We start from the raw sequence: 72,089 nt of genomic DNA on the forward strand, positions 1-72,089 counted from the left end.
TCACTACCTTACCGCATTAACCCACGTCTAAAAATGCCAAGGAAGCATCACAGGTAAAATAAAAGTTGTGATATTTTTAAGAGGATGTGCAGTTATGGATATTGGGTGTGATTTGGACTTTTTAATTCACATCTTGAGAGTCCTGTATCTGGCGATTCGTTTCAAATACAAAGCACATCCTGCCAATTACTATTGGTCCCTACCCATATGAGAAGACATGTGAATGATAAAGTCATGATACATTTTTATCATTCTTATTTTTTTAACAAAATACGTTTCTTTTCACATTTATTAGACCAAAATGGCGACCGGACCTGCAGTAAGTTCAGCTCTAGAGACGATCAGCAGACATCATCTTGAGTGCTGCATCTGTCAAGAGAGATACCAACAGCCCAAGATATTAGAATGCCTGCATAGCTTTTGTGAGCAATGTCTGCTGAAATACTGCAGCACGAAGCACGAGGGCTCTACAGCGATTCCTTGCCCCGTGTGTCGGCAGGAGACAAAGCTTCCTGAGGTTAGGGTGCAGGGTCTGAAAACCAACTTTTATTTGAATGGTCTGGTTGAGGAGTTTGAACTTCAGGAGAAGGTGGTGTGTTCTGGCAGCAAGCAGCTGCTGTGTGAAGTCTGTGAGGAAGAAAGTGAGGCAACGGATCACTGCATGGACTGCTGCAAAAATATGTGCTCCAAATGTACAAAATTTCACATGAAGTTTGCTCAGTTATCAGTTCACGTTATAAGTAGCTTAGATGACATTCGTAAGGGTAAGGCTTCATCTTATCAAATCAAATCAAAGCATCAACAAATTTCAAAATGTCCAATCCATGTGGGCGAAGTGACAAGGTTCTTCTGCAAGACCTGTGAAACACTGATCTGCCGAGATTGTACCGTCATCGACCACTGTAAGCCAGAACACTCGTACATCGACAGAAATCTGGCCACATCGACGTACAAGCAATCGTTGGCTGAACTGGTTTCTCCACTAGAAAAATCAATGACGGAGCTCGAAAGGTCACGAGAGAAAGTCTCAAAAATGAAAGAAGATTTAGATGTCACAGTTCAGAGAGTCATGACAGAAGTGCAAGATAGAGCAGCTGAGATACGAGCAGAGGTAACGGCTCAAGAAAATCGCATACTTAATGACATCAAAAACATCCGAACAGATCGCGAACAAAAACTGGACGAATGTGAGAAAACTATGGGCTTGGCAGCGGAGAGATTTCAGTTTTCACTAGACACAGCTAGAGAGGTGACAAGGACTGCATCAGAGAGTGACTTTCTCTCACTCTATGCAACAATCAGCAAAGACTTGAAATTGTTGGCAGGTCAGAGTATGCCTAGAGTTGACAACAGGCTTGCATTTCTGAAGTTCAAGCAAAGTCAGGGTGTTGGTGGCATCAGTCTGGGTGAGGTGGTGACGGAAGGCAAATGGGAACTGTGTCGGGAGTTTGGTAGAGAGGGAAGAGGTCCAGGAGAGTTCCATGGGGCTTGGGACATTACTGCTCGTCAACCTGATGAGATTGCAGTGACTGACTTCCTCAATAACCGCGTTGTTATCTGCAGCATCGATGGCAACCAGAAAAGCACGATCCCGATGCAAGGACGTAAGTTTTAATTACCGTGCATTGCAATCTTTCAAATTATGCACACATACATTTCTTTCCCCGTCATTATCTGTTTTTAATTTACCTTAATGAGATCTGATGAAACTAAATCACAGTTAATTTCATGCGAAACATGTTTTAATGAATACCTTGGTTTTCATAACATGGAGATTTTTAAATATAAATGCATCGTTCATGTCAAAAATCAAATTTCCTTGCTATATTGTTAATAAATTGAACAAACTCTACTGTAAATTTAACCTCATGTTTGATATTGGGGTTTTGCCCTGTCCCCACTCATTTTTAATTAGTTTGCTCTTGTTTTTTTCATGAAATTTGGTTGCTCGTTTCATGACATTTTTTTAAAGGGATGAAAGTTCAAGGAAAATCCATTTAAAATAAAAGAAATATCAGTTTTCCTAATTCACTGGTTCACCGGTTAATTTCTCAACTGTTGTCAGAAGTCTTTTAGTTTTTTTCCTATTATCCCACTGAAAGATACAACAGGCAATTATCGAAAGGCTTAAACATCAATATGTACAGGATACCTTAAGACACAGTGATATCCCTAACATGTACACGTACAAATGTAAATGTATATTTGACAATGTATATTTTTTGGCCAGGGACACATTAATAATCACTCCAATTCATTTTTGATATTTTTATAAATTGCAATTCAGATTGAAATTGACCACTATTGTTTGTTTTTACATCGTGCCCCCTACAGGTCCACGTGGCATCGCAGCTACACGCAGCGACAATCGTTTGGTGGTTGTTGAGGTAGGCGCATCCCATGTGAAGGTGTACAACAGCGACAACACGCTGGCATACAAATTCCCAACGGTGCCGCCGAGTGAGGTCGTTAAGACCACGGTTGACCTCCAGAGCGTAGCTGTCAAGAATGATGGTACCATTGCAGTGGGAGATGTGGCGAGGATGGTATTGACAGTGCACAGCCCCACTGATGGTGAGCTCCTTCATACCATACCAGTCAAGATTAAACCTCATTTTCTGGCTTTTGACAGCAATGATCGAGCGATAATAAGTGACTATGAATCACAGACAGTGGATATTGCCGGTGGCAATGGTACTACAAAACGCACCATCAAACCCACCATCAATGGTCAACCAGTACGTTACTGCTTCAGTGTATGCACTGATAGCTCAGGTATCTATGTTGCAATGCATAATGGTGGCAACACGGGTCATATCCACCACTATGACTCTCAAGGTGGTTTCCTCCAGTGCATTGCACAGGGTCTGCACTACCCGCGGGGTATCACATTCTCATCTGATGGGCAGCTGGCAGTGGCTGACTACTCCTCAGTCAAAATGTATCACCAGGTGTGATACAACATTGTAATCAGTCATGTCAATTTCGCATCATTTGAGGCATGTTGATAGAAAAAGTAAAGAGCGGTCCTATCACAACAATGAATTAAAAGTTTTAGAATATTGATACATCACGTATTATACAAAAAAACGTGTACGGTATTGGATTGCATGTGTTACCTTTATTATTTTGACTTTCTGATCAATCGGTCGATTTTGTCCACAAAAGTGGGCGGTTGTCTTAACTTCATCAGGTATAATTATAATGAGTCACCTTTGCAGTTCATTCAAAAGAAAAAAAGATAAGATAAAAAAGTTTACATTAAATCAATCCGGTGATAATTTTGAAAAAGCTTTATGAATCAAATTGAAGAAGAAAAACTCTAAAAGCAAATAAGGTTTTTAATTCATGTATATTAACATGCATCCTCAGCTCAAGTACTGTAAGGATAAACAAAGTAAAACGCTATTCAAGAGAAAACTTGAAATACCACGATTACAGTTTTGTTTCAATATCAATTTTTCTGATACGTTAGATGTATTTCGTTTTTCAACAAACAACACACTGGTTCTGACAACTGAGGGTGTCAATGTGATATGAATACAAATTGTAGCCCATTGGCAAAATTATGTATGTGCACAATATACGCTCATTGACCAACTGTGAGAGACTATTTAAACAATGAAACTCCAGAAAGACAACAACAAAAATGAATTCGGCCCGAAAGCCTAGCAGGCCTATATCGCAATAGTTCTGGCAAACTTTCATCTTACAACAGCAGATAGAAGCCTTTGCCAAGAAATTGCGTCACTTGTACAGCTAAGCTTGATCGTTCTGGTACAAAACATAATTTTAATTTATATTCAGCCCGCCTGTAAATACGCAGTTTAAGAAACATAATCATCCTATGCTGATTTTGACTTCGCTTATTTCAAAACAAGGTTTTATTAGTTGGTTTCAGTTGCCTCAATGGGTTGAGTTATGTAGAGAAATTGAAATTCGAGAAGAAAGTGAAATAAAAAAAAATCATTCCATGGAAACAAATGCAGTGATTATTACAACTCATGATGTTAATCATGTGAGCTAGCTCCTATGAAAAGAAACATTGTTTTGTTTCTTTAATTAAAACCAGCATAACCTTCAGGTTATTATGTACTGTAAAGAAGTCACGAGAAATGTTTGATGTTATAACTGACACAACTGGCTTCAAAATACCAGTACGCGAATGCAATATAGACTTTGCCCAAACAGAAGGAGTCACACAAGCCTGACACAAGAAGATACTAATAAATACCCTTGAGTGCCAATTGAACGAAGTCCAAAAGATCGACCGCGCACTCGAGTACCGTACACTCGTCTACAATGCACTACACTATACTTGTTTGTCTGTATATTTTGGCTAAAAAAACTTGTATATTTTCAATAAAGTGGGAATTTCTTCAACCTAATCAATGATGTGCTATTACTTTGAAGTTTTGTTCAAATTTTTAAGTGACTTAAAGGAGATAGGTGTTACACATTTAGCAGACACCACTCTAATTGTTTGGATATTTTTTAATGACACTTATTATTTCGATTCCTAATTAAATAGTCCTGTTATTGAGACTGTATTGGAATTTGGGGGATAATAATTAACAAGAAAGATGTAGTAACTTCAGGTGATTCAGGCGGGTATATTTTGCAGGACTCGAGTCAGTTTATTTGTTTATTTTTTTGTTTGACTCGTGAGTGGCATCAGACTCGTTATACCTTTTGGACTCGGTTTGAGTCAGACTCGGCTAGTGACTGATTCGAACTATGTTCAACTCGAATCGAGTCCATTTCCAAAAACAAAAAGTGTTGAAACGTGAGGGAAAAGTAAAATGAATTTGTTAATGTACTTTTTTACCTTTTTTTTCATATTCTAATGGAAACGGCCCCTTTGAATGGTGTGGAATAATAATGTACATAATTTGCAATTGTTAGTGTGAATCACCTCTAAATCTCCATCCACATCGGTTAATGCCGTAGAAGTAGCAACCTAAAGCTGCAAACAATCTGAATGATGACAAGACATCCAAATTATACACAATAATCAAAACTACAAAGTGTATTTTGTCCATGAGCTTTAATCCAAGTGAGTTCATCATATACAGCCACTTGCCAGATGGTCAGTCTCATCAGAGCTCTGCAAACAGTGAATTGAATAAAAGTCAGAAGCAACTGCATGGTTTCATGGGGATATCACTTTTTTGCCTGTGATCGCAAATAGACTTTTCACAAAGAATGACTTGAGAATAAAACTTAAAATAATATGAGCAATGCATGTTTTCCGACATATATCGGGTAAGATGCAGCATTTAATGCAGTTTAGAATTGATAAAAAAAAAAAAAAAGGAAAAGGGGCTTAGATATCCCGTTTCAGGCAATGAACGCGGGTTATTTTTTTAAGAAAGATGAAAAAAAAATGATATCGCCCTTAGATCGGGAATCAGTCTCACTTGGACATCCTCAAGTGTGTTTTTTTTCAAAGGCCGTAGGTACTTTTGAATCTTTCCCCCCCCCCCTCCATCCCCACACCCCTCCCCCCCCCCCCCTCAAAAAACAATGAATGCATGGAGACATTTTGTTTTAAAAATACAAAAAAAAATGGAAAATGGAAATTAAAAAAGTATATACATATCTAAATAAAGAAGTTTTTTTAATGAGGTGGGGAAATGAGGAGTGCACTGCTAAACAAAATGGCCATCCCTTGTTTTTGCTAAACAAGGAAACACAATAATCCGTTCAAATTACCCCCCCCCCCCCCAACGGTAACAAAGGGAGAGTTTGGGCAGACAACTTGAAAAAGACATTCGAATGCACTGCGATGGCGCTTGATGACGCCCTCGGTATTATTCCTTAATTGATTTTAGATTCAGTTTTTGACATAAACCACTATAGTCTAACGACTTGCCATCAAGTCTAAGTCAGAGCCTAGTAAAATATTCGAACAGCTGATCACGAACATCTACTTAACTTGTACCATATAGGCCGAGTTCGGGCGGTCTGTTCTTGACACGGGTATTTTGTTCGTGCATGGAGCTATATTAACTCCATGGTGCGAGCGAAACCCAGACAGGTATCCTGTTCCGAGTGCAGTATTCGTGGGTCGTGTACGTGTTCTCGCCGTTCGGTCGCAAGAACAATACGACCCGTGTCAAGACTAGGCTGCCCCAACTCGGCCATTGACCTACATCCAGAGCGCGCGCAGGAAAAATTGCCGTGCTGTCCCTTGGAGGCGCTCTTCATATTACATTTCATGGTGACTTCCACTTCCGCGTTGATTGCTTCGAGCACGAAGATTTGCTTCTTTCGACTCAACAGAAACATCATTTTAGTTTTTACCATCCAAACAGGGAACGTCGGATAAATGTGAGCACAGTAATCTTTGTCTTCCTTAAATCCTGGAGAAGCATTTTGTTGTAAAATTCTGATGTGTCATTTTTTGCGTGTCTGTATACGTTTGGCCTTTGGGATCGGGAATCCTAAATAGGCCTACATTTTTTTTAATGATATTGATACATGTACAAACATGACAAATGAACATGTGCATGTATAACGTACATGTAGGCATACATGTTCTACGTGTACTCGTTATATGGCTGTAAATATATATAGAATAATGGCATTGCTCGATGCAAAGGACTATGGATTTTAACATGTTTTAAAAACGAATGACACTGACAGCTTGTAAAACAATATAATTATAAACGTAGATGGAAATAAAACGATAAAGAGGAACCATGTCATGTTTACCCAGAAAATATAATCATGATAATGGGAAAGAATGGAGTATCCATCTGTTCATGATTATTATTGATAGTTACAAATCTATGAGACGACTCTGCATAAGGACCAACAAAAGTGCTAATTTCAACCTTGTTAAGGACCTTTTTATGAAAACAATATATGGTAATTATGAAATAAGGTCGCGTCTTCTTTTGGCAGTATTGCTGACCTATATGGTATAACTATAACTTTATTCATGTCTATACACATGTTGTGAAGTTGACCCCATAAACATGTCTATACTGGCCACTTTTCTATATTGAGTCACGCACCAATTGCGATTGTGCTACATTTGTACATTTCCTACAATGATGTGTTTCCTGAATTTCAAATTTAGACTGTTTTCCAATTGATATCTGCTATGAAATATACCTAGTGCACAAAATACACAAAATAATCATAAGGTCAATGGTGCATAGGCCTATACTAGTTACACTCCAAACTTCCCTTGAATATATTACATGTACATGATGTACGGATTTCGATTTTCCTGGTTATGCACAAGCATATAGGCCTGTATAGCAGTCCTTCGAAAGTGAATTTCCTTTTCAGGAGATCTTAGCATGCACGCCTATTGCTGTGTGGCTCTAAATACAAAGGAAGTCCAGGAGAAAAAATATTCATGGGCCGGGCCACTATGGAGCATCTTACAACTAAATTTGCACATTTAGTGATGTTTTGCATTCAGAAATTTGACATAATGATAAAGTGCAATATTAGTTGATAAAGTCACTTTCAGATTTCTGCCTTCCCGGATTAACCAACAATATCACAAATCCAAGGAAGCATCACAGATAAAATAAAATATGTGATGTTTTGAAGAGGAGGTGCAGTTTATGGATAAGGATATGATTTTGCACTTGTTTCTTTTAATTCACATCTTGAGAGCCCTGCACACATCGATTCATTTCAAATGCAAAAACACATCCTGTCAATTACTAGTGGTCCCTACCCATAAAGGGAAACATACGAGTGATACATTTTTATCACTGTTATGTTTTAAATAAAATATAGTTTTCTTCACATTTATTAGACAGAAATGGCAACTGGACCTGCAGTAAGTTCAGCACTAGAGTCGATCAGCAGACATCATCTTGAGTGCAGCATATGCCAGGAGAGATACCAACAGCCCAAGATACTGGAATGTCTGCATAGCTTCTGTGAGCAATGTCTGCTGAAATACTGCAGCAAGAAGCATAAGGAAGCTGCAGAAATTCCTTGCCCTGTGTGTCGGCAAGAGACGAAGCTTCCTGAGGTTGGGGTGCAGGGTCTGAAAACAAACTTTCATTTGATTGGTCTGGTGGAGGAATTGGAACTGCAGGAAAAGTTGGTGTGTTCGGGTGACACAAAGCTGCTCTGCGAGACATGTGATGATGGCAATGAGGCAACACATCGGTGTCTGGATTGTTCACTTAATATCTGCTCACGATGTTATAGTTCACACAAACGAATTCCTGTAACATCAAACCACGTAATAGCTACTTTGGACGACGTTCGTGAAGGAACGGTGAAAGTAACGAAGGAGAACCAAAAGCCAAATTCAAAATGTCCGAAACATAAAGGCGAAGTGACACGATTCTTTTGCACAACGTGTCAAGTGTTGATCTGCCGGGATTGCACGGTCATAAACCACTGCAAACCAGAACATTCGTATGTTGAGAGTGATGAAGCCACATCGAAGTACAAGCAGTCATTGGCTGAACTGTTTTCTCCACTTGAAAACTCAATGACGGAACTCCAGAAGTCACGAGAGAACGTTTCAAAGATAAAAGAAGATTTGGGTGTCACAGTTAAGAGGGTCATGACAGAAGTGCAGGACAGAGCAGCTGAGATACGAGCAGAGGTAACGGCTCAAGAAAATCGCATCCTTGACGACATTAAAATCATTCAAACAGATCGTGAACAAAAACTCAACGAATATGAGAAAACTATGGGCTTGGCAGTGGAGAGATGTCAGCATTCACTAGACACAGCTAGAGAGGTGACAAGGACTGCATCGGATAGTGACTTTCTCTCACTCTATGCCACAATCAGTAAAGATTTGAAATTGTTGGCAGATCAGAGAATGCCTACAGTTGGCAACAGGCTTGCATTTCTGAAGTTCAAGCCGAGTGAGGGTGTTGGTGGCATCAGTCTGGGTGAGGTGGTGGCGGAAGGCAAATGGGAGCTGTGTCGGGAGTTTGGTAGAAAGGGAAGTGGTCTAGGAGAGTTTAATGGGGCTTGGGACATTGCTGCTCGTAAACCTGATGAGATTGCAGTGACTGACTACTGGAACAACCGAGTTGTGATCTGCAGCATCGATGGCAACCAGAAAAGCACGATCCCGATGCAAGGACGTAAGTTTTTATAACCGTGCATTGCAATCTCTCAAATTATACACGCGTACATGTATTTCTTTCCCCATCATTATCTGTTTTTAATTTACCTCAAGAAATCTGATCGAACTAAATCACAGTAAATTTCATGCGAAACATGTTTTAGTGAATACCTTGGTTTTCTTAACATGGAGATTTTTAAATATTTATACATCGTCCATGTCAAACATTAAATTTCCTTGCTATTTTTTTCAGAAATTGAACAAACACTACTGTAAATTAAACCTCATGTTTGATATTGGGTTTTTGCCCCGTCCGCACGCATTTTTAATTAGTTTGCTCTTGTTTTTTTTCATGAAATTTGTTTGCTCGTTTCATGGCATTTTTTCAAAGGATGAAAGCTAAAGAAAAATCCATTTAAAATGAAAGAAGTATAAGTTTTCCTGATACACTGGTTCACTGGTTAATTTCTCAACTGTTGTCAGGAGTCCGAAAGATACAAAAGGCAATTATCAAAAGGCTTAAACATCAAAATGTACAGGATAATAATAATAATAATAAAGAACATTTATACCTTAAGACACAGTGATATCCCTAGCATGTACACGTACAAATGTAAATGTATATTTGACAATGTATATTTTTTGGCCAGGGACACATTAATTATCACTCCGATTCATTTTTGATATTTTTATAAATTGCAATTCAGATTGAAATTGACCATTTTTGCTTGTTTTTACATCGTGCCCCCTACAGGTCCACTCGGCATCTCAGCTACACGCAGCGACAATCGTTTGGTGGTTGTTGAGGAAGGCGCATCCCATGTGAAGGTGTTCAACAGCGACAACACGCTGGCATACAAGTTCCCAACGGTGCCGCCGAGTGAGGTTGGTAAGACCACGGTTAACCTCCAGAGCGTAGCTGTCAAGAATGATGGTACCATTGCAGTGGGAGATGTGGCGAGGATGGTATTGACAGTGCACAGCCCCACTGATGGTGAGCTCCTTCATACCATACCAGTCAAGATTAAACCTTATTTTCTAGCTTTTGACAGCAATGATCGGGTTATAATAAGTGACTTTTCATCACAGACAGTGGATATTGCCGGTGGCAATGGTACTACAAAACGCACCATCAAACCCACCATCAATGGTCAACCAGTACGTAACTGCTTCGGTGTATGCACTGATAGCTCAGGTATCTATGTTGCAATGCATAATGGTGGCAACACGGGTCATATCCACCACTATGACCCTCAAGGTGGCTTCCTCCAGTGCATCGCACAGGGTCTGTACATCCCCCGGGGTATCACATTCTCATCTGATGGGCAGCTGGCAGTGGCTGACTACAACTCAGTCAAAATGTATCACCACGTGTAATACAACATTGTAATCAGTCATGTCAATTTCGCATCATTTGAGGCATGTTGATAGAAAAAGTAAAGAGCGGTCCTATCACAACAATGAATTAAAAGTTTTAGAATATTGATACATCACGTATCATACAAAAAACGTGTACGGTATTGGACTGCATGTGTTACCTGTATCATTTTGACTTGCTGATCAATCGGTCAATTTTGTCCACAAAAAGTGGGCGGTTGTCTTAATTTCGTCAAGTATAATTATAATGAGTCATCCTTTTCAGTTCATTCAAAAGAAAAAAGGATAAGATAAAAAAGTTTACATTGAATCAATCCGGTGATAATTTTGAAAAAGCTTTAGGAATCAAATTGAAGAAGAAAAACTCTAAAAGCAAATACGGTTTTTCATTCATGTATATTAACATTCATCCTCAGCTCAAGTACTGTAAGGATAAACAAATTAAAACGCTATTCGAAAGAAAACTTGAGATAACACGATTACAGTTTTGTTTCAATATCAGTTTCTCTCATACGTTAGATGTATTTCGTTTTTCAACAAACAACATACTGGTTCTGACAACTGAGGGTGTCAATGTGATATGAATACAAATCGTAGCCCATTGGCAAAATTATGTGCACAATAGACGCTCATTGACCAACTGTGAGAGACTAAATAAACAATGAAACTCCAGAATGACAACAACAAAAATGAATTCGGCCCGAAAGCATAGCAGGCCTACACCACAATAGTTCTGGCAAACGTTCATCTTACAACAGCAGATCGAAGCCTTTGCCTGGAAATTGCGACACTTGTAGAGCTAAGCTTGATCGTTCTGTTAAAAACATATTGTAATTTATATTTAACCCGCCTGTAAATACGCAGTTTAAGAAATATAATCATCCTATGCTGATTTTGACTTCGCTTATTTCAAAACAAGGTTTTATTAGTTGGTTTCAGTTGCCTCAATGGGTTGAGCTATGTAGAGAAATTGAAATTCGGGAAGAAAGTGGAATAAAAAAAAACATTCCATGGAAAACAAATGCAGTGATTATTACAATTCATGATGTTAATCATGTGAGCTAGCTCCTATGAAACGAAACATTGTTTTGTTTCTTTAATTAAAACCAGCATAACCTTCAGGTTATTATGTACTGTATAGAAGTCACGAGAAATGTTTGATGTAATAACTGACAGTTCAATTATATATTTAGAATTTTCTCGACATCTACGATTATATGTTGTGAGTACATTTTAGATTACATGCTACTCAGTTTGTAAATATTGAATACTGAAAACGAGAAGGCCTGATTTGTTACAGGGTTCCAATTAAACCCACGTGATGGGTTATTGACCAATAGGAATGTATAAGCTTTCCTAAGGATTTAATGACAAGGATTAGCTTTCAATTAAAAAGAAAAAAACAGTGTTGGTTAATTTTTAACTCAATGATCAAGATACATGCATAGCCTACATTTCTTTCAACTGTCAAAAAAAAAATTGACACAGTTTCCCAAAAATCTCGAGATAATTTAAAAACTGTATAAATATTTCAAGTAGAGTCAAATTCAAAATTAAGTTTGATTGTTCTGTCTAAGACATTTCGTTTAATTGCTGTTAGCCTGCCTGTAAATACACAATTTCTCGAAATGTGATCATTCTCTGTTGATTTGACTTAGCTCATTTCAAAACTTAGTTTTATTAGTTGATTTCAGCTGCTTCAATGAATGGGTTGGTATATTTTAAGAAACTTGATCAAAAACATTACATGTAAACAAATCATGTGATAATTACGACTCATGATAATCATATAGACATGATAGACGAATCCTGAAGTGACCAAAAAACAGCTTAGGGAAGTTTTAGCTCTTGTTTTCATATTTGCATTGTCACTAACATGCACGTAACACTCGAGTTATCATGAACAGAAGTTTCGAGAATTGTTGTATCTTTTAACCAAAAGTCCAATACATTAATGTATATTCTCGACATCATCGATATGTTTTGAGAAGATTTTAGTTCATATAGATTTCATGAGATAAAGTATGTAAATAGTGAATACTGAAATATACGTAAGATGCTAACCTGATTTTTTTACAAAGGGTTAAATTCAAGCAACGTGATCGGTTCTTGGCCAATAGGAATGTTTTCACTGTCCTAGCTAGGTATTTCATGACAAAGTTCCTGATTGGAAAGAAAAACAGTGTTTTAGAACAATTAAATGCTACAGCTATAGCTTATTAAACTGTGGTGCATGTTTTGTATGCAGGCTTGTACTTTGCATTTGTGTATGTGTAAGGCCGATACACAGGGCTTCACGATACCAGTACGCGAATGCAATTGACTTTGTGCAAACAGAAGGAGTCACACAAGCCTGACACGGGAAGATACTAATAAATACCCTTGAGTGCCAATTGAACGAAGTCCAAAAGATCGACCGCGCACTCGAGTACCGTACACTCGTCTACAATGCACTACACTGTACTTGTTTGTCTGTATATTGCCCAAAAAACTTGTTTATTTTCAATAAAGCGGGGATTTCTTCAAACTAATCAGTGATGTGCTAACTGTATGTTTTGTTCAACTTTTTAAATGACTTACAGGAGGTAGGCGTTACTCATTTAGCAGACAACACTCTAATTGTTTGGACATTTTTCAATGACCCTTAACATTTCGATTCCTTATTAAATAGTCCTGTTATTGACACTTGTATTTGAATTTGATCGGAGAGTTTTTAAATGGCAAAGAAGCGTTTTTTTATCTAATTGAATTTATTTGGTGTATTTTTTGGCAATACAGATTTATTCAATTTAAAATGGGGAGTGGGAGGAAAAGTTGTCCCATAATAGGTTTATGAGTAATTATTCAGCAAACGTAATTTGAATTATCACCCCCCCCCCCCTCCTTCAGGTGATTCAGGCGGGTATATTTTGGAGGACTCGAGTCAGTTTATTTGTTTATTTTTGTTTGACTCGTGACTGGCATCAGACTCGTTACCTTTTGAACTCGGTTTGACTCAGACTCGGCTAGTGACTGAATCGGACAATGTTCAACTGGAATCAAGTCCATTTCCAAAACAAAAACGTGTTGAAACGTGAGGGAAAAGTTGAATGAATTTGTTAATGTACTTTTTTACATTTTTTTTCATATTCGAATGGAAACGGCCCCTTTGAATGGTGTGGAATAATAATGTACATAATTTGCAATTGTGAGTGTGAATCACCTCTAAATCTCCATCCACATCGGTTAATGCCGTAGAAGTAGCAACATAAAGCTGCAAACAATCTGAATGATGACGAGGCATCCAAATTCTACACAATAATCAAAACTACAAAGTGTATTTTGTCCGTGAGCTTTAATCCAAGTGAGTTCATCATATACAGCCACTTGCCAGATGGTCAGTCTCATCAGAGCTCTGCAAACAGTGAATTGAATAAAAGTCAAAAGTCAAAAAATGGGGATATCACTATTTTGTGATCGCAAATAGACTTTTCATAAAGAATGACTTGAGAATAAAACTTAAAATCATATGAGAAATGCATGTTTTCCGACATATATTGAGTAAGATGCAGCATTTAATACAGTTTAGAATTTATTTTAAAAAAAAATTTACAAAAAAGTAAAAGGGGCTTAGATATCCCGTTTCAGGCAATGAACGCGGGTTATTTTTTTAAAGAAAAATGAAGAAAAATGATACCGTCCTTAAATCGGGAATCAGTCTCATTTGGACATCCTCAAGTGTTTGTTTTTTAAAGGCCGTAGGTACTTTCGAATCTTCCCCACACCCCTCCCCCCCCCCCTTCAATAAACAATGAATGCATGGAGACATTTTATTTTAAAAATACAAAAAAATGGAAAATGGAAATTTAAAAAGTATATACATATCTAATGAAGTTTTTGTAATGAGGTGGGGAAATGAGGAGTGCGCTGCCAAACAAAATGGCCATCCCTTGTTTTTGCTAAACAAGGAAACACAATAATCCGTTCAAATTACCCCCTCAACGGGTAACAAAGGGAGAGTTTGGGCAGACAACTTGAAAAAGACATTCGAATACAGTGCACTGCCGATGGCGAAGGATGTCGATGACGCCCTTGGTATTATTCCTTAATTGATTTTAGATTCAGTTTTTGTCCAGAGTCCAGAGTCAGAGTGAGTAAAATATTCGAACAGCTGATCACGAACATCTACTTAACTTGTACCATAGGCCGAGTTCGGGCGGTCTGTTCCTGACACGGGTATTTTGTTTGTGCATGGAGCTATATTAACTCAGTGGTGCGAGCAAAACCCAGACAGATATCCTGTTCCGAGTGCAGTATTCGTGAGTCGTGTTCTCGCCGGTCGGTCGCAAGAACAATACGACCCGTGTCAAGACTAGGCTGCCCGAACTCGGCCATTGACCTACAAGAAGCACAGGAAAAATTGCCGTGCTGTCCCTTGGAGGCGCTCTTCATATTACATTTTACGTCGACTTCCACTTCCGCGTTGATTGCTTCGAGCCTGAAGATTTGCTTCTTTCGACTCAACAGAAACATCATTTCAGTTTTTACCATCCAAACAGGGAACGTCGGATAAATGTGAGCACAATAATCTTTGTCTTCCTTAAATCCTGGAGGAGCATTTTGTCGTAAAATTATGATGTGTCATTTTTTGCGTGTCTGTATACGTTTGGGAATCCTACAATACATTTGTTTTATGATACATGTACAAACATGACAAATGAACATGTGCATGTATGACGTACATGTACATGTTCTACGTGTACTCGTTTTATGGCTGTTAATATATAGAGTAATGGCATTGCTCGATAGAAAGGACTATGATTTAACATGTTTTAAAAAAGAATGACACTGACAGCTTGTAAAACAATATAAACGTAGATGGAAATAAAACGATAAAGAGGAACCATGTCATGTTATCTCAGAAAATATAATGGGAAAGAATGGAGTACCCATCTGTTCATGACAGTTACAAATCTATGAGACGACTCTGCATAAGAAACAACAAAAGTGCTAATTTCAACCTCGTTAAGGACCTTTTTATGAAAACAGTATACATGTATATGGTAATTATGAAATAAGGTCGCGTCTTCTTTTGGCAGTATTGCTGACCTATATGGTATGACTATAACTTTATTCATGTCTATACACAACATGTTGTGATACTGGCCATTTTTGTATATTGAGTCACGCACCCATTGCGATTGTGCTACATTTGTACATTTCCTACAATGACGTGTTTCCTGAATTTCAAATTTGGACTGTTTTCCAATTGATATCCGCTATGAAATCTACCTAGTGCACAAACTACACAAAATAATCATAAGGTCAATGGTGCATCATGGTAAATCCATGACCTCGAGAAGCCTATATACTACATGTAGTTATACTCCAAACTTCCCCTGAATATATTACATGATGTACGGATTTCGCTTGTCCTGGTTGTGCACAAGCACAGGCCTGTATAGCAGTCCTTCGAAAGTGAATTTCCTTTTCAGGAGATCTTAGCATGCACGCCTATTGCTGTGTGGCTCTAAATACAAAGGAAATCCAGGAGAAAAAAATATTCATGGGGCCACTACTATGGAGCATCTTACAACTATATTTGCACATTTATTGATGTTTTGCATTCAGAAATTTGACATAATGATAAAGTGCAATATCAGATGATAAAGTCACTGTCAAATTTCTGCCTTCCCGGATTAACGAACAATATCACAAATCCAAGGAAGCATCACAAATGAAATAAAATATGTGATGTTTTGAAGGGGAGGTGCAGTTTATGGATAAGGATATGATTGTGCACTTGTTTCTTTTTAATTAACATCTTGAGAGCCCTGCACACATCGTTTCATATCAAATACAAAAATACATCCTGCCAATTACTATTGGTCCCTACCCATAAAGAAAGCGTGCGAATGATGCATTTGTATCACTCTTATGTTTTAAATAAAATATTTTTTCTCACATTTATTAGACAAAAATGGCAACTGGACCTGCAGTAAGTTCAGCTCTAGAGACGATCAGCAGACATCATCTTGAGTGCAGCATCTGCCACGAGAGATACCAACAGCCCAAGATACTGGAATGCCTGCATAGCTTTTGTGAGCAATGTCTGCTGAAATACTGCAGCAAGAAGCATCAGGGTGCTGCAGCGATTCCTTGCCCTGTGTGTCGACAGGAGACAAAGCTTCCTGAGGTTGGGGTGCAGGGTCTGAAAACCAACTTTCATTTGATTGGTCTGGTTGAGGAGCTTAAACTTCAGGAAAAGATAGTGGGATCGGGTGATACCTGTCTTTTGTGTGATGTATGTGAGGAAGACAACGAGGCAACGCAGCGATGTCTGGATTGTGGCCAGTATATGTGCTCAGTCTGCAGCAGAATGCATCTTCGATTCGCAGCCACATCAAACCACAAGGTAGCTCCATTGAAGGACATTCGTGAGGGAAAGGTTACAGTCACAAAGAAACATCTGAAACAACATCCGAAATGTCTGATCCATGAGGGGGAAGTGGCACGGTTCTTTTGTACGTCATGTGAGTTGTTGATCTGCCGAGATTGTACCGTCATAAACCACCGCATGCCAGAACACACATATATTGAGAGAGATGAAGCCACATCGGTTTTCAAGCAGTCATTGGCTGAACTGTTTACTCCACTTGAAAACACAATGTTGCATATCCAGAAATCTCGGGAGGAAGTCTTCAGAATGAAGGAAAATTTGGGTGTCACAGTTAAGAGGGTCATGACAGAAGTGCAAGACAAAGCAGCTGAGATACGAGCAGAGGTAACGGCTAAGGAAAATCGCATCGTTGACGACATCAAAAACATCCAAACAGATCGCGAACAAAAACTGGAAGAATGTGAGAAAACTATGTGCTTGGCATTGGAGAGATTCGCGCATTCACTAGACACAGCTAGAGAGGTGGCAAGTACTGCATCAGATAGTGACTTTCTCTCACTCTATCCCACAATCAGCATAGACTTGAAATTGTTGGCAGATCAGAGTATACCTAGAGTTGACAACAGGCTCGCATTCCTGAAGTTCAAGCAGACTGAGGGTGTTGGTGGCATCAGTCTGGGTGAGGTGGTAACGGAAGGCAAATGGGAGCTGTATCGAGAGTTTGATACAGCGGGAAGCAATCCAGGAGAGTTTAGAGGGGCTTGGGACGTTGCTGCTCGTAAACCTGATGAGATTGCAGTGGGTGACCAATTCAACAGTCGAGTTGTGATCTGCAGCATCGATGGCAACAAGAAAAGCACGATTCCAATGCAAGGATGTAAGTTTAAACTACAGTGCATCTCCAGAATTATGCACACTAACAATTCTTCTTTGCCCATCATTATAAGGTTAATATATTTTTTTCCTCACAAGATCTCATGAAACGGTATCGCAGTAAATGTAATGCATGACATTTTAATGAATACCTTGTTTTTCATAACATGGAGATGTTTTTAATATAAATGCATCATCCATGTTGAAAAATCCAATTTCCTTTTTTTGTGTCCATGAAATGAACAAATACAAGCTTAATTTTTATTATTATGGTTTTTTTGGCCTTTGCTCTTCCCGACGCATTTTCGTTTGATTTCTGTATGGTAGTCAAAGTCTTTTATATTTCCCATTATTCACACTAAAAGATACATTAATGAAAAACAGTTTCTGCCACATTATCTGGGCATAGATATATAGACAAGCTTAAAACCTCAAAACTTAAAGGATACGTTAACACGTGGTGATTTCCCAAGCATACAATGTAGTACATCCAACCTCGAAAATATTCTTTGGCAGACACCTTTGCTTATTAACACTATATTAAATATTTCATTGTTGGAGGTTTTAGAAAATTGAAATCCAAATAAACCATTGATTATTATGACTGTTTGTTTTTATATCGTGACTCCTACAGGTCCACGTGGCATCGCAGCTACACGCAGCGACAATTGTTTGGTGGTTGTTGAGGAAGGTGCATCCCATGTGAAGGTGTTCAACAGTGACAACACGCTGGCATACAAGTTCCCAACGGTGCCACCGAGTGAGGTCGGTAAGACCACGGTTGACCTCCAGAGCGTAGCTGTCAAGAATGATGGTACCATTGCAGTGGGAGATGTGGCGAGGATGGTACTGACAGTGCACAGCCCCACTGATGGTGAGCTCCTTCATACCATACCAGTCGAGATTCAACCTTATTTCCTGGCTTTTGACAGCAATGATCGAGTTATAATAAGTGACTTTTCATCACAGACAGTGGATATTGCCGGTGGCAATGGTACTACAAAACGCACCATCAAACCCACCATCAATGGTCAACCAGTATGTTACTGCTTCGGTGTATGCACTGATAGCTCAGGTATGTATGTTGCAATGTCCAAAGGTTACAACACGGGTCATATCCACCACTATGACCCTCAAGGTGGCTTCCTCCAGTGTATCGCACAGGGTCTGTACAACCCACTGGGTATCACATTCTCATCACACGGTCAGCTGGCAGTGGCTGACTACTCCTCAGTCAAAATGTATCACCAGGTGTGATACAACATTGACATCAGTCATGTCAATTTCGCATCATTTGAGGCATGTTGATAGAAAAAGTAAAGAGCGGTCCTATCACAACAATGAATTAAAAGTTTTAGAATATTGATACATCACGTATCATACAAAAAACGTGTACGGTATTGGATTGCATGTGTTACCTGTATCATTTTGACTTGCTGATCAATCGGTCGATTTTGTCCACAACTGTGGGCGGTTGAAGATATCTTGTCATAATTTCATCAAGTATAAGTATATGAGTCACCTTTTCAGTTCATTCAAAAGAAAAAAAATAAGATAACAAATTTACATTGAATCAAATCCGGTGATAATTTTGAAAAAAGCTTTAAGAATCAAATCGAAGCAGAAAAAAAACCTTAAAAGCAAATAAGGTTTTTAATTCATGTATATTAACATGCATCCTCTGTTCAAATACTATAAGGATGAACAAAGTAAAACGCAATTCAAGAGAAAACTTGAAATACCACGATTACAGTTTTGTTTCAATATCAATTTTTCTGACACGTTAGATGTATTTCGTTTTTCAACAAACAACATACTGGTTCTGACAACTGAGGGTGGTAACGCGATATGAATAAAAATTGTAGCCCATTGACAAAATTATGTTTGTGCACAATAGACGCTCATTGACCAACTGTGAGAGACTAAATAAACAATGAAATTCCTGAAAGACAAAAATGAATTCGGCCCGAAAGCCTAGCAGGCCTACATCACAATAGTTCTGGCAAACTTTCATCTTACAACAGCAGATAGAAGCCTTTGCCAAGAAATTGCGACATTTGTAGAGCTAAGCTTGATCGTTCTGTTAAAAACATATTGTAATTTATATTCAACCCGCCTGTAAATACGCAGTTTAAGAAATATGATCATCCTATGCTGATTTTGACTTCGCTTATTTCAAAGCAAGGTTTTATTAGTTGGTTTCAGTTGCCTCAATGGGTTGAGTTATGTAGAGAAATTGAAATTCGAGAAGAAAGAGGAATAAAATAAACATTCCATGGAAACAAATGCAGTGATTATTACAACTCATGATGTTAATCATGTGAGCTAGCTCCTATGAAACGAAACATTGTTTTGTTTCTTTAATTAAAACCAGCATAACCTTCAGGTTATTATGTACTGTAAAGACGTCACGAGAAATGTTTGATGTAATAACTGACAGTTCAATTATATATTTAGAATTTTCTCGACATCTACGATTATATGTTGTGAGTACATTTTAGATTACATGAGACTCAGTTTGTAAATATTGAATACTGAAAATAAGAAGGCCCGATTTGTTACAGGGTTTCAATTCAACCCACGTTGTTTGGTGCTTGACCAATAGGAATCTGTAAGCTTTCCTAAGAATTTAGCTGAGGATTAGCTTTCAATTGAAAAGAACAAACAGTGTTGGTTAATTTTTAACTCAATGATCAAGATACATACATGTATACATTTCTTTTAACTGTTCAAGAAAATTTGACACAATTTCCCAAATATCTCGAGATAATTTAAAAACTGTTTAAATATGTCAAGTAGAGTCAAATTCAAAATTAAGTTTGATTGTTCTGTCTAAGACATTTTGTTTAATTGCTATTAGCCTGCCTGTAAATACACAATTTCTCGAAATGTGATCATTCTCTGTTGATTTGACTTAGTTCATTTCAAAACTAAAATTGTATTAGTTGATTCCAGCTGCTTCAATGAATGGGTTGGTTTATTTTAAGAAACTTGATCAAAAACATTACATGAAAACAAATTATGTGATAATTACGACTCATGATAATCATATAGACGAAATCCTACAGTGACAAAATCGGCCTAGGGAAGTTTTAGCTCTTGATTTCATATTTGCATTGTCGCCAACATACATGTAATACTCCTTATCATGAACAGAAGTTAAGAGAATTGTATCTTTTAACCAAAAGTCCAATACATTAATGTATATTCTCGACATCAACCATATGTTTTGAGTAGATTTTGCTTTATATAGATTTCATGAGATTAAGTTTGTTAAAAGTGATTACTGAAATATACGTAAGATGCTATAACCTGATTTGTATCAAAGGGGTACATTCAAGCAACGTGATCGGTTCTCGGCCAATAGGAATGTTTCCACTGTCCTAGCTAGGTATTTCATGACAAAGTTCCCAATTGGAAAGGAAAATAGTGTTTTTGAAACAATTAAATGCTACAGCTATAGCTTATTAAACTGTGGTGCATGTTTTGTATGCAGGCTTGTACTTTGCATTTGTGTATGTTTAAGGTCGATACACAGGGCTTCACGATACCAGTACGCGAATGCAATTGACTTTGTGCAAACAGAAGGAGTCACACAAGCCTGACACGGGATGATACTAATAAATACCCTTGAGTGCCAATTGACCGAACTCCAAAAGATCGACCGCGCACTCGAATACCGTACACTCGTCTACAATGCACTACACTATACTTGTTTGTCTGTATATTTTGGCTAAAAAACTTGTTTATTTTCAATAAAGCGGGGATTTCTTCAAACTAATCAATGATGTGCTCACTGTATGTTTTGTTCAACTTTTTAAATGACTTACAGAAGGTAGGCGTTACTCATTTAGCAGACAACACTCTAATTGTTTGGACATATTTAAATGACACTTAACATTTCGATTCCTAATTAAATGGTCCTGTTATTGAGACTGTATTTGAATTTGATGGGGGAGTTTTTAAATGGCAAAGAAGCGGTTTTTTTTTATGTAATTGAATTTATTCTGTGTATTTTTGGCAATACGAATTTATTCAATTTAAAATGGGGAATGGGAGGAAAAGTTGTCGCATTATAAGTTTAGGAGTAATTATTCAGCAAACGTACTTTGAATTATCAACCCCCCCCCCCCCTCAGGTGATTCAGGCGGGTATATTTTGGAGGACTCGAGTCAGTTTATTTGCTTATTTTTTTTGTTTGACTCGTGACTGGCATCAGACTCGTTACCTTTTGGACTCGGTTTGAGTCAGACTCGGCTAGTGACTGATTCGGACTATGTTCAACTCGAATCGAGTCCATTTCCAAAAACAAAAACGTGTTGAAACGCGAGGACAAAGTTTAATGAATTTGTTAATGTATTTGTTTACATTTTTTTAATCATATTCTAATGAAAACGGCCGCTTTGAATGGTGTGGAATAATGCTGTGTGTCTCTGAGCGATCACCTCGTTTGAATTTTGACAGGTCATTTTTGTTTGTCTGCATTCTCTGTGTTTTACTGCTTAGCAGGAAATACACTCTTTGGGAACACAGTTTGGAATTACAAAGAATTCAGGTAATTGCAGATTAAACAATACGAAACCGTTATGACAGCACCGCGCCCTAATTGTATTTGCTGTAGAAGGAGGAGCCATGGACTGCGTGGAGAGTAAAAACAATAGATGAGCGGTCAAAAATGATAAAAGATACATTAAAATTTCTGGAATTAGGTTGAAAGTTTGATTTTACAATTTAATTCTGTATTCGCTGTCATGTCGATCCCTGAACAATACGTGTAGTGTTATATTATATGAGCCTGATATAGTACATGAAAAACATGAGTCAAGAAGTTGCTTGTGGCAAAACCAAAACAAAACAAAAGCAATACGCAACGGCAAAATCTCAAACTTGCCAAACAATCTTTCAGTTTTGAATAAATGAAGCAATTTGAACGTCTGACAGTGAACATGGGTTTCTCCTCAAAAGCAGCAAATGTGGAGGGTCTTCTTTCAATTTCGAAAAGAAAGTTATTAAAAGCACTGGCCGGGTTTCAATTGTACATTCGCAATTGTGAGTGTGAATCACCTCCAAATCTCTGCCCACGTTCTGCCCTAGATGTGGCAACATAAAACAAACAAGTTGCAAACAAATTGAATCGGAATGATGATGAGATATCCAAATTCTGCACAATAATAAGAACTGACAAGTCAATTTTCTATGAGCTTTAATCCAGGAGAGGTCATCATACAGCCACTTGCCAGATGGTCAGTCTCGAACTCTGCAAACAGTGAATTAAATAAAAGTCAAAGGCAACTGCATGGTTTCATGGGGATATCACTTTTCTTTGTTTTTTTTTTGTGTGCATTCATCGCAAATAGACTTTTCATAGAGAATGACTCGGAGAATCAATCTTTAAAACATCCGTGATTCATATGAGATGTGCATGTTTTCCGCCACAATTATATTGGGAAAATGCGGCAATTAAAAAAAATGCAGTTTAGAAGTTATAAAAAATGAAGATAAAAGAGTAGAAGGGGCTCAGATATCCCATTTCCGGCAATGAGCGGCGGTTACTTTAAAGAAAAATGAAAAAGAAAATGGAAGCTTCTCCGGATCCTATACCGCCCTCACATCAGGAATCAGGCTCATTTAGACATCCTCAATAGGAAGTGTTGGTTTTTCAATGGACGTAGGTACTTTCAAAACCTCCCCAACCCATCCATCCCCACGCCCGCCCCTTCAAAAAACAATTAATGAATTTTAAAAATTCAAAAAATGTAAAATGGAAATTAAAAATATGTGTACATTATATCTAATGCATTATATCTAATACATTATATCTAATTTCGAAACCTCCCCAGCACATCCATGCATCCCCACGCCCCCCGCCTCCCCCCCCCCCTTTAAAAACAATGAATGCATGGAGAATTGTTTTTTTTTTTAATACAAAAAAAAAATGTAAAATGGAAATTACAAATATATATACCTATCTAAATGCAGATTCTTTTTTTAAAAGAGATGGGAAAATAGGAGTGCACTGCCAAACAAAAAAGGCCATCCCTGTTGATAGTCCAGCAGTCGAGAATCAAACAATTACCCCCTCAACGGTTACAAAGAGAGAGTTGGGCAGACAACTTGAAAATACATTCGAATGCACTGGCGATGACGCTTGATAAAAGCCCTCGGTATTGGTTTATTTTGTTATTTATTAATTTTAGATGCATTTTTTTTGGCCCAGATTCAGAGTAAGTAAAAGTTTCGAACAGATGGTCACGTGTTTCCTACCTCCATGGTCACGAACACAATCTATCTACTGTACCATGCATAGGAAAAATTGCCGTGCTGTCACTTGGAGGCGCTCTTCATATTACATTTCACTTCGACTTCTACTTCCATGACTTCCGCGTTGAGTGTTTGGAGCCTGAAATTAACCAAACTAAAGATTCGCTCCTTTCGACTCAACAGAAACATCATTTTGCCATCCAAACCAGGAACGTCGGATAAATGTGAGTACCGTGAGCACAATAATCTTTGTCTTCCTTAAATCCTGGAGAAGCATTTTGTTGTGAAATTCTGATGAGGCATTTTTTACGTTGTAATACCACGTTCATGTATGTACATGTACTCCATGTACTTGTTAATACATGTACATGTACATGTATGGCTGTTAATATATCGAGTAATGCTAATGGCATTGCTCGATGCACAGGACTATAGATTTAACGTACAAGTACAGCACACTTTTTGTTATTATTTTTTAACATGTTTTAAAAACGAATGACGGCTATCATGATAATGGAGATGATAATGGAGATGAAAATAAAACGATAAAGACGAAACCATGTCATGTTATGATGTTATCTCAAAAAATATAATGCGAAAGATTGGAGTATCCATATCTGTCCATGATAATTACTATATTTGCATTGCTGTGTGGCTCTAAATACGAAGGATGTCCAGGAAAAAATAGGCCTATTCATGGGCCACAATGGAGCATCTTACAACTTTAACTTTGTACATGTATATTGATGTTTTGCATTCAGAAATTTGACATATTATGATAAAGTGCAACATTAGATGATAGAGTCACTTTCAGATTTCTGCCTTCCCAGATTAACGAACAATATCAGATATCCAAGGAAGCATCACAGATAAAATGAAATATGTGATGTTTTGAAGAGGAGGTGCAGTTTATGGATAAGGATATGATTTTGCACTTGTTTCTTTTTAATTTACATCTTGAGATTCCTGCACACATCGATTCATTTCAAATGCAAAAACACATCCTGTCAATTACTAGTGGTCCCCACCCATAAAGGGAAACATACGAGTGATACGTTTTTATCACTGTTATGTTTTAAATGAAATATTTTTCTTCACATTTATTAGACAGAAATGGCGACTGGGCGTGCAGTAAGTTCAGCACTAGAGAAGATCAGCAGACATCATCTTGAGTGCAGCATCTGTCAAGGGAGATATCAACAGCCCAAGATACTGGAATGCCTGCATAGCTTTTGTGAGCAATGTCTGCTGAAATACTGCAGCACGAAGCACCAGGGTGCTACAGCGATTCCTTGCCCTGTGTGTCGACAGGAGACGGAACTTCCTGAGGTGGGTGTGCAGGGTCTTAAAACAAACTTTCATCTGATTGGTCTGGTAGAGGAATTGGAACTGCAGGAAAAGTTGGTGTGTTCGGGTGGCACAAAGCTGCTCTGTGAGACATGTGATGATGGCAATGAGGCAACACGTCGTTGTCTGGATTGTGCCCAGAATATCTGCTCACGTTGTCATAGTTCACACAAAAGATTTGCTACTTCATCAAGCCACATAATAGCTACTTTGGAGGACATTTGTGAAGGAAAGGTGAAACTGACAAAAGAAAACCTGAAACAACATCCCAAATGTCCGAAACATGAAGGCGAAGTGACAAGGTTCTTTTGTATGACATGTGAAGTGTTGATCTGCCGAGATTGTACTGTCATTGACCACTGCAAGCCAGAACACTCGTACATTGACAGAAATCAAGCCGCATCGACCTACAAACAGTCGTTAGCTGAACTGTTTTCTCCACTTGGATACGAAATGAAGGAACTGAAAAAATCACAAGAGAAAGTCTCAAGAATAAAAGAAGATTTGGGTGTCACAGTTAAGAGGGTCAGGACAGAAGTGCAAGACAGAGCAGCTGAGATACGAGCAGAGGTAACGGCTCAAGAAAATCGCATCCTTAATGACATCAAAAACATCCAAACAGATCGTGGACAAAAACTGGACGAATATGAGAAAACTATGGGCTTGGCTGCGGAGAGATTTCAGTATTCACTAGACACAGCAAGAGAGGTGACAAGGACTGCATCGGATAGTGACTTTCTCTCACTCTATCCCACAATCAGCAAAGACTTGAAATTGTTGGCAGATCAGAGAATGCCTAGAGTTGACAACAGGCTTGCATTTCTGAAGTTCAAGCAGAGTGAGGGTGTTGGTGGCATCAGTCTGGGTGAGGTGGTGGTTGAAGTTGAGTGGAAGCTGTGCTGCGATCGGGAGTTTGGTAGAATCGGAAGCGGTCCAGGAGAGTTTGATGGGGCTTGGGGGATTGCTGCTCGTCAACCTGATGAGATTGCAGTGACTGACTACTGCAACAAACGAGTTGTAATCTGCAGCATCGATGGCGACCAGAAAAGCACGATCCCGATGCAAGGATGTAAGTCTAAATTACCGTGCAATCTGCAGAATTACATATTACAATGTACGTAAAAAAATCATCACATCTCATTATTATCGGTTTGTTTTCAATTTTCAATACAAAATAAAAACATGAATACAGATGAAAATCTAATGAAACTGTTTTGAAACAAAAGATGTTTTATGGAATACCTTGCTATTGATTACGTGGGGGATGTAAATGCATAGTAAAGTGAACAACCCAACTGGAAATTTAACGTCATTGATTTGGTTCGCTTTTTTTTGGTGCCAAACATGGAAAGTTCAAGAAAAATGCATTTGGTAGTTACATAGAAAATGCATTTAATAGTTTGGAATTGATGAATTATCGTGCAAAATGTATATACAAACTGAAAATATACAATACGCTGGTTCACGTTTTCAATTGTTGTCATCAGGATTTTTTTAATTTTTACCATTATTCAACTGAAAGATAAATCTTTGAATAACATTTCGTGCCTCACAATCTGGGGCATATATAAACAGAAAAGCTTAAACTTTTGACAGTGTGTATTTGAGTGGTCGGGCACAACATCTGTTGAGGATTGTTCTGATAAATCTTCCTTGTTTCTTTCCTTCCTTTTTTTCGGACAATTACTATCTGTGGGTTATCTCCGAAATTGTTTATGGTATGAACTTGTAACTTTCAACATAAATCGACCCTCATCTCAATCAGTGGTGCTTGTTACTGTGACGTCGTGATGATGTCATCGGGTGTCAAATTACTAGCAATTAAAGATTTCTAGATTTAATCTTGAACATCAATATAAAATCAACCGTGAGAGACCTAAACTTGACTTTTACGGGGTTTGATAGAATAATCCAGGATCTTCATTTTATCTTCAAATCACGTGACTCTTCCTTCCAGTCCAAATCAGAAGTGCCCTATCATTTGAAAGTGGAAAAAGATGTGAACTTGCTTTCAACGATGTTTAGTCTCTTAATGTGGTACTTTACAAAAAATACCGATCACGTCATAAAATGTTAGAGCGCCCCCTTTAGCGGCAAGTTCAAAAATGTTTAAAATGAATTTTCAGTTGCTGTCCGGCGACGTTTGCGGTAATCGCTTCAAACTGAATATATATGATGACCTTTATGCAAGCAGGACCTGTGTACGAAAAAATTATGACGTCATCAGACCGGAAGTTAAATACAATGAAAAGATCTGCAAACCTTAACCCTAAAGGGGCCGGGGGGCGGAATCCGTGACATTTTCTGTGATAGCTCCTAAAAAAAATTTTTCGCGACCCGAGCTGTTATGACTTTTTAGCCTCGAGCTTTGCGCATCTTTTGATACCAAAAACATAAAAATCGGACCAAGGGTTGCCGCGTAGCGAAAAATTTTCCAGCGCTACGCGCCGTGAAAACTGAATTTTTGCATATACGTCGTGTACACAGAGCAGAATTGCCATTCGTACATATGAATAATTAATTAGCCATAATTCCAAAACCCTTTGACCTATAGTCATGAAATTTCTTGGATATGTTTAGGAAGAGTTGCTCTATGCATGTGCCGAGTTTCAAAATTTTTCGTCACTCGATCGCCGAGATCTTAGGGGGGGGGGCCGAATCCCCCCACCCCCCCGGCTGAGAGATGGTCAAAATAACCCGGCCCCTTTAGGGTTAAACAATTGCAATCCAGAGTTTTGCTTCAAATAGCACAGTTAAAATAGCTCTTGAGATTTCTGGGAATGACGTCATCGAGTCAGATTACAAGTATCAAAGGTTTCTAGATTTAATCCTTGAAAATCAATATATAATCAACTGTGAGATATCTGATTTTACAGGAATTGATAGAATAATCAAGCGTCTTTATTTTTGATATTACGTGAAAATTCACGAAACCCTTCCTTCTGGTACAAACCGGAAGTGCGTTATAATTTGAAAACTGGAAAAAGATGTGAACTTGCTTTTGGATCTGGCTAGGTTGTACTTTAGAAGAAAAAAAACTACCGGTGATGCATAAAATGTTAGAGAGCACCCTCTTGTTGCAGGTTGAAAAGGTGTTAAATGCATTTTCAGTTGATTATTGTTGCAAAGCTTATCACATATGAAAAAGATGCGGTCCGACCATTCTGCGTTTGTAACTTAACAAACGTGAATCATAATTATCACTCTTTCAGATTTCAATGTTGATTTAAAAAAAAAATTAAGTTCCAATCCAAATAGAACATTGACAGCTGTTGTTTCTTTTTACATCGTGACTCATACAGGTCCACTCGGCATCGCAGCTACACGCAGCGACGATCGTTTGGTGGTTGTTGAGGAAGGCGCATCCCATGTGAAGGTGTTCAACAGCGACAACACGCTGGCATACGAGTTCCCAACGGTGCCACCGAGTGATGAGGTCGATAAGACCTCAGTTGACCTCCACTCTGTGGCAGTCAAGAATGACGATACCATTGTAGTGGGTGATGTCAGGAGAATGGTGTTGACTGAGCACAGCCCCACTGATGGTGAGCTCCTACGCACCATACCAGTCAAGATTAAACCGTACTTTCTAGCTGTTGATGACAGCAACGATAGAATTGTCATCAGTGATAAATCGCAGGCAGTGGATGTGGCTGATGGCAATGGCACTACACGACGCACTATCAAACCCACCATGAATGATGAACCAGTACAATACTGCAACGGTGTGTACACTGATAGCTCAGGTATCTATGTTGCAATGGAAAATGGTCCTAGCACGCGTCATATCCACCACTATGACCCTCAAGGTGGCTTTCTCAAGTGCATCGCACAGGGTCTGCATGCCCCTTTGGGAATCACACTCACATCAGACGGGCAGCTGGCAGTGGCTGACTGGTACTCGATAAAGATAATTCACCATGTTGCTGTGACGCTGTAATCAAACATGTAATTTCACATTTATAGTTTTTGTTTATGAGTATGGAAAAGCGCATGAATACCAAATCAGCTCTGGAATAATCTTAATAATTGGCAAAATGAAAACTGAAGTAAAGTATTCGGGACACCAACATGCATTGAAACAATTTGAAAATTAAGCCTTTAAAATGATGTATGTTATATAAATAATTCATATGTGAAGACTTTGATAAGTCATTAATTAACACTATACTGAATAAATCTGAATAAATCAATATATCTGAATAAAACCCTGTCATCTGATTGGTAGGTCGTTGTTCACGTGGCATTAAAATGATTGATCCCAAGTTAACACATGGCCCGGTTTCATCGCAAAAATAGAAGTTCCATTCCACGGTAAATAGTAGTTCCATTGTACTGTCATACTACCACATAATCAGATTCAAGAATTTATTCAGGCGCTGTATAAAACAAATAATTCCGTATTAAACATTTTGTGCAACATAAAGAATAATTTAATTCGGTGTTAGATGGTATGTTAATTTCCTAGGCTTTGCCTTGCCGAAAAGATGATTATATCAGGTATGCAACTTTTCCTCGGATCAGCTGATTTCCTCTTTTTTTACTTCCCATGTGTGCCATTGAAAATAGAAAAACACTGTACAAAGTCGGGGGAAAATTTGAATTTCCTCTTTTTTTGTGATTTCCCAGTTGCATGCCTGTTATATCTGTAACCGCCATAAACTATTCTTACCATTGCACACATCAATATTTATTGTATATACTGTAGTTCAGACTACCCCGGGTCGATATCCAGGAAATAAACTCCCTCTACCTAAATAATGGTTACATAGAAATTCATCCAAACTATGTTAAAGTGCTGAAATGTGGCATATAGGGCCTACAGTAACGATTCGACCTTCACTTATAACACTGTGCAGTTTTTTTTGCCGATGAGATTTTTTTCTTGCCATTTTTTGCCGAAAGGAAGGGGAATATGGGGATATTCAAAACATGTATTTTTCCTTTTTTTTGTTCACAGTGTAGGTTTATATATAGTCTTTATAAAAAAAATCACGTGTCAACAGAAGCTACATGCACTACCGTGGAAGGTGCTAAAACTATTTTAAAATCAATTTCTATTACGTCATCGTGACGTATTGTCATTATTTGCAGACCAGGAGAATGTGCTACACCAAGTCGTCACCGTTTTCACGAAGAGCCACATATGTCGATTTTGAAGAAAAAGTGTTTTCGAGATAATCGCAAATGAAGTTTCTCATATTTTAAAACTGCAAAAAATACCACTTTGCAACAACTTTGTGAAGCAAGGAAACCATCACACTATTCTGTGTGAGCTGAATATTTACATGAACCCAGTAATAAGACTTAATTCAGCAGTTAATTAGTGAAAATTAATTAGTAGTGGCTCTTCGTGAAAACGCAAATTCAGGTTTCCGACATATTGGCCCTTTCTGTTCAATGTGTATTTCCATAGGCGCGAGTGAGTACGCGCGCGCAGCTGAAAATGTTACAAAGATATAGATATTATATGTGGCTCTTCGTGAAAACGCAAATCTCATTTGACCTACTTTTACGTATTTCCGTGCAATGGGTTTTGTACGCGTTCAAAGGGCCAATATGTATGTGGCTCTTCGCAAAATTCATTTATCGAGATTTTGGCCCCTTGCAACATTAATGTAACTTGGAAATTAATGATGTTTTGCTTATAGAAACATGTCAAAATGAATACGTACATTGTTTTAAAGTAAAATATTGAAAAAAAAATCAAAATCGAAAAAAATGTTATTTTTGACATATGTGGCTCTTCGTGAAAACGGTGACGAAGTGTCATAACGATTCGAAGTTATGAATTAATTAATAATTATAATTATTAAAATTCTTGTCAATTTGATCACAAGTTGGTTATTAATTAACAAACTGATTACAACCTATCAAGCAATAAACAATTCGAATGAACTATGGAGCATTCCTTGTTATTCCATTCCTAATGGACATTCTGACATATCCTTTTTTTTCTATTCAGTGTTTCACCTATAAATGTCAACTGCTTGGTTAAATGGGGGGGGGGGGATATTATGATAATGCCCCCTTTCCTTCCCCAACCAGAAACGGCCTTTGTAAGTTGTATTTTTTTTCCAGTTAGCTATGGCTTCGGCCTACTAGCTGTTTACAATTTCTTAAGTCAATGGACACAGCGAGACATTCAATGGGGCCCAACTGGGAAAAACTGCAATAGATTTTGCGATGTGTGCCCCCATGATATTGTGATGAATCGAGAAGACTTCGAGTTCTGTTACAGAAAAAAAATGCAGAAAACGCGTGAACATCGTGACAACAGTTGTCAAAAAAAGAAGTAACTTGAACCATTGATGCACCTGATGTGACCGATTGCTGAGAAAAGTCACCGCATACACTCACTGAATGATAAATGTTGTCCTCGGAGGAATGATTCTGCATTCCTTTAGTGTGACCCTCTGTCTCCGTATTCACATCTCGAAAAGAAAAAAAACACCTCGAGAGAAAGACGGTTTTAAAGAGGGGATCTTCTTGGTATATCAGTTTGGAAAACACATCGGGATCTAAAAGGCAAGACACAACGAGCTTTATTTACCATGACCAAAAAGGACACGAACACACAGACTAAACCTCCGAATTAATTACCACCCCAAGCAACTACCAATCCTTAAATCTTAATCAGTCTCTCCAAGTCATTACCATTATATTTATATTGGCTATGCACGGCCATCTCATCCATTTGTATTCCAATTGTTAACACACGCCACGATTCTAAATTTCAGCCTCCAGGCCTATGTGATTGTAATCATTTTAGAAATTTCGGAACATTGCGAGCAAGTTTTGGTGAGCGGGCTATATCCCCCGATCCACCATCATGGGGGGGGGGGGGAGGGGGGGGGGGCTTTCAGCTGCTTAATAATGGCGTCGGATACCAGGGGCGTCAATCGCTTCTCAAAAGTGGGGGAGGAGGGACATACCTTGATCAGAACTGATGGCGCGAAGCGCAAAGCCCTTACGGCGCGGCGTGAGGTTCAGGGCCCGCTTAAGGGCCCCCAAAAATGGATTATAAAATGCTCTGTGGTCTCTGTGTGTGTGTGTGGGGGGGGGGGGGGGACAGGTCCCCCTGTCCCCCTCCCCCCCCCCGCCCCCAAGGATTGACGCCCATGCGTGATACTAAAAATAATACAGTTTATTCTCAAATTGCTTTGGAATGCCGGGGAATTGCATCATAAAAAAATCCGAGGGGCATGACGCAACCCGGTCAAACAATTTAAAGAAAAAGAACTGACAATTATGATTATTTCGAGGAGGAAAAATAGGGAAAAAAAACATTCAGTTTCAATACATTGTTCGGTTGTTCCTTTTTCATAGCCCCTTACAAGATCATAAATGGTGCAGCGGTACGTATAACTACTTTTTTGCACAAAGCACGTGCCTCGGCCTAGTTTCAAATTTCACACGTCACGCGCATGCGTACTCTATAGGTCTCCATCTTGCTTGGTTTTCTTCGACGGATAGGCAACGTTTTGAACCCCTAAATATCTCATTTTGACCGATGCATCATGTCTCAGAGACCCGTTCATGATATTTCTTAACACGCAAAGAGTCATTTTTGCCAAGAATTTATTTGCAAACGGTTTGTAATTTGTGTTTTGGATCCATGGAAATCATAGAAACGGCAGTTTCGGCAGACTGCCAGACTGCGTTCAGAGCGACGACATTCGGCCCATCTGATAATGTGTCGCTGCATAGGTAAACGAGGTGAGTTTCGAGAAAGCATAATTATGTACCATGTACATGTAGTCAATTTTTGTAATGATTGTTGAGGGTGGGCGGGGGGAGGGTGCAGTGGCGTGGCCAGGAATTTTTCATGGGGGGGGGGCCGCTGGGGGGCTGGAACATTTAATGGGGGGCATCATGTAGATTAGCCCCATAAATGTGGCCTATTTACTGGACTGCCTCCGTAAACATAGGCCACACATCCACATGTACAAAAAACGTGTCGACTTTGCCAAATTTTGATTTTCACATTTAGGCATACTTTTTACGTTTTTTTGCTTTAGAAGCATTCTCACCCTCTATATAGGCTAATCAGAAAGTGCTGCCTTTTTCAGATGTCCATTTTTCGTGAAATTTCCAGATACATTTGCACACGTTTGCGTATCAACATTTCAGCATGAAATTTCACAAAAATTAAACATCTGAAAAAGGCAGCACTTTCTGATTAGCCTATATAGAGGGTGAGAATGCTTCTAAAGCAAAAAAAATCTACAAAGTAAGCCTAAATGTGAAAATCAAAATTTGGCAAAGTCGACACTTTTTTTGTACATGTGAATGTGTGGCCTATGTTTACGAAGGCAGTCCAGTAAATAGGCCACATTTATGGGGCTACATGTAGATCAATGATAATTTTTTTAGAAACTCAAAATCTCAGTGGAGGGGGGGGGGGGGGGGGTGCGACTGGGGGGACAAGGTTTCATGGGGGCCATGGGAGGGTGGTTGTGGGAGGGGCAGGGGCCGGGGAGGGGGGGTGTGTGGAGGGGGGGGTAGTTTACCTCGCATTGCCCTCCATGACATTTTTACAAGGCTATATTTCCCTTACCCAATGTATGGTTCTCATTTCATTTCCATTCTGTACTGATAATGTAGACATTGAGTCATTGCAACTGAACCTGACCCCACACTTTATGCTCTTGCAATAACAGATCTCAAATGTCAGTCATTGCAAAAAATGTTGAAAAGAATAGCACTGCAACCTGAATCCTCCAATTTTAATATGATTTTGTGCAACCCCTAGGGAGTTAAGGGGAAATTAATCTGGGACAGCGAGAGACATTTCCAATCTTGTTAAGTACTTAGAAAATTTGGAAAGATTCCCATTTCTGGCCATCACTTGTCCCCCTGTGCACAAACCCTATGAGACTGGTCTGAAAATTTCCTAGTGTTTTCTTAGTAAATACTTCAATAGTTCCCTGCTAACTTTGACTTTTTAGGACATATCACTTTTTTTATGGCTGGTATAGGTCCCTGAAGGGAAAAATTAGTGATAGCCAGATATATGGGAATCAATCTTTCCAAACATTTTCTTGACAGAAGGATTGGCCATAATTATGGCCATCACTAACTTTTCACTTCAGTGACCGATCAGCCATCAGAAAGTGATTTCTTTTTTAATATTGTCATAAGAAGTCAAATTTTGCAGGGAAAATATTGAAGTAGGCCTATATTTACTGAGAAAACACTTAGACATTTTCAGAGCAGTCTCATACGGTTTGTGCACAAGTGTTGGCCAGATATGGGAATCTTTCCAAATCATCCGCTTTGAACAGCGCCCCCAATAACCAGATGGTGTTTGTAGCAAATGTGTTGTAAAATGTCCGAAAATTTGGGACTCTCAATTACACTGTGTATGCTGATACTACATGTAGTAAAAAGTCTAGATTTCACGTGTTCAGGAAATGGTTATAGTAAAGGAGGTCAGCTTGCTAGTATCAGACACATTAATTGGGCTGCCCTGTTTAATGACACGTAAGTATGCACAGCAAATATCAAGTGAAAAAACTTCTGATTTCAAATTCAACATATGTTCAAGCATGGAGAAATAATTTCTCCATGGTTCAAGAATGACAATTTTTTTAGAAACGCAGTGGCTGTTGTTACGGCAGTACACCATCTAGTTCCCTGACCTAATAGAGCAATATCAGGATCTTTGGCTGTTGGGAACCCGACTATCAACCGTATGATTCTTGGGTTTTTGTTTGCCTTAAATTTCTTCCCAAAGCCAAAGATCACGAAGAAGGTAATGAAATCTACTTCAATAAAAAGTGTAGGATTGATTAAAAATATGAATTAAAAGTATATGTAAATGACAAAAAAATGAAGAAAAAGAAAAGAAAATAAGGTTTGGCATAGGAGGATGCATTAAGTTATGCAACTTGCTCATCACGGCTAGCGGGGTGAAAACATTCCTAGGACTGAATGCACTATCATGATGTGTGGTACGTTCAAGCTTTTGTTTTCACCTCGCATTGACCCTAGGTCAGGCAACGTTGTGTCCGCCTATCACGGATTTGATCCTGGAACCCTCAGTCAATTGCATTTGTTCGAACTACCAAAGTACTCTGTTTGATATGGCGCAGTTTATTGCGGTATACATGTAGAGTTCCGATGACCAGTGTTTTTGCAGTGGTGTGAACCTGTTTTTGCAGTGGTGTGAACCTGAGCCCCTAATCGTTTTCGCTCTTTCATCAGCATGGCTGTACAGTGAACATGTGCATGCGAGTGTTTTACCATGATGAATCTTCGTCTGGCTGCGCACCTCAGACCTTCGTTGCTATTTTGGACATGACAAGTCAACTTGACCGTTTGCTAACTCGACTCAAACCAACTTGACTGTTTACCAACTGGACCATCGTACCAACTTGTCGTACCAACTCGACTGCCGTACCAACTCTTCCGCTGACCAACCCGACTTAACTTTCGAGTCAACTAGACCGTTGGCCAACTTGACCGTTTGCCAATTTGACCATTTACCAACTCGACCGTTTGCCAACTCGTCCGTTATATGTGTGTGTATGCATCTCGACATAAACCTTGGGTTGCGTGATTTCAAATCATCAAAAGTAAAATAATTTTGTATCTATTAATTAATAAAAGATGTACTTGTCAATTAATTTCCTTTCTCTGAAAAAAACAAATGGGTAAATAATTATGTCGGGCATACAGAAACAACAATTGCGAGTACGCATGTTCCATGTTGCTGCGTTGTGCAAAGCAAGATTGAAACTGTTCTTTTTTCGTATGTCACGACGGGCCATCTGACATTGTCTGGCGGAGATCATGTGGGCCAACTAGGACACGGCTGACCTCGTGTGGTGAACCTGGAAAGAAAATCATAATGTTTTTGGAATGATAATGATTAAAAATCTAATTCAAAAATTGTTGTTTATTTAATAATGATATGTTAAACATTTTTGACACTAAAAATTACTTGTTTCACTGGATTTTGCGACTCAATTGTAATATTTCCAAAAAGCAAACTCGTATAAAACAATTAAAATTTATTTATTTTGTTGTGTCATTCTATTTCAATGAACACAATTTTTAGGGTTGTTAACCCTAACGTACCTAAATCCATCAAAATCCACCCCCCTGTTTCGGGGGATTTCGGCGGATTCAGGATACCTCCATATTGAACAAACTGGGGGATTTTGATGGACTCAGGATTCGAAGCCTAGCGGAACTGGCGGATTTTGATGGATTCAGGATACCTCCATTTTGAGCTATTGGGGGACTTTGATGGATTCAGGATCTCAACAGTTTAACTCTTTTGCAATGTTTGTGGTCAAGTAAATACTGCTGGCACTAGCCCTGCCATGTCTGTCACATACTGTACAAACATGTACACACATGTACTGGGTGGACTTGCATGGAGGGTCACGTGCTGGAGGAAAGATACAAATAATGCGCGAAAACGTGACGAACGCAGCGCCGTTTACGCGCAAAGAGCACCATGTGCATCGCTAATAATTATGTGTGCGCATCGCGTAAATACTCAGTACGCATTTCTTGCTTCGCGCGCGTTGAGCTAGGTCACGTGCTGGAGGAAAGATACATTTAGCTCCATTACTTTGCGTTAATTTGTTGCACGTCTACGAGCGACAACCAAAATGGCGGAGATTTATCACACAGTGAATGGGCGCGTGTGGACGCGCTGCCGATCTAGTCTTTTCATTCTATGGTTTACGGGCTGAAACACGCGCTAATGTCTTTCACACAAATTTTGTGCGCGAGACGTATTCACTTCGGTACTCCATGCTGGGGTCACCATGCATTGGTGTATGTTGATGGATCCTATGCAACAACACACATCACAATTTTCATGCGAGCATGGTATCCTGAATCCGTCAAAATCCACCAGAAATTTAGGTGATGGATTTTGAAGACTCTATGGAAAAACATGCTGTATTTTTTTTTATGCCACCATGGTATCCTGAATCCGCCAGAATCCATCAAGACTTTTGCTGGTGGATTCTGGCGGATTCAGGATACCTCCAGAATCTACACTGGGGGATTCTGATGGATTCAGGATACCAGCATTTTTTGCATGACAAAATTGGTGGATTTTGGCGGATTCAGGATACTTTCTAGTAAAAGAGCCCCAGGAGTTAGGGTTAAAAAAGAAAAGAAAAGCATACTGACCTCTCTATTGTCTGAATGGTCCGTTGTCCGACAGGTCCGTTGAACGACTGGTCCATTGTCTGTCTGGTCCGTTGTCCAACAGGTCAGTTGTCCGACTGGTCCGTTGTCCGACTGTTCCGTTGTCCGACTGGTCCGTTGTCCGACTGGTCCGTTGTCCGACTGTTCTGTTGTCTGACTCGTCCGTTGACCAACTATGGTCAGTTGTCCGACTGGTCCGTTGTCCGACTGGTCCATTGACCAACTATGGTCAGTTGTCCGACTGGTAGGTTGTCCGACTGGTCTGTTTTCCGACTGGTCCGTTGTCCGACTATGGTCCGTTGTCCGACTGGTAGGTTGTCCGACTGGTCTGTTGTCCGACTGGTCTGTTGTCCGATTGGTCCGTCGACCGACTGGTCAGTTGTCCGACTGGTCTGTTGTCTGACTGGTCTGTTTTCCGACTGGTCCGTTGTCTGACTATGGTCTGTTGTCCGACTGGTCCGTTGTCCGACTATGGTCCGTTGTCCGACTGGTCTGTTGTCCGACTGGTCTGTTGTCCGATTGGTCCGTCGACCGACTGGTCAGTTGTCCGACTGGTCTGTTGTCTGACTGGTCTGTTTTCCGACTGGTCCGTTGTCTGACTATGGTCTGTTGTCCGACTGGTCCGTTGTCCGATCTGTTGTCCGACTGGTCCGTTGTCCAACTGGTCTGTTTTCCGACTGGTCCGTTGTTTGACTTGACCGTTGTCCGACTCGTCTGTTGTCTGACTGGTCTGTTGTCCGACTCGTCTGTTGTCTGACTGGTCTGTTGTCCGATCTGTTGTCCGACTGGTCCGTTGTCCAACTAGTCTGTTTTCCAACTGGTCCGTTGTTTGACGTGACCGTTGTCCGACTCGTCCGTTGTCCGACTCGTCTGTTGTCTGACTGGTCTGTTGTCCAACTCGTCTGTTGTCTGACTTGTCCGTTGTCCGACTCGTCCATTGTCCGACTCGTTCGTTGTGTCATCGTATACACAAAAGGGACACATGTACACATGTAGCTCGTCTCGCGCCTCTGGAATGTTGGTGTTGTTTGATGGGTAAAAGCAACATTCTTAGTACCAGTGATGTAGGTCTCGAGGCAGGTCTCAGTATCGATTTTTGTACAAAAAGTCTCGATATCTTGTGGGGTCTCGAGCATACGAAACCTTATTGTTCATTTTGGGAAAAACCAAAAAAAAAATCAAAGATAAATTTATATGATCTGATCATATCTGACTGAATTACTTTTGAAAGTTCGATAGGCGGTGCTATCGATTCCGAGGAACGAACTCAAATAGTCTGGTATATATACCCAAATGTCACTGCATTTTTAGTAACGCAAACTCCCTTGTAGTAGTTGCGTATCGCATGCATCGAGTTAATCAAGCGCAACCATTGACACATCAGCACTCCGTGATAAAGTTTAGTTTCAAAGACCACACTTGAATTCCATGACCGGAAGGCAAACAATTTGAAGCACTCTGCGATCTGCAGATTTGTGCCTGCACGAGTTTGGCTCTTACAAGGCATCTCAGCCGAGTTAATAAGGCAAAGTATTGGGGTCAAGTGGCTACGGCTAGGCCACGGACATGTGTTCTTCCACATGAATGTCGTTCTGCATTTCTCCGTTAAGAAGAGCCTACGGTCAGGCACACATTTCCGACACCGATTTTGATTCGGGGAAATTCAGACTAAGTTTGAATAAACACTCTGAAATGATATTTTCCATAGTAAAACTTAATGAAAATCAGCTTTGGTAAAAATGTAGGTCTACTCTGTAAAGCAGGTGTTTTCAGTAATTCACATTTTTTTTTAAAATACTTCCCCAGACAGCATATCTTTGGACCAGAGTATATGTACCAGGACATGTGAATAATCATTCCAATTTTATGTAAGATGGAACTTGAAACATACAATGACTCAGGAAGTTTAGATTTTGATTTTTGGGTCAAGTTACTTCCAAGTTACCTGGACGCTTTCTTTTTAATTCAAGTTGAATTTTAAAACAGACGAGTTGGCAAATGGTCGAGTCAACTAAACTAAACCTTTTAGTTCCGGTTGGTTAACAAACAAACTTGTCTCAACAGTTGAGTTGGCACGACGGTTGAGTAACTTGAGTTGGCAAATGGTTGAAGTAGTTCAAATTGAGTTATTGGCAAACGGTTGAGTTAACTGTAAACCCTGACCAACTGCCTTTTGTTACGATTCAAATTTTGCATCCAGTTGCAAGACATCCTGTTACGATACTGGAGTTTGATCGGAACATTTTCTAAAGAGGGGAGATATACATGACTCTTCATTTCAGCGTGCCCCAGCCATAGATGGTGCATTCACATGGAGGGTGATAACACGATCCCGCACACGCATGGCTCACCAAACATTGATTCGGAGTCTGTTGTAGATGTCTAATAAAAAATTAACCCACTGCTGCGATAGCCTGCTGCCATGAGAGGGCGTTTTCATGATGAACTGCTGCCACAAACAAACAAGTTTGTAGGGCCTTAACTTAATGTGTGCCCCTCTGTATTTTCTACAGACTCCAGGACATGTAAGCTGGTTTGGTGGGGAACGTAAGCCAATTAAGTGTCTGGCAAGGCATGCATCATATCACGTCCATGGGAGATGTGGGAAGGATGGCAGCACAGGTATGCGATTGCAGGAGAGGTGTGGAACCCTGCAGCCACCGTCATGCAACTTCATATGGCACCAATCCAGAGGTGGGTCTTGTCTCAATAATTCTCATTTCGTTTCCTAGTTTCTCTAAACTCTGTACATGTATTCCCAGTAGGGGTGCCCAGATAGACCTATATTATTCCAGTCACCACACATCGATTCGGAGTCTGTTGTAATGTTGTGTTAACCTGACCCAAAACCGACTCAACCCCAAACTGACTGGACCTGAAACGGACTTCGGGTCATCAGGTCAAGCTTGTTTTTCCATCATTTCAGTCGGGTCGGTTTCGGTTTAGCGTTTGCAATTTTTTGGTCGGGTCGGGTTGGGTTGGGTCGATTAAGCCATCTTGTGAAAAACTTGAAATAAACCGAAATAAACCGAAATAAACCAAAATAGTTTTGACATTCACGCAGTGTAATATTATTGCAGAGTTGCTGTGCCCGGCACGGTACGACCAACGTCAATCCACAAATGTACATGTGGTTTACGTGCAGTCTATCACGTACAGTTTATTACGTCAAGGCCCAATGCTCTTTTGATTGTTCAGGAAGGGCTCGCGCATACGCTGGTTGCAACTGGTGATCACTATGTGTACAAAATGAACGTCCACACACGCCCAATTATTTTGTTTCAAAAGGTTAGATTTTCATTCCTCATTTAAAAGTTAAAATTTTAAAACATTCGTCATAATTTGGAAAGATAGTTCAATCATGTAATAAACTTAAATATTTTCCCATTTTGATCTGGATTGACATTGAAATTACACTAGTTTTTGCGTAGAGTATGAAACAAAGAGTACGAAAAATTGTTGCCCGGCATGACATGTTACGTTCACAGGCCATGTGGCGATGAACAGACCAGTCCATTACGCTCAAGATCCACGGCAAGAATTTTTTGCCCTGGTGATGATTGTGTTTAACTTGGTCTCAACGGTAGTATCGCATTGCAGACGTCAAGAAACCATACATGAGTCGCAAACTGACGAAAAAGTCATTCAGCCATCCTCGTTCCATGATTATCGGTCAACATGTACTATCTACTATCGATTTTCTTTTTCTCAATACTGTTTCTTTACGAAAAAAATTGATAATCATAACGGAACCTTGACAATTTAAATTAGAAGCCTTTCCTTTTTGCAAACCGTCAAAATATAATTTTATTTTAGAGTTACATGTATAGACATATCGTGTCGCATTGGATTTTCATCATGGCGCCGTTTGTCTGACATCGCGCGCAGTGTAAGTATCAAAGTTTATTTTTGCAGCGCTATGATGTAAACGAAAATAGCCTTGAATGCAAGGCTGTGCTGTATCAGCAACGCATATCGCTGGCCACGCATAGTATTACCCGTACTGCAATATCGCGGTATATACCCGATTCCATCACACGTACGCTCAAATCCCGCAGTTCATATTGTACATGTATGTACATGCTTGTACACACTGCACTGCCCTTACGTGACAGTCCAATCCGTGCTCCATAAGAGCACGTACAGCCTTGATTATATTATGTCACCGGGTTTCATGTTTTTCTTTACTTTGCATCGCAAATCTCAGACAAATGGGGAGTGAGAGGATATGGAAATTATCCAGTATGAATAATGTATGTTCCTCATTGGCCAATCACGCTTCAGATCACTGATTGTTGGTTTGGTAACCCAACACCGGCGTGACCGCAAAGCGACCTACAGCATATATGTTTTTAAACAGCATGACACGTCCAATTATGGGCCAATTTACATTTGTTCGATCGTAAGCAGCTCATTCTGTTTAACATATTGTATGTCCAGAAAAAAATACTTCTGCTTCCAATTACATGCCTTTCAAAAGGGCAGGCGCCCATGGTAACACGAATGTGAGTTTGTGACGTAAACGGCGGCTATTCGCACTCACATTCACGAAAGTTGAACACATTACATTTCAACTTGGCAGATGTTTCGTAACGTTGAAGATCGCTCTTGAATTATTTTATGCATACATTCAAAGTATATTCGTCCGTACGCGGTAAACGATCGGCGGCATATCCTCGCTATATAGTGCATTAAACATACAGCGCGAATAGCGACCTCATGACTCATGCGGCCACTGTTTTATGCAAATTATTTGGATCCGATTGAACACCTTGGTCCAATCGTCCGCGAAAGCTTATGTTTTTCTTTATTCTGCGTTAGATTTCTAGCGTACGACCTCATATGCGAATACAGTTAGATAAGTGTAGGCGGAGCTAGTGTGTGGAGTGTTTTTGGTCCCATGATTTATTTAAACCAAGAATCAAGATGGTTAAATTGCGGGATTGTATGGTATGTACTAACCGAGATATGGATATTAATAACAGAGGCGATATACATGTATTCGCATTGTATAAAACTTTGTATTTTCGTGCATAATATTACTGTTGCATTTAATGTTGCTGTTATCGTAGACGTTATTGAACCCCTCAGGCCTCGAATAGGCGGGCTGTGTCTTGCCTTGTACTTTGTTTACTGCTGCAACACGTACATGTACTAGTAGCCCGTGCATGGAGCACTTATAAATATAACATGTATAAAAGTGCCTAGAACTCGGAAGTGTGCGCTGTTGGGCACCTGCATTTTTTGGAGCTGCTTATCTCACGTTTGGGTGCATCGGTATATATCTTTATGTACTTGGCACATCATTTGGTGATATTTGTAGGGAAGTTCAAGATCGTTTGTGACTTGTCTACTTACGCTAATCCAAATTTCCCAATTCCAAGTCAGACAGTTATTAATGAGGAATGAGCTACTTGAAAAGCCTTATAAGCATGTGCTGTTAGGGTGCGGAAATCGTCTTGACTGGTAAGAGCATTTTGAGTTTTATGAACGGGTTATTTGTGACTTGCAAACAGGTGAATTTTAGAAGAATAGTTTGGTTGCCTGGATACCTCCTGGAGGTCCAATTGAATTTTGGCTGTAGTAGTTTCACATCCGGAGGGAGAGTGCAGAGGATCTTATAGTCTGAGCCAATTCAGAAACTGAAAACACTTGGAAATGTGTAGTTTGTTAACTATTCCTAGTTATTGTTGATATTTGTTTTTTCCGGAATAAATAATTTCTTGACTTGTTGTTCATTCACAATATGTTGTGTTCAATGTTTATTCATTTAGTCTGTCCGATCTATAACCACAAATTAGGATATAGTTTCCTAGAATAACATGTACATGTAATAGTAATTTTTTTCATGGTACACATGTAATTAATGGCACCACCCTGCACCGCCTGACCTAAGTTGAAGGAGCCGGAGCCGTAGATATTTACTACACCTCCCCTCTCCCTGAGGCCCCACCCCCTCCTTCCCCATTTTTACTTGCTTCTCCTAAAGTTCTTACTAACACAAATGGTGTCAGAAGTGGGATATTGTATGGGCATCAAAGAAAAATTGGACACTAATATATTTGATTAATCTTAAAACATTTGCACCTCCCATTGTGAGCGTGAGTCTGTGTGAATTAAAATACCTCCGATTGTATACCTCTGCTGGCTGGAAGCGCTATTGGTTAGCATTTGACCCTCATTTCGATGTGTGTGTCGTAAATAAAATTATTTGCATAGAATAATTGTTTACTGTCTGTTATACATGTAGTTGTAAATTATTTCTTTGTTGAGTTTGCAATTGCATCTTATTCAGTTGATAATCGTAAAGGTGAATAAAACAAAACAGGCACATCTGAGTAACACATGGGCCATCCCTGGTAGCGTCTTGAGGGACAACCTCAGGTGGCAGTGCGGGAAGGTCTACCCTTCCCACCTGGATGACCTCAGAGGCATTTTAATGAGCCTTGGGGCGGACACCTTCAAGTAGCCACCGACAGCAGACCAACAGGCAAGCGATGGTAGTCATCGGGGTGCTTGCATTAAGGGCTTCCAAAAGCAACCCCTCAGTCAACCGCAGCGGTGATGAAAGCAACCTCAGCTGATGAAGGCCCGGCCATCTCTAGAATTGGAGCCAGCTCCCGGGATGGTGCGTTCATATATCCTCCCTGTTCCTTGAGGAGGACGTCCCAGCAACCTGAGGGGAAGTCCTTGGCCAACTGCTTCTCTTAATCTACTCATGGATGATCCAGAGATCCTTCAGATGACATCCGAAACTCCAGCCCCTCCAGCGGTACCAACTACCCGTCCCTTCCAGCGCCCTCCAGTGGCAAGCCTTTGGCCCTGTTGTAGGCCCAGGAGGCCCACGAGCCGTCATCAGCTAGAGGTAGTGAGGATATTATAGCTGAGAATGATGTTGACGCTACACTAATGCGGCGTCACACATCTTCAATGCAGCCAGTACCATGAAGAAGATGTTTCTCGAGACCGCCTTGGAGGGAAGGGTGACGAAGGTAACTGAGACCGTCAACAAATACATACTACAGACAATGACACAAGCTGATCTCTGAAGCAAGTATAGTGAGCCAATGTGTGTACATGTATGTGAAAACGATCTCGCCACCAAACATGCCAAATGAATTACTGTGAACAATTTTTGTATTTGATTTAATGTTGCTATTATCGTAAACTAATTGAACAGGGACCACTCAGGTCTCGAATGGGCAATGAGGCTGTGTAACGGAAATTAGTTTACTGACACGACCAACAATCGTGCCATGTATTTTGTTTACTGCTGCAGCACGTAAATGAGTACCGTGTACTAGCTAGCGCATGGAGCACTTACATGTAGTTGAGCGCATTGGCATTTCACTTGTGCATAGAGCGCGCTATTGGGCACTTGCATTTTTTGGCGCTGCTTATCTCAAGTTTAGGTGTGCTGGTAAATCTTTATGTATACTTTGCATATCACATTTGGTGATATTTGTAGGGACGTTCAAGTTGGTTGCTAATTAGTAACCTGAAGTTCACGGGCTCTAGCCAAATTGTTGCCCTTAACACCAGATTGTTTGTGACTTGTGTCCTTGCTAATCCAAATTTCCTAATTCCAAGTTAGACAATTATGCAAATTAGCAAGCTACTTGAAAAGCCTTGGGGTGTGGCAATCGTCTTGACCGATAAGAGGATTTTGATATTGATGAATGAGTTATTTGTGACCTGCAAACAAGTGAATCTTAGGAAAAAAATCTGTCCTTAGAGCGTGATAGTTTTGTTGCTTGTAGGACACCTCCTGGAGGTCTGATTGAAATTTGTTTATAGTATTTGCACCTCTGGAGGGAGAGTGCAGAGGATCACCTCAGCATAAGAAGCCAAAGACACTCGAGTACATGTAGTTCATTAACTATTTCTGGTTATTGTTGATATTTGTATTTGCTTAATAATAAATAAATTCTTGAGTTGTTGTTCATCTTGTGTTCAATTGTTTGTTCATTTAGTCCGTCGGATCTAACCATAAATTAGGATGCACTTTAGGAAAACGAATATCCGCACAGGCTATACTTAGTGGCGATTAATGGCGCCACCCTGCTTTAAAGGGTTAAATTATCAAAACTGTTTATCAAAAAACACTGGCAAATTTGCCTCAGAATTGAGCCTGAAAATACGCCATTATGTATTTGAGATAAGACAAAAAAAGCGGGCTTGTAAAAATGACCGCGGGCTAGTTAAGAGTCTGTTTCAGTAGCCCAGCTGGTTACTGAACAAAAAAGTTAAGGTTGAACCCTGTAATTGCCATTGAATTGTCTGTTGCTTTTTTCCAAGTGTCGTCATCTTCAATCAGGCTGACAGGAACCCAATCTACCGAACTTCACCCCCATCAACCTTGGTCACATGCTTAAGAGGGCAGTAGAATTACAAGGTAGCTACATGAAAATCATTAACCCTAAAGCCCGGTTCATACTTCATGCGAAAATGAATGCGAAGGGAATTTAACGTCATAAAACATTCGTTGCGAAATTTGCCCAAGTTGAAATATGTTCAACTTTTACGAATTCGCAGCGCGAATACTTGCCACGACGTCACAAATTCGTGTTCGCTTTCGCTTTCGCGCAGAGTATGAACCGGGCTTAATCCCTGGATATCTTTACTAGAAAGTATCCTGAATCCACGAATCTACCTATATTGTGTCATGCATACAAATGTTGGTGTTGGTGACTGCTCAGTATGGAGGTATCCTGAATCCATCAAAATCCTGTGGTACTGCTAGGCTTACAATCCTCAATCCATCAAAATCCCCCTGTTTTAGGTACGTATTGTAGCTGAATCCGGCCGCCGAAATACTCCAAAACAGGTGTATGGATTTTGATGGATTCAGTAATAGGGTTAAGTTGCATGGTCTCAGCTAACAATATTTTCCAACTATTCCTTTACCAGCGGGACAATTCTAGTGTCAATAGCTGAAGAATTTTGGAAGCTGGTGTTACAAATTAATAATAAGTTAGTCACTAGTATCCATAATTTTGATTGGATCAGTGGGTGAAAAGAGATCAGATTTTTGAACAGATATCAGCTTGATGCATTTTCAATGAAAAAAAAAGGCAGGCTGATTTTGTGTTTCTTTTTTATTCCTCTCAAAGATTGTTGAATGCCTCTTGTGAGAACAATAAGAGGAACACAAGGATACACATTCAGGTAAGCTAAAAACTTGTTCAATTTTAATTTACGGGCCACTTACTCATCATTGTAAAATTATATGTGTTTGGACCTGAATAAAGTCAACTGAATATTCAATTTTTAAATTGTTTAGTTTTACCATATAAAATAATAATTTTCAGTGATATTAAAGTTGTCAAAACAATTCTTTTGTTTTCTTGAGTCCCGAACTATGGCATCACCTTTTTTTGTGCAATGGGCTTACCCATACATGTATTAAAGGGGATGTTAATTTGGCCCCATATTTGGCCAAATTCATCCAGACTCATCTTCATGATAAACACATGAACATACATGTATGAACATATGTGTGTACATTTTATGCGGATAGTTTCACCTTGTTTGTGGAATTAAATATACATGTAGTTTTGATGCATTTTTTTCAATCCCTGAATTGTGTGTCCAAGTAAACTTGTTTTTGGCTATTAGCATGTTTCTGTTAATTGTCTCCTGTTGTTTTTCTGTGGCATAGCGAGGTTGTTGAGGCAACGACCAGCGTCTTTCACCAGTTGTCCTGGTCTTCTACGACATGTCTATTTTTCCAGGGGCCTAGGATGGACATTAGGGTCATCCATGCTCATCGTAGAGTAGCTGTCTTCAACCTCTCTGCCATCTGTCTGCGAGGGATGCCAAATCACAAGGCCACTGAGGAGGTTGCAATGGGTAGCCAGAGGGTGGAGCTGATGTCCAAGCCAACGAAGCTGACGTGTGATGGGAGAGGTCCTGGATGCTGACTGTGCCTAGCTATATAGGTAGGTGATGTGGAGCATGATAGAAACTACCAGGGATACATTTTGTTGATACACCAATGTGAAGTGACAGTCCCTTAAAAGACATTCTGAGAAGAACTGTACTAATTAACAGTGAACTCAGAGTGTCATCATAAAATTTCTTCCTAAGTATGCAATCCTAAGGATGCAATCCTGTCATGCTTAATTTGTAGCGGTAATGCCCTCGGACGACTGCCCTGGCCAATATTGGCGAACGGCCTAACTAGCCTCTATGGTCGAGAGACCCTGACATTAGTTGAATGCAACATGATGTTAAAATTCATACCCTATGCAGCCGTCATCCTCCAACCCCTCACTGAAATAATGATCACATGGATAGTCAAAAAGCAGGCGTTGGACTGACGCAGCTGTAGCAGCTTTGGACAACATCGATCTTGTCAACTCTCATAAACGTTGCCAGCCTCTCATCCTAAGCATAACACTGACGTACATGTATCTTTCGACTAATGCATCAGATGTTTGGAGTAAAGTCCTTTAACTAAGAGCTAATTGACAATGCTTGGCAACTTATTATGTTGTATTCTCTTGCAAACCCAATTCCGCAAATAAAGAACCACTGTGGTGATTTGGCCATGAATCGTGAACATACGCCATTTTGCGAAATGCTGGTAGGAGGTGCCACTTTCATGTCATTACAAAATCTCAAGCCACTCGCATACGCATTCAAGGCTTTGTACGACCAACACTCTCCATGCAAAATTCGCCAACTGGACTTTATTTTCGATTCACCACTGACACAATAGGATGTCGATAACACCCCAGCTGATACATTGTCAAGGATTCAGCTGAATGCAGCCACACCCTCCCTCCTCACGTGTATTTTCTGTTCTTATCAGTTTAACTCATTCTATGTGATAGTCAAAAATCTGAGGGTCCAAGACCTGGATGATGGAGAACAACTTTGGAGACATGCTGCTGGACGACCTGGCCGATCCCCCACAGTCTGCAGAGGAACGCTCAGACGTAATGCGGATGAGGGGAGGGCCCCAGCTCCGGCCCAACACTCTGTGGATGCACACTTAGTACCCCTTCTAGTAACTGCAACACAGATAAAGGGTTAAGACTGGGGAAATGCCCAACACTCCATAGAGGAATGCTCGAGAACCCTTCAGGCCAGGCCTGTATGTTTTGCCTGATGAGGTCATGCCCTTTACCTTCTAGTCTCCATCGTCACTTGGCATGGGTCCATCTCTAATCTGCGGCCTCCGAGATCTCCAGACAGCGAGACCCAGTCTTTTCCTATCCTTTCACTCGCGGTTCGAATTGTGTTGTGCATAGGGAGAGCTACATTGTACCACGCGTAGCTGACTCTGACGCGACACCAGCAGCATATACATCCTTTTACTTTCTGTTAATCTTGTCTACAAGTGCTCCATGTGTCAGCGGGAGTTGGACTTGGACAGGCATGTTTCCAACAACTACCAAACTCACAAGCATGTGGTTCGGTTAAAGCAACTGCCTGGGGCTCTCCTGCATCCTCACGACGCACCACACCTTCTTCGTCTGGGGATACAGCACTCCCAGAGCCCATGTTTCTGATGGACCTTATCCTTGGCTTGGTTGAAGAAACATTGATTGTGACCAAGGGCGGATCCAGAACACAATTTTTTGGGGGGCCAACAAAAATTTTGGACCCCCTAAAAAGTGGGTCAAAAAAATTACGGCGTGGGGAAAATTTTTTGGATTCTAGATGCTCTGTGGTGCGATCTGAGGCAATTTCTGACCACTTTAACCAATGTTTTTGTGAGGAAAAGATGGTGGTGTACTCATTGCCTGCCTTTATTGCGATGTCACATCAAAAAAAAAAAAATTGGTCTCGTTTGGGGGGGGGGGGGGAGGGGGGGCCATGGCCCCCTTTGGGCCCCCCCCTGGATCCGCCCTTGATTGTGACTGTACTGAATATGACCTCCGCCCAACATTCCGTATCTCCCTCAGGGTGCAGATGAGGGACTTAACAGGTAGTCCATACCGAGGGCGAGATCTGACCATTCATTCCACTCCACAACACTGCATGGATGAATGCTCAAGTTCCCTCCAGGGATCCCTTAACGTGGATGAGGGAGTTGCCCTGGTGCTCCAACGTCCGCTGGGGACCCTTCGGGGTGTCCGTAACATGGATGAGGGTATGTGCCAGTGGTGTGCCCAAAACCCTGTGACTGATGTGCGGTGCTCGTAAAAATTATCATCACGGGTGAGGGAGCAGGCCGGATTGAGGGCCCGAGGGGGACTGCACTGGCGAGTCAGGGTTTGTCAAGACCACAGGCTTCAATGCCCGTGAAGGAGGAGAATTAATCCATGGCTGGTGGTGCTGTCTTATGCAGTGTGTGCCATGAACCCGCCCAGCGCAAGACATTGTGGTGCAGTGCGACATTGTGGCGATGCAGGCCAGAGTTCGATGTGCATGAGGCTAGCAGGCTTTAGAAGCTTTACAGGTCCTGTATCAGACAGGCAATCCACTGGTCCACGATAGCTCTGAGGTCAGATATGCTAGCACTGAGGAAACACTAGCAAATTACATGTACATGTAATTACTGAAGTTCATCCAGAAAGGGCGGTTGATGGTAATAGACTCAGTGCTGACTCTGAGCTCTTGTTTTTGACTGGGCCTGTGCTTGGGAGTCTGGTTCAGATTTGCTACGCCCCATTTTGCAGACGGAGGTTTCCTCCAGACTAGGTCGGATGTCAAACTCCGCACCTGGGAAAGACCGGCTTAGATATCATCACATCAGATTGGCAGACAGTGCATTTTAAGATACAGTGGCGATGTGTAATCAGTGTCTGCATGAAGGTTGGTTCCCCATCTTTTGGAACACAGCTACCAAGGTTAACTGTTGTACAAGAAGGGCGACCAAGCGTGTTCGGCCAACTTCCGGTTGATTGCCCTGCAGTCATGCCTGTAAAAGTTGCTGATGGCAGCCTTTTGACTCATTTGGGTGCAAGACTGTCCTCTCATCAGTGACTCCCAGAAGAGTGCTAGGCCTGGTGAGGGCTGCTTTGAGCTCACCCACCTGATATGTTGTCCATTGTGGGGGGTGCACGCTGGATTCGGGAAAATATGTATGTGGGGTGGCTCGATCTACAAAATCCTTTTTAACAGCATTCACCAATATGCTATATGCACTGTGTTGGCCTGGGTCAGTGCGCTGCAAGGGTTCATAGACATCATCCAGGATGTCTATATCTGGGAAGGCACAGAGGACTGAGCCCATAGCCATCCGTTCAGGATGGCTGGTTTCTGTGGCTGCTGGTCCAGCTCAGTAGTCACATGTATGAGATGCACTCCAAAAGCATTACCACTGCTCTGCAGGCTGCTGCCCGAGAGTTTTACCCCAGTAAATTACTCGGCTGGTAAATTGAATCAGCCCTCTTTCGCACCCTCTCAAGAATACTTGGCTGTCAATCAACATACAACTTCTTCAAACCACTGCTCGTCATTCAGAGTATCATTGAAAGATAATAATGCTATATAAGCTCAAGGCTTCACTCAAAGCACACAATGACCGTACACAATCAAACAGTTTGCCATTACTCGATGCACAAAAACTTTATGTATTGACTTTGTAAAACCTGTTTTGTTTGATGACAAACCTTTGCAGACAATCAAGATTTCTCTCGTGCACCTAACACGGTGATTATTCCATCTGTGATGACCAGAACACAATCAGGTTCCCATGTAATTGGCCTACGACACTAACAAATCTTGTTCATTAACTTTCACTAGTGGGGCTCTTGTCACATAGCCAAGATATTGTCATAGCACCTCTTTGCGTTGTGAACACTAAGGTTAATGTTTGCTGATTCTGTAACATTCCATTCTGTGTGCTCAAGCATCTTTTCGACACATCACATGAAATCGCATTTGTTTACCATTTTGATTGCCTCTGTAGGTCAGTCATTTGCTCCGGATAATAAATCTGAAAGCAAACATCTGCAGCCTTACGAGTATTTTGAGCTATCGTGCATAACTAATCTATATTATTTGCACATTCTTTGATAAGACAGGACCGGATGAGTAAGTTTTCCTCTCTCAAAATTCATCAAAAGCCTGTCACACTAGCACAAGAAGAGGAACACATGTTTCAGGTGAGCTAAAAACTTCTCAATTAACTTGCTTTGCAACAATATCTATGTGAATTATGGGTTGAATATAAATGTATGCTATAAGTTTGCTGTGAATATGAAAGCAAATGAAGCTAAATTTCCAAATTCTATCTCCCAAACTTCTCCCTATAGTTGTCACAACTTTTCCTCTATCGACATACGTTGAAAGGCTGTTACCAGTACCACAAAAAGAAGAGCACATGTCTTTCAGGTGAGCTAAAAACTTTTTCAATGGACTTTTATACTTACTTTTGCAACAATATTTATGTGAATTAATTACGGGTTGATTATAAATTAACCCGACAGGAACTCAACCCATCAAAGCCCAACAGCAGGTGTTGTTAGAATGGGTGCAGTACTGATGGTCTTTTACATTGGGTTTTGGCATACCTCCAGAAACTAAGTCCAACAGTGTGTGTGTATAATTTCCCATGTGGGTGTTGGAATTTGCCAGGATGGGTATTACAGTTCCTAGTAAATTATGCTATGGAGTTAGGGTTATGCTACAATTTTGCTGTGAATATGAATGCAACTGAAGCTAAATTTCCAACTTCTATCTTCCAAACCTCTTCCTATATATAGTGGTTGTCCCAACTTGTCCTCTATCAAAATTCGTTGAAAGCCTGTCATCATGTAGGAAGAGGAACACATGTGTTTCAGGTGAGCTGAAAACTTGTTCAATATACTTTGATACTTGCTTTTGCAACCATATTTATGTGAATTACGGGTTGATTATAAATTCATGCTAAAATATTGATATGAATATGAATGCAAATGAAGCTAAATTTCAAAATTCTATTTTCCAAACTTCTCCCTATATATAGTGGTTCTCCCAACATAGTGGAGCCTCAAAAACTACAAAAGTCTGCAAAATTATGACCTAAAAATCCTTAACTATAATATGTATATACGTATGCTATTCATATTTTATTTGTTTAATATTTTATCTTGAATTTCAGGTTTTCCTGCTCTTACCAAGAAGACGTTGCTCTTGATCCTGGAATGCCCTGAAACTGCACCACTTTGTGATGACATCAAACATCAGAGAAACTACATCCAAGGTGCCTTGGGCCTATTTAGAATGTACTAGGCTGTTAAATGAGAAAAAAAGGTTAAATGGGCAATTCCATGCTGGTTGACACACAAGACCAAAAAATAAACAAATTTATCGTTTGTTCAAGTTTGATTCGCTGAAGAGACACAATATAACGTGGCATTTTTAAAACTGAAATATAGTCTAGTCCTATGTGCGCACTGTTTTGTGAGTTACGTACGGTACACCATCACATCAAAGTCTGCAATGACGTCATGATGACTTATGGATGCACTGGTGAGGAATTTTTAATTAGTCTTTTGCTATCTATACAGTTATATTTCAATTTGCTATGTTACCGTTTTGAAGGCGTCTTTGTGAAAATGGATGTTATTTTTCAGTTTTCAATTTTAGTCAGATTTTGCTTGTAATATGAGATATATATTGAATGATTTGAAAGCCATCAAAAGTGATTTTATGTAAATGGCTACATTTCCTAACCAATGAAATATTCAGTTAACTTTCCTTAGCTTGAGTTCTCAGAAGTGTTAAAAAACGATTTGTCAGAAGTTTTTGTTTTTATACTTAGGCCAGCCATGAAATATTGTAATAGTATTGGGCATGTGTAATGTCATGCAGTCACATTATTGCACAGTCTGTACTCCATAATTGAGGAATGAAATAAAAAATATATTTGTTTTGCTTTTGGGCACAAGTAGTCTATCATTGTCCATTCTGATGGGGTGGGGTGGGGTGGGGGAAGTCTTCCCTGTGAGAACTGAATTATTGTTTGGCACCAAATAGTTTAATATTCATAATTCCTTATTACTAACGTTGGCTGATTTTATATTTGTTGATTTTATATTTGTTGTTGGTTCATTGGATATCTTAGGAAGTGCTACAGAAACAGGAATTAAAATTGTGTTAATGTTAACATGTACAAAATACTAAAAATTGTGTTGAATATTTCATATTTTTCAGGAAAGATATACACCCAGGTTGCAACTTAATTACAGCAGCACAGAGAACAACACAGCAGAAACAAATTTGGAAGAAAAGGATTGTATGAAGACCACAAGAGGAACAAATGAAAGAGGAACAAACAGAAAAGAAAAGAACATGAGGATTTTAATAAGTGAGCAGGAATTAACACTTTGAGAAAAAGTAGTTAAAATGAGGATTGAATTTGAGACCTCAAATTGTTAAAGAAAATATTAATATGACATGTATTAAATATGCAAGACTTCACACAGTTGATAATGGAGATAACTTCTAATATTTCTAGATCATTTTGACAAGTTTCTATTTCATCTGCTTTATTTTGAGGTCCTGACAGTGTACAAGTTTTTGAAAGATTTTCTTTTAAATACCGCTACAAGGTTTGATCTGAAAAGTGATTTCTTCTTGCATACAGTCACAGTTTGATATAAAAGAAAATAAAAGCCGAACCTGAACAAGTTTTGATGTCTGTTAATGTCCAATACCGTCTAGTTTCTCAATTGATTACAAATTTAAATTTTCCATGTACGCACATGAATTATATGATAAATAATGATATTATTATATTACTATGATAAATAAATGGATACTATAAATGTCAACTTGAAGAGAAATTTTAAATTTGTTCTATCAGTTGTTTCCTGCATTGTTTTTAAATGTTGGTCATGATAAAGTGTACTGAATATAAAAAACAATTATACGCATCAGTTAATGTGTACTGAATATAGTGACATAGGAAAGTCATTTTGATTTTTTTTTGGGGGGGGGGGATTTTTGAAAAGGGCACTTGCATATTCGTGTGGAATTGTAGACACATTTTTTCTCGGGACATTGCCTCTGTAAAATTGGGGGGGGGGGGGGGCTGGCACTAATCTGTGGACAGTGCTGCTGTTCAAAAACAATGATTATTCACACTAACAGACAATATAGGACGACAAAAGGCACTCTTTACAAAATATTTGGGGGGAGGGGGTTAAGCGCTGGTGAAAAAATTGCATTTGAATGGAAAAGGGCAATCTTTCGAAACTATATATTGAAAAATCTATATTTGAAAATATACGGGGGGGGGGGGGGGGGGGGGGAAATTGGGGGTAAATACCCAACACTCTTAAGAGCTTCCAATTCTAATTGCAATTCGACATGTCGGGTTCAAAATGAGAAGTTGATACACATGGTAATTACGTATTTTTAAGTAAGTGAAAATATAGAAATTTGAAGTTACAGTACCTATGTCGATGTGATGACGTCGCGTGTAATATTGTTCTGAATACGCGATATTTATGCGAATTTGAAACCTGCCGAATGTCTCTTATGTCTGTCAATCAGCATGGAATTGCCCATATACTTGCTAAAACTATAGATTTTCTGGTTGTCCAATAAGTTACTGGGTGTTATATTTCTGTTCATGTATGTATTCATCTATATATTTATGTAAATTGAAAAGTGCAATCCATGCAAAGTATTGTAGTAAGCCATTTGTGCATTACAACTTGTACACTCAAGTGGTCAATGTAATAATAAAAAAATGAAACAATACGCCTAAAACATCAGTGCATAAACAATTGAGGTATTTGTTTGTACATTAGAGCTTGCTCCTAAAATTAAATGAAATTTTGTAAATGTTTAGTTGGACACCCTAGTTTTAGTAAATAAAAACTAGTCTCAGTGAGCAGCGCCCTCTTTTGCCCATGAATTGCTGATGGCTGCTTAATGAATGAATTAATGCATGATCCACTTGGCATCATAATAGTGCTTTGTTACAAGGTGTAAGATATGGTTTACATGTCAAAATGAAATGAAACCAAATTTGTGTGATGCAAAAGGTGTCATCAAACAAGAAAGTTAAACATTAGTAACTTCTTCCAAATTTATTGATAATTTTTTTGGTAAAATGACATTTTGTGACACCAAATTCATAATGGGGAAAAGTTATGGGAGGAAAATCAGTGTTTTAAGGAAACAAGATCCCTACATATTTGCTCTCTAAGATATCCTTAAATTTATGGAAAGGAAATGGAAAGTGTTCATGCAGTAATTTGAGCGTTGTAAAATTAATTAGCATGAATATCTAGCCAGATAGACAGTTAAAAATGTTAGACGGTCTATAGAGGGCAGTATGCATATACTATGTGTAACGTGTTGTAATCAGAGTTTAACTTATTTAAATTTAGTTGTACTAGAACGTATTCCTGAAATAAGGTGTCTCTCTATTAAATTGTAGAGTGGTTATAACTTTAAGAATTAGAAAAGCAAATATTGTATAAGATGCTGTAGGCAAAAATCACTGACAATTTAAGGATGGCCCTCAAGTAAAATGTAGGTGTGAACTTAAAAAAAACTCCATTTTCACATTCAAACAAAAGTTTGCCCTTTTATAGAAACAAATTGTGTGCCCCCCCCCCCCCCCCCCCGAGGAATCAATATTAGTAAACATTTTAAAGTAGGACCGACTACTTAAGCATTAAGAAATTTAGAATCTTGTAAAGGGAAGTAATTAATGTTTACATTCATCATATTAAACAGAATGGTGTTTATTTGTAAATACATGTACATGAAGTTAAGTTTAAAAACAACTGTAATATTAATTTTAAACAAACCCGGTGAAATGCGTTTCAAAATAGTGTACAAGCTACAATAAGTGTATGGAATAAATATTTAAATTTCAGAACCAGAATTTTGGACCTGTGGTGGTTCCTTCTGAATATTCAGTTTTCTGCTTTTTATTATTCATTTATTCAAATGAGGCCAGGCGGCCATTTTTTTTCTTTTTTTTAAATTGCGCAATCTAACCTTTAAATATAAGTTCCGAGAACAAATTTTCGAAGAGGCCAGTGGCCTGGCGGTCTAGCTCACTGACCGCCAGGCGCCGGGTCCCCGGTTCAAATCCAGCCGGGGACCCGGGAGGAGAATTTTTCTTCACAGCAGTGATAAATTTAAAAAAATATATAAAATAGTAGCATGGAGCAGGGTTGAACCGCGTACCTTCTGCATGCCAGCTCTCTCTTTTTCCGCTCTGCCATGGCACTTTCTTGAAAATTTATCCGGTTTTCGTAATTAAAACCCTTAGGTTGTTGGACTTAGAAAATTTTTCAGCTTTGGCCAGAATTTCAGAAATCAAGGGGTACCCCTTGAAATTTTTTCAGATCTGAGGGTCTGGCTGGGAGGTTGAGAAGTTGGGAGCTGAAGGGGTTTGGAGCTGGAGGGTAGGCTTTGGGACTTTGGGCTGACTGGTTGATGGTTGAGAGGGAACTGGACTATTAGTTGACGGGCTTCCAAATTTCTGCAAGTTGATGGGTTGGGAATTTATATAAGTTTTGGGCTTGTTGGACTTAGACTTTTTAGAGGTAATGGGGCTGACTTAGACTTTTTAGAGGTAATCATGGTAATGGGGCTAGACTTGGAGTTCGCGATATTATTGCTGCTTAGGATAAGTGTCTTTGGGCTTGCAGGACTTGGAGTTTATTGGGCTGGACTTAGATTTGGGAATATCATTTCTAATTACTTGGACTAAATTTTGGATTGTATACCCGGACTTCTTTTTTGAAGTTCTGCCCTGTCCTGAAAGTTCAGATCAGTCTTCGCAGCGAATCATCAGTCAGACTGGTAGTTAGCCTTTTCCTTTTTGGAGACTGCTGCACTTGTTGATGCCTGATAAAGACCATACGTGTATATGATTGCTGGAATGCTGGTTATTAGTGGTGTGTGAGGTGGATATAGACTTCTTAGCATGAGGGTCTTGATACAACCTGGTTGAAGGGCCTTCCTCACTTGACCGTGTAGCGTGCTGTCAGAATAGGTTTTCATGCTTCAGTGATTTTGCATGGCTCATCGCCCTCTCTTGTCAAGGTGTTTAGAGGTCACATGATAGTCTGGTGCCGGTGAAAATGTAAGAATTGTTTTTTTTTCAGAAGTAACGGTTCAACTTTGCAATTTTTCTGAAGTAGGCCATAATTTTTGCAATTATTAGATTTGTTTTTCATACATTTTCTAAAAATTCCATTGTCGCGCTTAAAGCAGCAATTTCAAAGAGCGTAGAAAAGTGAAGAAATGTACTCATTTGGTAATTGTGCAAGACTTTTTGGTACAATGCATGATAAATGCAAGGTTAAATTTTCTACGGCTTTTGACTATATTTTGCATTTGTACACGTTTAATCGTTTTTTATAGTTACACAATTTCTCTTGAAATTTTATGGGGTTCTTAAAGACTTTATGAACAATCAATGGATACAATTTTAATTAAACTCAACAGGTATTTCCAGCGTCATCATACTTGTGTGTCATTCTTGTAACGCATTTGGAATATTTTTAGTTTCGATTGAAATTTTCACACCGAACATACTCTGGTTTTTTTTTTTTTGTCAATTGCTGTTGAAATTAAGTAGGTTTTTAAAGACATCACAGCAAATAAGTGTGTAGGTTTTTGGCTTTTTTTTGCATAAGGCTGATTTTAATTCCGATTTTACTTTGCTCACTATTGTTTTGGCTACATTAACTGTATTGTTTGATAAATCCTGTTGAAATTTAACAGACTTCACAAAAAAGTCCCAATTAATCAATTGTGGAATTTTCATTTGAATAAAATGGCTATTTCTCAAGTTATCATCCGGATGAATGTGGTTTGTTTTATTAAAGATTGACTGAGTTGTCATTGTACTTTTTTTTACTGAATTAACACTCTTTGATGTTAAATTCGACACTTCCTCTTCAAATTTGGGCTTTTTATAGTTTTTTTATTTATTTATTTTTTTTTTTATTTTTTTTTTTGTTATACATGTATTCTGTCATGACCAGAGCAGGATAAGTGTTCCTTACACCTCTGCACAAGGCAACAGCACTAATTTCATGTTGATGTTAAGGTGTACGAAGCAAGCCAGGCCACACTGTGGTATTTTCAAAGGCCGCTAATTTTTCGTAGGCCTAGACATAGTTCCTACTCTGCTTATAGGCGTCTCTCTCAAATGACGTCACTCTTACAGATTGCCACGCGCATCAGCGTTTTGGCCGTCAATTCTTCGTGATACGCATCGGCTGCGTCATATTTCGAAGACGTTCCGAGCAAACGAGCGCGTGTTAAAAACATTTTGCGCACTATGTGCACATGTACCTGACACTCAGTTGTGATTTTTCGACAAAGATTACGTCCTACGAGAGAGATCTATCAGAGAATCCGGGCCTCGTTACCACAACCAATCAACAAACAAAATTTCAATTGACTTGCGTTCTGATTGTACTTTTTCCACTGAACACACTCCATTGTGTTATATTTTATTGTTGCAAGAAAAACTATGGGAATTGTTACACACTCCCTGCTATTCTAGATTTGTATCTGCACATGTGCACTTAATCAGGACATAGAGCTATATTAAATTATTAGAGAGCTTATTCATATATGAAAGGGATGAAGCCTGCTGGGCGCATGCATCCGTGTTTGTGCAAAAATCAAAAGAAATTAGCTCAAAATGTTGTACCTGTATATATATTCTAAAACATTTCAAAGCTGTTAGTGTAACTTTAATTTCATTCGTCAGTGCTTTGCGCTGCACAGATTTGGGATTTTTCTCACTGTTTCTCACTGTTGGGATTTTTTTCACTTGGGATTTAGACCACATGCCTGCATCAGAAATATATTTTAGCTACATGTACAGAAGTGCACAAAACCCAAAAATATTGATTTCATATTGGCGACAGGACTTTCACCTTGATCTCGCTACATGTACATTCTTCAAGCACTGTGTTGAGCTCGGACAACTTTGAAGTGTGCAAGGGAATGAGGAGTAAATGCTCTCATAGTTTACTACAGCTCTATGGAAATGAAATTCTAAATGATTATACACTACTATTGAGACAACAGAGGTCAAAGTTCACCCAGGTTCACTGACCTTGATGTTGTAATGTACATGTCAACAAAAACATATTTTCAACCAGGGTAGCTTATCATCTTTTAACATACAAAATCAAGCAAAAAAGCAAATTCAATTTGTTTACAGTAGCGCCAAAAAAAAAGTCTTCGGTTTCTGGTATGGAGCTTGCCCCAAAAGTGGTGCGGCGACGCGTTTTTTTTTTTTTATTTTTTAACTATTCAAATATCGGCTGATGACTGGCAAATGGTGACCTACTAAATTCAGCGCAAAAGGTATGGGAGCCCAGAGAGGCCACTTAAAGCTTACACTCCATCGTAACCCCATCTAAAAAACACGTTAAAATTGTGCAGCAGCAGGACTCCAGTCAAACCAGTGAATTTGGCGATATTGAGACATCATCTTTGAAAAAAAAAAACTTCCAATTTTGCCAACGCGCATGGCTATGGCGATGCGCGTGCAGACCAGAAACTGGAGCTTTTTTTGGTCTAGCATAAATGAAGTCAAATAAAAAACGAATTGCTGTTTACAATCATCTTCCATTTCACAGAATTGTTCCTTTTTATTTTAACCAAGGCTTAATTATTTTGTTAAACTATTCTTTTTTCGTAATTATACCATTAACACATTTTGTTTGGGCAAGTAAGGCAACAAACCCACAGACAAATACACGCATAGACCGCTAGGTCCTATTCAGAACTACAGTAGCATTTAGTGATTTTATACCAAGCGCCCGACTAAAATCAAGACGAACAAATTCACCTCTTGATATATAGGGTTTTTGCACGCACTTGCATGACTTGAAGAATTCCAGTCAAACATGGAACAAACAATTATGAAGTTAGTTTTTGATTGTAAACAAATCCATTGAGAACTAAATACGAAATGAAAAAAAATACGGTTCCGAACATTTTCATACAACTTTTGAGTAATACAGCCCTTACCAAAATAATTTATAAATTGTATTTCAATGTATGTACCATATTTAGCATTTTGGCGCATTGAACCAGCACTGCATAGTTATGCACGCTGTCAACAAACAATTTGCCATATAACCAAATGCCTGAAAGTGCCTGACTGGCGGTCTATGCGTTTTTATGTCCGAGAAAAAAATGGATTATGGCGCCCTCTATGGCTGCTGGACATCTAAGAAACATAATTAACTTAACTATCTCTTGTGGATGCTACGGCTGTGACGTACAGCGCCCTCTATAGGAATGGAAGGAGAGGTGTTGTCATGTCACATGACCGGCTGGCTTTATGCTCCCCAAACCTGGGAAAATAGAAGACAAAATTGCATATTAATAAATTTATGTTTAAAAACATGAGGATTGTTTTGTTGGGTGACTGGAGGTGTAGTTCTGATACCAACTACATGCAATGATGTGAAAATATTATTTCAGAACGTGTAGTTAATTGTGTCCAACAATTTTAGGGCCCCCTCCGGGGGGGGGGGGGGGGGGGGGAGGAATGGGGAATGGAAAATACTTTTGAACAGTTAGGATCATTCTCGTTCCCGGCCATTCCGCGGATTTAGCTTGCAAATGCCGATGTGTGTTAAACGTTGCGAAAAGCGTGTATTGTTCGTAAGAGCCAGTAGCTTCAGAGTTGGGTTCAAACATTTTGTGAAAGGGTGGTTTGGAAGAGAGAAATACATTTCCCACAAATTTTTAACAGTAATCAAATGACAAGGATCTATATGTTAATTATAGAAAACAAATGTTGATTGGCTTCAAATTGTGAAATGGGAGGAATTATTGCTCGGTAAAATCTGGACTTATCCAATTTCACTTGGCTAGAAACGTCCAGATTTCCATTCCACTCCGAGCCACTCAATATTGTATTTTTCTGAGCAGGTACTTTAAGACCTCTTAACGTTTAACAACTTCAAAACTTGGGCATTCACTACATCAGGAATATATTGAGCCTGGCCTAAAGAAGGATTTTGCAGTAACTATTCAAGGAATTTAAGTTTAGAAAAATAATGACAGGTTTGAAAAAGTCTCCCAATTGCTGCAGCTAGTAATAATGCGCATATATATGAAAGCGGCTGATAGACACGTGTTACTGACGACCATATATGTGAGGCGTTCTGGCAAAATGAGACAGAACTGGGCAGAGGTTGAAATGAGGGTTTGCAGGTATTAGAAAAGAGAATAAAATGCTCCTTACAATACTGTTTGTTGCACTTCAATCGGACATTCCGTTGACAAGTTATGGCTCACTTTAAACTTTGCTTTTATCGACATGTAAAAATAGCAAAATACTGAGAAAAAGGCCTGGCTGTAAAAATTCGAGTTTTGTATTCACGAAAATGAACGATGCCAATTATCTTATCTTAAAAACTCTTGTATTCCATGATTTTTAGACTACCTGTTTTGCTTACTTATACGAATATCACTCTGAAAATCAGCAAAACAACCCAAAAATCCCCCTATCATTTTTTCGTGCATTTTCCCTTCACTACGGCCTGTGCCCAGTTGCATCTCATTTTGCCAGAATGCCTCACATATATAGCCTGATAATATTGACACGGACTTAAGCTTTGAGACAGGACCCACCTTTGGACTAGTGCCATGAAGTTGCATGGTGGCTACAGGGTTCCAGACCACTCCTGCCATTCCATGAGCTGTCACCCCTCCCCCATCTCCCATGGCCATGTTATGATGCATGCCAGACATTGGCTCATGTTGCTCACCAAACCGGCTGACAGGTGTCTGTAGGAAATAACCAGGGGAATAAAGTTAGAGCTCGCAAGCATGATGACATTTCAGTAATGTCTTGAGATACAAAAGGTACATCTTCATGACGTTTTAATTTCGTTATTTGATTTTCTCAATGATCGCTGTTCAGTTTGTGCTGGTCCCAGAGCGCCAGCCTTCAGTCCTCTTTGTACCTCACGGATAGACTCACTGTCACTTGTGAGCTGGGCAGTGCTGTTGTATAGGATTACCCTGTAACACTAATTAATGGACTAAATCAATTGAATAGGACTGTGTGTACTCTGGACCCAAAATGTGGTGTTTTTTTTTAACTGTTTCCAAGTCCTGAACTCATGCTGATTGCAATGGATGAAGTGTTGGGGGGGGGGGGAGGGGTGAGATGCTTACCAGGTATTTGGAAGCCATCCTCTCTTGACAGTGTCTAGATGGAGGAAGTTAAACTGGTAAGTCCTCTTAGTTGCTGCTTAGGATCCTGTCACCGCTACTTCCTTCAGAAGAATTCAGAAGACAAAGAAGTTTTTAAGGAAAACATTCTCTAGGATGGATGACAACTAATATTTTGCTAATCCGCATGTGCTGTATGTCATTTGGGTTTAGAAATCACAGTAGTTTTTTTTTAAATTCATTTTCTGGCCAGAACGTAAATGTAATCATATCCCTGAGTTGATTTTTTTACAGCATGTTTTAATCAGGAAGGATGCTTTGGCTATAATTCCTTCAATTAGGATTTTTAAGTACCAGTATACTGAGCCAAGAAAATCTGGGACTATTTCACATTGCTCTTATCTTGATGCTCCAAATATAGTAAGTTTTTATGCATCCGATGAAAATGTGTATACGACTACCAGTATATGTGTGCAGAATGAGGAGACAAGTTTCATATTTTTACATGATAAGAATAAATAAATCATGAAATTGAATTGAAAGTGTGCGATGTACATTTAAAGGGAATGTACGTCATTTGCTTTTGCTGCAATTTTCAGAAATAATTGGATTTGGAGGAATAGTATGTTATAGCCAATATTGTTACACTAACTTGTTTCATGTTTTGGGTTCGTATATGCTGGAAAAACCAAGAAACCAATTATACTCTTGAAGTTTGGTTCCCCGACCCCACTTAAGATGAAACGGAGCAATTTATAGACTTTGGGGAATTGTAAGATCAGAGAATCAGTCTAGCAGCGTTGTAGTCTTCACAGGTGTGTAATCAATTGCAAAGAAAATGCAGATGAACTAAATATAAAAAGGAAGAGCCCTTTTTGAAAAAAGCCAGTTTTCTCCAACGCTGGTCGGCCGACCAGCGTTGGAAACATGCAGTTTTTCTTGAAAATGTCAGCACATCAGGAACCACAACTTTACAGGATGCTTTAGACTGTCATTCCCAAACAATCCAGTAAGATATTTTGTGACAATTTGATCATTTCGTTTTTTGATGTTTCCAAATGTTGTATCTTCCCTTTAATTATAAAACTGTGCTTACCTGGTGTATAAGCCCAGATGCTACTCCCTGGTGAACCAACAGGGTAACCCAGATCACTGACAGGTACAACAACAAAGCTGACAGGTGTCTTGCCTTGCCCTTGACTACGCTCATTGCTGATTGGAATTGGTACGCGACGATCTTGACCAATGGCTGCTGGAGGCGGGGCCTGAGGCTGCTCAGTTGCCATGGTGACCAGACTGAGCACAGTGGTTGCTGATCGAAGGTGAGCATCGCTGGATATGAATGAGCCGTCTACAATGAAATAGAACATATAAAAAATACAATCAAACTTAATGAGAAACATATGTGTTCAGCTGTAGTCATTTTTTCTTCAGAATTCTGTTGGCTTTTGTATTTGTTTAGGCTTTCCGTAGTTGCAAGTGCAACTGAAGAGGTCTAAAGATACAAAGTGATGTGACTGTCGAATAACAACATTTTTACTAATTAAACCCATATCGCACTCTGTCCACAAATAACTGGTACTGCATCAGATAGCGACTTTCTTTTTCTCTGTCGTTAGGCACCAGGGCAGAGGTTGGGGAGGAGCCGAGGGAGATGCTGGGGGGGGGGGCCGAGGGAGATGCTGGGGGAGATGCTGGGGAGGGGCCAAGGGAGACGCTGGGGAGGGGCCAAGGGAGACGCTGGGGAGGGGCCAAGGGAGACGCTGGGGAGGGGCCAAGGGAGACGCTGGGGAGGGGCCAAGGGAGATGCTGGGGAGGGGCCAAGGGAGAGGCTGGGGGGACAAGGGAGATGCTGGGGAGGGGCCAAGGGAGAAGCTGGGAAGGGGCCAAGGTAGAGGCTGGGGAGGGGTCAAGGGAGAGGCTGGGGGGACAAGGGAGATGCTGGGGAGGGGCCAAGGGAGAAGCTGGGAAGGGGCCAAGGGAGAGGCTGGGGAGGGGTCAAGGGAGAAGCTGGGAAGGGGCCAAGGGAGAGGCTGGGGAGGGGTCAAGGGAGATGCTGGGGAGGGGCCAAAGGAGAGGCTGGGAAGGGGCCAAGGGAGAGGCTGGGGAGGGGTCAAGGGAGAGGCTGGGGAGGCGGGGCCAAGGGAGATGCTGGGGAGGGGCCAAGAGAGAGGCTGGGGAAGGGGTCCCAAGGGAAAGGCTGGGGGAGGAACCGAGAGAGATGCTGGGCAGGGGCCAAGGGAGATGCTGGGGGAGGGGCCAAGGGAGAGGCTGGGAAGGGGCAAGCGACAGGCTGGGGAGGGGCCAAGGGAGATGCTGGGGAGGGGCCAAAGGAGAGGCTGGGGAGGGGCCAAGGGAGAGGCTTGGGGAGGGGCCAAGAGAGAGGCTTGGGGAGCTGTCTTTTATTCATTTTATTTTATTTATTTCTGGTAATGAAACCAAGGATTCCTCAAAAGTACCATAAGCACTGTAGCTCGAAAGCCTGAAGCAACCTGTGGAGAGAAGACAATGTAAAGAAGTTACAGTTTTAGAGGTGGGAGGAAAAAACCCAGAGGAATATTCTGGGGGAAACCCATGGAACCAGGTAGGGACTGAAAACCCAATCCACATATTGGACTGGGCGGGATTCGAACCCGGGTCACAGCGGTGGAAGGCAAGGAAAGTACCGCTACGCCAACCTGACTGAAAAATGAAAAAATGTCAAAAGGCCATTATACTTCAAATAACCTCGACATGAAAAGTAATGGTAAATTTGGTTTCCTTATGATGCTAACTTTCCAAAGCAAACTATTGAATTTGGCCCACAGGTTATGGAGATGTGGTCATTTGAAAATTGGCAGCCATGCTATTTTGACAAAAATTGCCAAACAATGATGGGCCGTAGTGCGAAAACTGTTTGTCCGAAGGCTCTAAAACTTAATATTTCAGCATTTTCAGCCTAAATTACCCCATAAACTAAATACGAACCAATTTGAAGGGGGTGGGGTTTAAACTTTAAATTTGGGGGGGGGGGGGGTGATTTGCCACGGAATGACCCAGGACTCCAAATTTTATGCGACACTAAGTGATTAAAACCGGCTACAAGCATGACAAGACGGTCTCTGGGCTGATTGGTCAATGGGTACATTTGTAAATTGGCTTCATTGTGAATATCGAAAGAAAACTCTAAAACTCGGCTGTTCCCACAAAGATTTGAGTAGATTGAGGACTTCCCACTGTCCTTCTGATGGCTTTTGTTTGGGTAACTTTTGGCAACTCCTCTCATTTGATTAAAATGGTTTCCAACTGAGGACATAGTGTCCTCTTATGCACATGTAGTTTTTATCTTGACATTTAAAAACTGACGGAAAATGTTTTTGGACAATCAAAATGATAACTTCAAATCAATTAAAATTCTTCATCAGTATTTATAACACAAGGGAAATGAAACCTTTATTTTGTGCAATATCAAAAGATATTGGATGAAATTAGTGTTCTATTACAAAGTTCTTAAATTTCTTAAGATACTACTTAAATGCATGCTGAGGGTGTAAGCGATTGAAATTCAACAAAGTGCAGCATATACATGTATGTACATGTAGATAAAATGCACAGACCTATCTAAGGTCCAAAACTCAAGTGTCAAGTAAATATGAACACAGATAGGCCTAAGGCAAAAAAATTCTGTTTCCGATTATAGGGAAGAATTTTTATTTTTTGGGGGGGGATTTTTTTTTGAAAGATCACATGGTGTCTGCATGTACATGTAGTAAAGAGTAAAAAATAGTAACTGATGGTTTTCGGGGGGTTTTCCTTTATTTATACCAAAACAAAAATAGGGTAGGTATGTAGGTAGCCGGAAGTAGAACTATTTTTTATTTTGCCTAAGCCATGTAAGCAGAGTCTGTGTGTGACATATATGAAGGAAAACAAAAATCCTCAGCTCTGTATATATAAACTATGTCATGTGACAATTCTGTGTTTGTCCAGCGCCATCTTTTATCCGCCCCAAACGACTGAACTGTTTGTGCGCTTTACGTCAAATTGGAACAATTTTGTTTTAAAAGTGATTTGGTGGGAATTTATAAGAGGTAAGAAAATATTGTCAGTTGTTTGAATGAGATTAAATGCTAGCTTATTACAGGTACAAGTGTATGGCTTAAACAACAAAGTGTGAAGATTGTGTATTGTAATGTTCCAACAAAACCTATTTAGTAACAACTGGAGATGGTGCTAACTATCAGAGTTCTTCAAAATGCCAGAGCAATAAAAGAATTTGACAGGAATAAAAAACCACTGTATTTGATGTCTTGTTCAAAAGTGGATACATGAATTTGTCTTTGTTCGCCAGTGTGAACCTTAAGTGGAAAGTGCAGTATAAATGTATAATGAACACGAGCATCGCCAGGATTTTTGCTAGAGGGGCAAAGCACTAGCGTATTCTCAATTGTTTTTTTTTTTTTTCAATTTTTCGAGGGAGGGGGGGGGGGCAGGGACATCCCCCCAACCCATGAAATTAATAGCAATACGACGTCACGCTTAATTTTCTTCAATTTCTCCCTCTCTTTTTCTTCTTTTTTTTTCTTTCCAGAAGGGGGGGGGGGGGCATGCGCACCCCACTTGCCCCCCTGACCTTGCGATGCCCATGATAAAGAAAGAAGTCCCCATCGCTGTATTTTAACCATTGCAATTTCTTTTTAAATACTATTTGTATACAGATAAAATGGCTACAGCTCCTTCTCAAGGAAAGTCGTCCTGTTCAGCGGAGCAAACATCATATCAGTCTAAATGCCAGAAACACAAGGGGGAAGTGAACTGGTTTTATTGTGAGACATGTAAAGAGTTTATCTGCCCAGCCTGTACTGTTATAGATCATCGTGAGCCAAAACATCACATCATTGACTGTGGAGAGGCTTCTCTCAAATACGGAGAGCCACTGAAAGACATCAAGAGACTTGAACAGAGGACTGGCAACATCAATCTAGGCAAGCCTGAGGTGCAAGCAGTCAAGTGGGAAATGTGTCGCACGTTTTCTAATGAGGCAGGTGGTCCAGAAGGGTTCAATGGGCTTCTAGGTATTACTGCAAGTGGTCATGAGATCGCGGTGGCAGACAGTTTCGACTACCGAGTGATCATCTGCAGCAATGAGGGACAACATAAGGGAACCATTCCCCTACCATTACGTAAGTTTCTTGCATGCAGTACATATGCATGTTCTCAAAGCAAACTGCCATAATAATTTTGAAAATATAAGTCTTGCATGAGCGCATGCAATTTGGGGCATGAAGGAGACTTATTTATGGTTGGAAATACATAATACGTGTCAAAAAAAAAAATGTCTGGGTTGACATTGGTATGTACTTAAAGGGAGTATACATCATTTGCTTTTGCTGTAATTTTCAGGAATGGATGGAATTGGGGGGTTGGAAATATATAGCAAATATAGTTACACTGACTTTTTTGAGGTTTTGGGTTCGAAAATGCTACAAAAACCAAGAAAAACAATCATTTTCCTGTAGTCTGGTTCCCTGACTCCATTTAAAAAGAAACAGAGCAGTTTACATACATTGGGGAATTGTAAGGTCAGGGAACCAGTCTAGCTGGCTTGTACCCGTTCATAGGTGTTTAATCGATTGCAAACAAGTGCGATGGTCAACTGGGGCCAGTATTTGAAAAAAAAGCCAGTTTTTCCCAACGCTGGTCAGCCGATCAGCGTTGGAAATTGATACAAAAATACCACTTTTCTTGAAAATGACAGTATACATGTACCAGGTGCCATGATTTTACAGGATGCTTTACACTGTCATTCACTAACAGTCCAGCAAGGTATTTCAAATGATTTGGTAGTTTTATTTTTTGATGTTTGCAAATGTTGTATTTTCCCTTTAAACAGGGATGTGTATACTGGTAAAAACGCAGGAATTGACATATCATGACAACTCCCTGCATCATGTGATTTTATATGAATTATTCCATTTTTGGACCTGTAAGTCATATCTCATGAACGGAAATTAGTATTTTCAAAATTCTTTTTGTACAGTAATAGGTTTGTTAGGTTATACATGTAGATATACATGTATGCACAAAATTTCGAAAAATGTGCGACTTCATCATGACGTCTTAAAGGCGGGCTATTTATATTGACAGTATATTTATATACAGAGTGTTTTAGAATAAAAATGGAACTGAGCTTATTTTGTTGATTTCTCAGGTGTGACTAATTATTTAGGAACATGGTAACCACCTTCTGTTACATAACCATGTCTTCTTTTTCTTGACACCATAAACTCCATTTTAACGTCCCGGATGACTGAGCACCAAGTGATGAAACTGACATGCCAAAAAATGGCCTTGTACCACATGCACCATAAGACCAATTGACAATTATCAGAGAAAGAGAAGCAATCAGTAATTCGTTCACAGCAATGAGAACCTGGACAGAGATGTGCGTTCAAAGGAATGGGGGCATTTTGAAGGACAGTGGTCCTTGCTGGAATTGCTCCAGCAGAGATCAAACGAGAAGCAGCCACGCTGGCCCTTGCTCGGAAGGCACAGCTGAGTGAATCTCACCTCCTCCACAAGGTAGTCACGGAGACACCACAGCGCACACGCCTCAAGTCCCGGCGTCCCTTTGCCATACAAGCCCAGGAACTGCTCCACACAACACCAGCGGACACCTCCAAGGCTTCCTGGGTGAAGGCAAGATGGATGGACCAGTGGAAGGCAGCAGAACCATCCAGGCTTCACCACTACATCGAGGATCCAGCAGAAGTTCCGGGCCAGCACCTCCGCCGTAAGGGTGGACAACACTCAATCGCCTGAGGACAGGTGTGGGACGCTTCGGGGCTGCAATGCAGAAGTGGGGTCTCACAGACAGTGCCCAATGCGAATGTGGTGACCCATCACAGACTGTGGAACATGTGATGACCAGCTGTCCCATATACCGGCCACCGAATGGTGATCGTGGCCTAATTGACTTAGACAATGACACACTGGACTATGGCTTGCTGCAACGGAGCTGAAGGTCTAAGGACATACGACAGAAGAAGAAGAAGGACAGTGGTCATAAAGAGGACAGTGATAAATCTCGATATGTTTTAGCAATTGAATAAATGACTTTGATAATGTACATTTTGGATTTTGTAATTGTCAACAAATGAAACTGTCAATTGGTCTTATGGTGCATGTGGAACAAGGCCATTTTTGGTATGTCAGTTACATCACTTGGTGCTCAGTCATGGTAAAATGGAGTTCGTGGTGTCAAAAAAAGAAGACATGGTTATGTAACAGATGGTGGTTACCATTTTCCTAAATAATACGTCATACCCGAGAAATCAGCAAAACAAGCTCGGTTTCCTTTTTTTTTAACACCCTGTACAGTGCATATGCTACATTTGGGTTCTTCTTTACCCACAGGTCCAGAGGCAGTTGCAGCCATCCACAGTCCTGAGCGGCGCTTGCTCGTGTTGGAAGGTGGAAGCAAGTATGTCAAGGTGTTCAACATGAAGGACTACACTCTTGACTTTCAATTCCCAAAGGCATCACCGAGTGAGGTTGATATGACACAACCTAACCTATGGAGTGCAGCCGTGAAGAAGGGAGGAGCATTGTTAGTAGGTGATGTCAAGAGCAAGATGTGGACTGAGCACAGACCCACTGATGGTGAGATCCTACGCACCATACCAGTGCGGACTCCACCTTACTACCTGGCTGTCCATGATGACACTGATAGAGTTGTGATCAGTGGATATTACTATGGGCGAGTGGATGTTGTTGATAGCACAGGTACTGTACTATCCACGATCAAACCATCAATTGCTGGTGAACCAGCAGAGGTCTGCTTGCATTGCAAGGGTGTATGCTGTGACAGCTCAGGCATCTACCTTGCAGTGAGCCATTTTGATCATTGTAACACTGGTCATATTCACCACTATGATATAGATGGCAGGTTTCTTGATTGCCTGGCTCATGGTATCCTTGACCCATGTGGAATCACATTCACTTCTGATGGGGAGCTGGCAGTGGCTGACACCTTTGCAATCAAGATGTATCGCAAGGTGTGATGTCATCCAACATGACTTTGACTAGCAATCGTCATCTCGACAGCCAATGTTGAGCAAGACATTGTCCAGTCATTACAGCACCAATTAACATTCATATGTCCACTTATTCCACATCTCTCCTCACAAATCCAAACACAAACACAAACTGCCAATCCCTCTAATGAGAAACTTTCTAAACATATTGTACATATTCTTCAAAACAAAGTTGTTTAATTTTATGATGACTGCATGGAAACTAAATGTTTGTCTTAATAAACTGGTAAATTTGAAATTGACACCCCTCCTATACTCAGTATGGGTTGCCATATATCTGTTCAATACTAATCAATCTGAGGTGTAAAAAAAAACCCAGAATTTTTGAATTAGTAATCATTACTTTTGTGGTCATGCTCTGGAGGTGCTTGAAGCTGGCTTTCTTAGAGATGGGGGAGGGGTTGCGTTGCCAGTCAATGACAGCTCTACACTTTTCGTCAGTAGATTCTATCACCATCTCTTTGAATTGGCTCCCCTTTTCGATCTGGTCTCCAGCCGGTGGTCTGGCTAGCAGTCATGGCATCACCAAGGTTGAATTGGTATTGCTCATCCTTCACTGTCCGAATCCTACCACATTCAAACTCAGTGAAAATACACCAAGCATCCATTGGCCTCGTGTGACAGGGTTTGGGGTCTCGAATGAAAAATATGGCGCAGTATTGAACAAAAGTTACATCAGGGAAAAAAAATCAAGCAGCCTGGAGCCAGAGCCCGGACAAAGCCAAGAATGCATAAAACGCAACTAAGATTGTTAAATTGCTCCCTATGAAACTTGCTGTATATATGTATGCTGCAATCTCTTATAACAAAGATTTGAGAAACTTTCAGGATCATTTCATTCTTGGGCAACATTCTTAAAATTTGATTTGAATAGTTTTACATGTACATGTACATGTCCACGTAACTTTACAATTACTTCCAGTTGGTGTTATGATTAGTGTTCAATAAACGCCTTTAAATACTCAGTTAATTTTTGGTTACTTTTTTGGCAGTTTGCATTTACATATGTAGTTAATAAAACACTACTCTTCAAGTAAATGGACTTGTCCCAATGTATCTTAAAGATAAGTGACAAAGCTCATTCTATATTAATGTGGTTTCAGATCTTCATTCACAGCATGGAGAGTTGTGCTGACAGTGTTCATGAGGTTTATATCTTGACCTCATCAGACAATGTCAGAGGCTTTTGATAGTAGAAGCCAAAGATGGAGTCAAAGCCAAGATTCTAAAACGCAGATTCAGAAATTTGCTCCTAATGGAAACTACCTATTATATATTGTACTTATGTTAATGGCAATTTTGAGACAGTTTCAAAACTTCATCCTTGAGATGTAAGCATACTACAACTAATTTTTGACTGAATAATCATTTTAAGTATATGCATCACTATGAAAGGTAGTACTCAGAATACTCTTCGATATAAGTTTTTATTTACTAGATTTTTATGTTACTT

The 72,089-nt window shown here is 39.9% G+C and overlaps 5 protein-coding genes and 1 long non-coding RNA gene across 8 annotated transcripts; 5 read left to right on the forward strand and 1 right to left on the reverse strand.

Annotated features, from left to right (window-relative positions):
- The first annotated feature begins 301 nt into the window (after window positions 1-301).
- Window positions 302-4,388, forward strand: LOC119733012 (E3 ubiquitin-protein ligase TRIM71-like). Its single transcript, XM_038206593.1, has 2 exons — window positions 302-1,604; window positions 2,335-4,388. Exons 1-2 carry the CDS (start codon window positions 302-304, stop codon window positions 2,955-2,957), a joined length of 1,926 nt encoding a protein of 641 aa, XP_038062521.1. The 3' UTR covers window positions 2,958-4,388.
- Window positions 4,389-6,227: 1,839 nt separating this feature from the next.
- Window positions 6,228-10,642, forward strand: LOC119733209 (tripartite motif-containing protein 3-like). Its single transcript, XM_038206796.1, has 3 exons — window positions 6,228-6,333; window positions 7,784-9,086; window positions 9,822-10,642. Exons 2-3 carry the CDS (start codon window positions 7,790-7,792, stop codon window positions 10,442-10,444), a joined length of 1,920 nt encoding a protein of 639 aa, XP_038062724.1. The 5' UTR covers window positions 6,228-6,333; window positions 7,784-7,789; the 3' UTR covers window positions 10,445-10,642.
- A 4,250-nt stretch (window positions 10,643-14,892) lies between these two features.
- LOC119733208 (E3 ubiquitin-protein ligase TRIM56-like) lies at window positions 14,893-20,591 on the forward strand. The gene is made up of 3 exons (XM_038206795.1): window positions 14,893-14,998; window positions 16,398-17,700; window positions 18,331-20,591. Exons 2-3 carry the CDS (start codon window positions 16,404-16,406, stop codon window positions 18,951-18,953), a joined length of 1,920 nt encoding a protein of 639 aa, XP_038062723.1. The 5' UTR covers window positions 14,893-14,998; window positions 16,398-16,403; the 3' UTR covers window positions 18,954-20,591.
- Window positions 20,592-24,064: 3,473 nt separating this feature from the next.
- On the forward strand, window positions 24,065-29,522 carry LOC119733207 (tripartite motif-containing protein 72-like). The gene is made up of 3 exons (XM_038206794.1): window positions 24,065-24,181; window positions 25,065-26,373; window positions 28,607-29,522. Exons 2-3 carry the CDS (start codon window positions 25,071-25,073, stop codon window positions 29,242-29,244), a joined length of 1,941 nt encoding a protein of 646 aa, XP_038062722.1. The 5' UTR covers window positions 24,065-24,181; window positions 25,065-25,070; the 3' UTR covers window positions 29,245-29,522.
- Window positions 29,523-32,732: 3,210 nt separating this feature from the next.
- On the forward strand, window positions 32,733-53,516 carry LOC119733309. 3 transcript variants are annotated; one of them, XR_005271771.1, is made up of 8 exons: window positions 32,733-33,023; window positions 39,995-40,175; window positions 46,595-46,649; window positions 47,143-47,422; window positions 51,464-51,544; window positions 51,695-51,773; window positions 52,145-52,222; window positions 52,522-53,516. It is a non-coding gene; the product is annotated as an uncharacterized LOC119733309 (long non-coding RNA). The 3 variants fall into 3 exon arrangements; XR_005271770.1 differs by lacking the exons at window positions 32,733-33,023; window positions 39,995-40,175 and adding an exon at window positions 43,476-45,876 and having other exon boundaries at window positions 51,460-51,544; XR_005271769.1 differs by lacking the exons at window positions 32,733-33,023; window positions 39,995-40,175 and adding an exon at window positions 43,476-45,876.
- Window positions 53,517-60,675: 7,159 nt separating this feature from the next.
- On the reverse strand, window positions 60,676-63,907 carry LOC119733303. The gene is made up of 3 exons (XM_038206901.1): window positions 63,658-63,907; window positions 62,016-62,171; window positions 60,676-60,727 (listed from the first exon to the last, which is right to left on the reverse strand). Exons 1-3 carry the CDS (start codon window positions 63,889-63,891, stop codon window positions 60,713-60,715), a joined length of 405 nt encoding a protein of 134 aa, XP_038062829.1. The 5' UTR covers window positions 63,892-63,907; the 3' UTR covers window positions 60,676-60,712.
- Between the last annotated feature and the right edge of the window lie 8,182 nt (window positions 63,908-72,089).

The sequence above is a fragment of the Patiria miniata genome, unplaced genomic scaffold (assembly GCF_015706575.1).
Source record: "Patiria miniata isolate m_02_andy unplaced genomic scaffold, ASM1570657v1 HiC_scaffold_25, whole genome shotgun sequence".
NCBI classification, from domain to species: domain Eukaryota; kingdom Metazoa; phylum Echinodermata; class Asteroidea; order Valvatida; family Asterinidae; genus Patiria; species Patiria miniata.

Excerpts from the sequence above, each read along its gene's own strand:
- LOC119733209 (XM_038206796.1), top strand. The coding sequence starts at position 7,790 with ATGGCAACTGGACCTGCAGTAAGTTCAGCACTAGAGTCGATCAGCAGA. Across the intron at positions 9,087-9,821 it reads CACGATCCCGATGCAAGGAC|GTCCACTCGGCATCTCAGCT; the intron begins GTAAGTTTTTAT and ends TGCCCCCTACAG.
- LOC119733208 (XM_038206795.1), top strand. The coding sequence starts at position 16,404 with ATGGCAACTGGACCTGCAGTAAGTTCAGCTCTAGAGACGATCAGCAGA. Across the intron at positions 17,701-18,330 it reads CACGATTCCAATGCAAGGAT|GTCCACGTGGCATCGCAGCT; the intron begins GTAAGTTTAAAC and ends TGACTCCTACAG.
- LOC119733303 (XM_038206901.1), bottom strand. The coding sequence starts at position 63,891 with ATGCTCACCTTCGATCAGCAACCACTGTGCTCAGTCTGGTCACCATGG. Across the intron at positions 62,172-63,657 it reads CATCTGGGCTTATACACCAG|ACACCTGTCAGCCGGTTTGG; the intron begins GTAAGCACAGTT and ends TATTTCCTACAG.
- LOC119733207 (XM_038206794.1), top strand. The coding sequence starts at position 25,071 with ATGGCGACTGGGCGTGCAGTAAGTTCAGCACTAGAGAAGATCAGCAGA. Across the intron at positions 26,374-28,606 it reads CACGATCCCGATGCAAGGAT|GTCCACTCGGCATCGCAGCT; the intron begins GTAAGTCTAAAT and ends TGACTCATACAG.
- LOC119733012 (XM_038206593.1), top strand. The coding sequence starts at position 302 with ATGGCGACCGGACCTGCAGTAAGTTCAGCTCTAGAGACGATCAGCAGA. Across the intron at positions 1,605-2,334 it reads CACGATCCCGATGCAAGGAC|GTCCACGTGGCATCGCAGCT; the intron begins GTAAGTTTTAAT and ends TGCCCCCTACAG.